At 35.1% G+C, this 72,089-nt stretch overlaps 1 protein-coding gene across 1 annotated transcript; it reads left to right on the top strand.

Annotated features, from left to right (window-relative positions):
• Positions 1 to 19,799: 19,799 nt before the first annotated feature.
• On the top strand, positions 19,800 to 54,105 carry CRSH (Ca2+-activated RelA/spot-like protein). The gene is given in 5 exon segments (XM_089825285.1): positions 19,800 to 20,416; positions 31,263 to 32,195; positions 53,051 to 53,329; positions 53,850 to 54,071; positions 54,074 to 54,105. Coding segments are annotated over 5 exon segments (1,998 nt in total). The 5' UTR covers positions 19,800 to 19,879; the 3' UTR covers positions 54,101 to 54,105.
• Positions 54,106 to 72,089: the final 17,984 nt, after the last annotated feature.

Here is a 72,089-nt window from a genome sequence, read left to right as displayed (position 1 = left end):
TTGTGGCATTCATTGAAGAAGCTACTCATCTATCGAGCTTCCAAATGTCAAAGATCCCAGACCTTTCAACAAAAGATTTTGTTCTGAGGAGTGCAATGAAGATTTAACCTAGTTGTAAACAAATAAAAGAAAATGAACACATTTAACACTAGGATTTAACATGGAAACCCAATTTGGAAAAAACCACCAATTGCAACTAGTTACTATTTTCACTCTTCTAAAGTGATCTCTATTAGGAGCCAACCCTATTAAAGGTTACAAAACACACTGTTAGGTGTGACGTTGTTAAAGGATTTAATCATCCTTTTAGGAGTGCCCTTGTTAGAGGTCTTTAGACAATTCAATAGAACTACCACCTTATTAGAGGATTTTCAAATAGTTGTTAAGCTAACCCTATTAAGAGATTTAGATCACTACTACAATGGTTAGAGAGTAACAATGAGATGACCTGATTTGAATGCAATTAAATTGCTAATTACAGATCTCTATTTTGGCTTGTACTTGATCCTTCCTGATCGAATATAGCTTTTTTGCTCCACAAGGATATTCTACTTATCCTTCAAATTTGCTTCCTCTTCTCATCATTAAATATTCAATAACATCTTCATACTTTCACATCACACTTTGAAACCACTACTTGACCTTATACTTATATCTTTCATATTGTCAAGTCAGCTTATATACAACTTAGAATAATTAATGTTCATCACCTTAGTCGGCTAGAATCAATAGATAAATCAATTAAGCTTAATATGCCCAAATAAGAAAATCCTTCATTAGTTGACCCATCTTGATAGAAACTAACTCTGAAGCAATTTCTAATGTTAAACAACAGAAGCTCAGTTAACACTACAAACTTGCAAAAATCCTTTAGTAACCGAGTGATCTTGGTTAGCACTGGTTCCATCCAACTTTCCTTCATTAACTGAGTGAGCTTGGTTAATTCTCACCTTCTATACACTTTCCTTCGACACCTAAGTGAACTCGGTAGACACTGCCTTCTAAACTAGGCAACCATAGGAATGCTTGGTGGACACAAAAAACTATCTTCACTGCCTGAGTGAGCTCGGCATATACTGACTGATAATGATATGACATTTTTGTAACACCAAAGACAATACACAATTATATCAAACAATCTCCCTCTTTGGCATTGATGGCAATACAACATGTCATAACACAATGAAATTTTAGATTTATTCTTGAGAACTCCCTCTATCAATATGAGCTCTTCCTTTTACTGAATTCTTCTTCTGTCTGTAACAACTACTACCAAGTTCATTTAGAACTTTCTCCCTCTTATAGAAAACTTCTCCTTCTTTGAAATGATAGTAAACTTCTCCTTCTTTTGCTTCCTTGCTTTATTCTTGTTCCAAAAATTTCTCAGAGATATGACAGTAAACTTCTCCCTTTTTGACAACACATACCAAAGACAATAATTTTTTTAATACCAATGTACCTTAAGTACTAATTGAATTACAATATGCCCTTATCAATTTTGCACCAATTGGTTGATCTTCAACTTAGCTCTTGTTAATGCATTACTAAACTTTATTTAGTGAGCTTTAGATAGGGGAATGACCCCTAGCTTACCTCTTAAATACATAAATGCATCCTTAGGTAATGACTTGGTGAATATGTCTGCAATCTATTCTTTTGTATTAACATATTCCAATCTGACTTCTTTATCCTGCACCAACTCTCTTAAGAAGTGATATTTTATAGCAATGTGCTTTATTTTGGTATGCATCACTAAATTCTTTGATATGTTGATTGCACTAGTGTTATCACAATATATAACTATTGGATCCTTGATCTCTATCTTCATTCCTTCCAACAATTGTTTGAACCAAACAATGTTAGAACAATTAACTACTACTACCACATATTCTACCTCTATTGTGGATTGAGATGTACAATTTTGCTTCTTGCTTGTCCAAGACACTAGTCTTTTACCAAGAAAGAATGCTCTACCACTACTACTTTTTCTGTCATCAATACTTCTTGCCCTATCAGCATCATTAAATACCTTCAAGTCCAAATTGCCTCCAATTTTGTATCATAAACTATAGTCTTCAGTACTTTTTAGATATCTCATGATTCGCTTGATTTCCATCATGTAATTTTATTTAGGATTTGTTGAGAATCTTGCCACTATTCCAACTATTAGAGCAATATCAATTCATGTGTGTACTACATACTACAATTTTCCAATCATTGATCTATATGCAGTCTAATCTACTTCTTTAGAATCATCATTTTTGGAGAGCTTATGTCTAGTAGACATAGGGGTTCCAATTGGTCTTGAATCTTCCATTCCAAACTTCTTTAATATTTCCTTGATATACTTAGATTGAGTGATGTACATACCATTTTTGTTCTATTGTATCTACAATCCAACAAAGAATTTTATCTCACCAAACATGGACATCTCAATTTTTTTACTCATTTCTTATGAAAATTCTTTGTACAAGTCATCATTTCCTATAAATAGAGTATCATCAACAAATATTTTTGCCAAAATAATCTTCTTGTCTGGTCCTTCCTTCATATACAAACTAATGTTATCATTTGTTCTTCAAAAACCAATCTGTACCAAGTAATTATGAAGTATTTCATACCAAGCTCTAGGAGCTTTCTTGAGACCATATAGTGGTTTGTGTAACTTGCAAACCATGTCTCTTTTGCTAGGATATACAAAACCTTCTGTTTGTTCACTATAGACTTCCTCATTAAGAAGTCCATTCAAGAATGCAAATTTGACATCCATTTCATATACTTTAAATCCTCTATGTGTTGCATATGCTAGTAAAGTTCTAACACCTTCTAATCTTGCTACAAGAGCAAAAGTCTCACCATAATCAATGCCTTCTTCTTGAGAATAGCCTTTGCACACCAGTCTTGCTTTATTTCTTGAAACTTTTCAATTGTCATTCAACTTATTTCTAAATACTCACTTTGTACCAATTACATTTTTATCTTTGGGTCTAGGAACAAGAGTCCAAGTTTTATTCTTTTCTATCTGTTCTATCTCTTCATTCATTGCTTCAATCCAACTTTCATTATCTAGAGCATCCTTAACATTTATAGGTTCAAATTCAATAAGTCAACATGTACCTTTTAATTTTCTTCTTGTCATTGTTCCTTTAGATTTGTCTCCAATAATCTGATTAGGTGCATGATGCCTTCTAACATATTTGACTAACATAGGTTCTTTGGGCTTTGAATGAGTTCCACTGTCTTCATTATGAACTTTAGTTTCAAGCTCAGGTTCTTTGAACTCGGTTTGAACTAGCTTAGTAGCCTCCAACTATGACTTGGGTCCTTCAAACTACAACTCGGGTTGCACTGTCTACAACTTAGTAACTATTGAAGATTTTGAGGACTTGGGGCATGAAACTTCCTTTCTTTCAAATAGATTTTGTAGGATATCAGGTTCATAGTAAACAAATCTTTTGTAATCCTCTAGCTCCTTGTTGCTTTCTTCTTCACTCTTTTCTACAAACTCATCAATTCTAACATGTGCACTTTGTATAATTTTATGAGTAGGCAAATGCAAACATTTGTATGCTTTACTTCTATAGGAGTATCCTAGAAATATGCCTCCATCACCTTTTACATCAAATTTTCCTCTTCTAGACTCTTTCAAGATATAAAATTTGTTGCCAAATACTTTCAAGTAACTTACATTAGGTTTGTAGCCATACCATAGCTAATAAGGAGTTTTTTAAAAATCTTTCTTCAACTATACTTTGTTCAAGGTATGAACTATAGTGATGATAGCTTCCTTCTAGTATTTGAGAGCATCATTCTTTTCAATCATTAGGGTTCTTGCACAATCCATGGTAGATCTATTTCTTCTTTTAGCTATACCATTCTATTGTGGTGTACTAGGGGCTGATACTTGTCTTTTAATTCCTCTTTCAATATAGAAATAATTGAATTCATTGGAGATGAATTCACCACCTTTGTCTAATCTTAAACATTTCAACCTTTTTCTAGTTTCTTTTTTCTACTCACGCCAGATACCACTTGAATTTTTGAAAGGCTTATGATTTTTCTTTTAGATACATTACAGTCATCATTCTAGAATAATCATCAACAAAAAGAACGAAAATATTTTCTCCATTGTAACTCTTTATTCCAATAGGTCAACATAAGTCTGTATGAACAATTTCTTAGACTTCTTCTGACTGATAGTTTTTACTTTTGAAACTAGTCTTTCCCATCTTACCAATTTGGCAATTCTTGTATAGACTCATATTAGGCTTCTTCAAACTAGGAATACCTCTTACTCTTCTATGTTTGCTTATGTTAACTAGATTATCAAAGTTTACATGACATAGCTTTTTGTGCCATAACCATATTTCTTCTACTTGAGCAATAAAACATGAACAATCACTGAGATAAAGATAAAATAGATTACCTTTTGTTTGCTTTCCAGATCCAACCAGATTTCCTTTCACATCCAGTAGTTTGGCTTGTCCATTCATGAATCCTACCTTTAATCCAATGTTATTCAATTGTGCCACACTTAGTAGATTATTCTTTAGTCCTTCAACCCAATAAGCATTGCCACATACAAGTTCTTTAGTTAATGAAATAAATTTTCCTCTTATGTTACAAGGTTCATTGTTTCCAAATCTCACACTACCTCCATCATAATATTCCATGTGCTCAAATTTTGTTTTGCCTCCAATCATATGATGTGAACAACCACTATCAATAATCCATATAACATTTTTACTAATATGAGAGATAAGTGCCATCTTATTTCCTTCATCATCAGATTCATCTTTCACAACAATATGTACCATTTCATCTTCACTATTATCAGAATCTTTAACTATAAAACAAGATTTCTTACCTTTGTCCTTGTAGTTCTTGTAGTTCTTGGAATCCTTCTTGCCTTTGTGCTTATTGCTTTTCTTTTCATCTTTGATTTTCTTATTTGGACACCTTGCAATAATGTGACCAATTTCTTCACAAGAAAAGTAGATCAGAGGAACTTTGCCTTTGTACTTTCCTCTACCTTTGGAATACTTTCTTGCAAGTAGGGCTTCAACAATTTTAGATCACTATCTAAACTTTCTTCTGATGTTCCTTCTTATTTGCTTCCTAATTAACTGGATTTTGATTTCTTACCCTTTTCTTTGAGGATGAGTTTAGCTTTAAAAGCAGATTCAATAACCTTTGAACTAGGAACATAGTTATCAAAGTTATCTAACTCAAAAGTTGTCAATCTTCCAACTAGAGCATCCAAAGATATTTTACTATTTGGATCACATCTCATCTCTTGAATAGCAACTAAACTAATTGCATAAATAGGAAGAAGAGTTCTAAGTACCTTTCTTACAACTATTTTCTCTTCAATGTCTCCTCCAGATACTTTGATTGCACTAACACTTGCATTGATCCTTTCCACATATTTTGCAATGTTCTCATCTTCTCTCATTTTCATCTAATCAAAATGACCTCTAAGACTTTCAGCCTTAGCTCTTCTTACATTGTCATCTCCTCCATATATGTCTTTTAGCTTGATCCACATCTCATGAGCTATCTTGCAATCTTTGACTTCATTAAATTCAACATAACTAAGAGTAGATGCAATATCAATCATCATGATATTATGATTCTTCTTTTTAGCAATATCTTCAACAGATAATGTTCCAGTGGGAGTCTTGTATTCAGTATCAAGATATTTTCATCATGAGTCACTAATGGCAGACAAGTGTAAGCTCATAAGTCCTTGCCATGCTACAAAATTGTCTCTGTTCAGCTTGGGGATCTCTCTTTTGTAAGATATCTTGATCTTTAGCTTAGGTCCTTGAAACCTTCTTTGCAAGCACCAAAAGATTTGATACCAATTGTTAGAAATACAAGAGGAGTAACTAAGAGGGGAAAATAAATCTCAGATCTCTTATATGTCAATACAAAATACAATCTGAAAATTGAATACTGCTGATGCTCGATAAACACACATAAAATGTTGTAACTTGGTAACTACTAAATGTGCTCGGTAAATGATTAACATACAAACTTTAAATTTTATCTATGATTACCATTACTTTAACGTAGTTGCAAACACATAAAAGAAAATGAACACATTTGACACTAGAATTTAACATGGAAACCCAATTTGGGAAAAACTACCAATTGTAACTAGTTACTATTTTTCACTCTTCTAAAGTGAGCCCTATTAGGAGCCAACTTTGTTAAAGGTTATGAAACACACTATTAGTTGTGACCCTATTAAAGGATTTAATCACCCTATTAGGATTGGCCTTTTTAGAGGTCTTTAGACAATTCCATAGAATTGCCACCTTGTTAGAGGATTTGCAAATAGCTATTAAGCCAACTTTGTTAAGAGATTTAGATCACTACTACAATGGTTAGAGAGTAACAATGAGATGACCTGATCTAAATGCAACTAAATTGCTGATTACATACCTCTATTTTGGCTTGTACTTGATCCTTCCTAGTCAAATATAGCTTTTCTGCTCCAGAAGGATATTTTTCTTATCCTTCAAATTCACTTCCTCTTCTCATCATTAAATCTTCAATAACATCTTCATACTTGCACATCACACTTTGAAACCACAACTTGACATTATACTTATATCTTTCATATTATCAACTTGGCTCAAATACAACTTAGAATGATTAATATTCATCACCTTAGTCAGCTAGAATCAATAGATAAATCAATTAAGCTTAATATGCCAAAATAAGAAAATTCTTCCTTAGCTAACCTAGCTCAGTAGAAACTAACTCTAAAGCGATTTCCTATGTTAGCTAACAGAAGCTTGGTTAACACTGCAAACTTGTGAAAATCCTTAACTAAATGAGCTCAGTTAGCACTGGTTCCATCCAAATTTCCTTCATTAACTGAGTGAGCTTGGTTAACACTCATCTTCTACACACTTTTCTTTGATGCCCAAGTGAACTTGGTAGACATTGCCTTCTGAACCAAGCAACCAAAAGAATGCTCAATAGGCATAGAAAACTATTTTCACTGCCCAAGTGAGCTCATCATATACTAACTAATAATGATATGACATTTATGTAACATCAAAGATAATACACAATTAATCAATTATACCCAATAATTACAACATACCAATTTTTAAATGCCAATTGCTAATATGCTGCTCCAAGTCTTCAACTAGCTTGAGTGTCCAAAGACACTATTCAAAACCAATTACCAAGAGTCTTCAATAACTCTGCTCATCACAGATACTCCCCCATATGGGAAGCATTAGCATCTAGTCCAAGCTAATAATAGTTCCATGTACCACTGAATTGATGCACTCTCTACATCATCTAATCAGAAGTAGGCAGGGGCATAACCCCAAGCATACCTCTCAAGTACTCAAATATATCTTTAGGAAAAGGCTTCATAAAGATATCTACAATCTAATCTTTAGTACTCACATACTCCAATATGATCTCTTTTTCTGATACTTTCTCTCTCAATACATTATACTTAATAGATATATGCTTAGTCTTAGAATGTAATATAGGATTCTTAAACATACTCACTATACTTGTGTTATTACAGTAAATGATAATAGGTTCTTCAAACTCAATTCTAATATCCTTTAGCATCTACTTCATCCACATAACTTGATTATAGCTATTTTTTGTTGCAACATACTCTACCTCAGTTGTACTCTGAGAAATGTAATCTTCCTCCAAGAAAGAATTCTCCACCACTGGTGCTCTTTCTGTCATCCATACTACCTGCCCAATTTGCATTAGTATATACAGATAGAGTGAAATCACTTGTTATATCATACCAAATTCCATAGTTAGATGTCCTTTCAAATATCTAAATACTCTCTAAACTACTACAAAATAATACTCCTTAGGATCAACTTGAAATCTAGCTACGATCCCAACTGCATTTTCTATATCTAGTCTTGTGTGAGTCGGATACTGCAAACCTCCAATCATAGATCTATACTTCTTCTTCTCCACTGCAGGTGTCTCATCTTTGTTGGATAACTTGTGACTAGTTATCATAGGTGTACCAATAGGTTTACAATATTCTAAACCAAACCTTTTCAACAAGTCATTCAGGTACTTAACTTGTGAAATGAAAATACCATCACTATTCTATACAATCTGCAATCCTAAGAAAAACTTCCTTTCTCTTATCATGCTCATTTCAAACTCATTCTTCATCTCTTCAAAAAACTTATCATGTGCTTCATCATTACCTCCAAAAATGATGTCATCAAAAAATGTTACTATTATCAGCAAACCATTCCCAACTTCTTTCAAATATAGGTTGCTATCTGCCATACCTTTAGCAAATTCAAGCTTTGCCAAATAATTGTCCAACCTTGCATACAAGGTTCTAAGTACTTGCTTCAGACCATATAGAGCTTTCTGTAGTTTTCATACCATGTCTTTGTCTTTTGATAAAGGAAAACCTTCATGCTGCTCAATATATACCTCTTCTTCAAGTTCTCCATCCATAAAGGTTGATTTAACATCTATCTAATCAACATTGAATTTTGTATTTTCTACGTAAGCCAAGAACATCCTTACCACTTCCATTCTGACTACAGATGCATATGTCTCCTCAGAGTCTATGCCTTCTTTCTATGAATATCCCTTGCATACAAGTCTAGCCTTGTTCCTTACAACTTCGCTTTGCTCATTCCTCTTGTTTCTAAATACCCATTTGGTTTCTATCACATTTTTGTCTTTAGGTCTAGGAACTAACTCCCATGTATCATTCTTCACAATTATATCTAATTCTTCCTTCATTGCTTCAATCCAATGATCATCTTTACATGCTTCATATACACTCATAGGTTCAACTTGAGATATCAAACATATCTCCTCATTTACTAGATTTCTTGTCATTACACCTTTGTCTTTGCTTCCAATTATCTTCTCAAGAGGATGATTCTTTGTTAGATCCCTACTAGGAGTAGGAGTTGACATCTCAACTCTTATCTCTTCTCTAGGTTTAAATCTTTGCTCAAGAGTTAGCACATCATTTTTCAAATCATTGTTAGTCTCAATGATAACTTCCACATTTACAAGGTTAGTATTTGCATCAACAATAGTTACCAAAGCTATCTCTTCTACTACTTTCTCTTCCTTAACCAATTTGGGATCATTGTCTTTATCATCGCAGTCATTCAAGAATCTTTTCATACTTGCTTTAAATTCTTCATCTTCATCAGAAAGTGAACTCTTTCTAGATTTTCTTACTCTCTTAGGACATCTAGATGAAAAATTACCAAACTCTTTACATGTCCAACAAAAAAAAAATTTCATACCTTCTGGCTCTCTTTTCATAAGCAAATCAATACTTTCTTTGATCTTCATGTCTTTTCTTGTGCTTCTATTCTTTTGTATGCAACAAAAGGATTCTAGATCAAGAAACTCAATGCTCTATTCTTTACACAAATCTAATAACTCACCAAGAATCTCCATCTTCTGGGTGTCAAAATTTCCTCTATCTAACTTAGGACTATCTTTTTTGAAATAAATCACCATTGATCTCCCAAATTTGTTAAGCTTATCCTTCAAGGATCTAATGCTCTGATACCAATTGTTAGAATATATAGTCCAATGATATAACTGAGAGGGAGGGAGGGGTGAATCAGTTATCCAATCATTATCACAATTATCAATCTTAAACAAACTTAACCATATGAGTAATATAAACTAAAACCACAACAAGATACTTAGATGTAATAACACCAAATATGTTAACTAGGGAAACCCTTGATCAGAGGGAAAACCCAAGTGGGAATGGTACACACAAGATGATGTACTAATATAAATATTCTTTGTTAGAGGATGGACCCTGTTAGGAGTCTATGAATACATTCACTACATATGAGTCCCTATTAGGAGACATTAAATCCCTATTAGGAGATTTCGACCCTGTTAGGAGTTGTGGAAGACAACTGGACCCAATACCCAAACAACTTCAAGGGTAAGACCAATGAACCCAGTGTCCAAATGATCTATGTACTATTGCTTGCAGAATAATAGAAATGAAATGTACTTCCTTCCTCTTCTTCTATCCTATCAACCGGACCTCTACTCCTTCTAATCTTGTAACTAGATCACAACATTCATATCCAATAATCCCTTGGATCACTTACATGCATTTAGTAAGCATTCTGCTCCTTTTTTCACTTCACACTTCATACAATGATCACAACACTCATACAGCTTTTAAAAGCAAGGAAAACATCTTTCCTTTATACCATATCTTCATAGTAATTCCTTGAGTTGGCCTTGAGGCTTTCCCAACTAATTTTAATAAGATAATTAATTAATTATAATTACAATAGCACTGTCAGTTCATAGTCTATACAAAACTTCACACGTGTGATACTAGGGCTTGTGTACTTGTTGATATCATCAACTGACTATCCTCTATTACTGCCTGATTGCACATCTTCTCATTGCATCTTAGATGTAAGATAGAAAAGAAACATTCGAAATTGCTTTCCCAATACTCTATCTTTGAACTACTCTGTGTAAATCAAGTACAACTTATGTATGTCTTCGACTTATACTCTACACACTTGACCACATCATCAAGACACTGTGTAGAACATGTCCATGACTATGCATCACTAGACAATTTAACCATTGTTTGTACCATTAAGATCTTGATCTTCTACTCAACCAATCTTAACAAAAACCATGTTATGTTGAAATCAATGAAAAACACAATCATGAATGCAACATGTCAATACTCTCCAATGCTTAGAATACTCCTTCAAAGTAGTATCATCAACATTCATGCTGACAATTCCCATCTACATTCTTCCCTTGGTTTTTGATTTTTCTTATGATAAACTAATGGAGGATTGATAAGGTTGACCCAATTTTTGTTTCATTAATGCATCCCATTCATTAAAAGTTCCTTCTTCCTTAGTTGGTCTTCTTAAATGACTATTCATGACTTCTATTATGCTTGCTTCTAATTTATTAAGTAATGAAGTGATTTTAAGCTCAGTGTCACTAAGTATTTTCCTATTCCATTCTTTCCAAATCTCCCACATCAGAATAGATGGAGATATGTTCCACAATTTATTATAAATCTTGGAATTATTACTATCAGGCCATCCAATTAGATGGTTATCTAGGTCCCCAGCTATAGGAGAGGTCCAATTTAATTTTTGATGAAGCCAATACCAACATTATTTCACATAGGGGCATTGAAAAAGAAGGTGGTATGTTGTCCTCATTTTCTTTGCATAAATTGCATCTCGAAGGGCCTTCAAATTCCATCTTTCAAAATCTATTAGTTGTTAGGACACTTTTGTGTGAAACTGCCCATATAAAGATACCTACCTTTAACAAGTAGGCTTGATCCCAACATAATTTAATAGGCATATTAATCTTTTCCCATCTTTGAGAATTAATTATAATGTTATATCCTTTCTTTACCTTGTATTGTCCATCCTTTAAGGCCCCCCATATGAGTTTGTCTTCCCTATCTTTATGGTTGACCTTTCTCTATTTGAGAATTTGTTCTAAGATCTATTTTTCTTCAAAGGTTAGGCATGTGCCTTCTAGAGATTTCCATGACCATATATCCTCCCCATTCACCCTAGTTAGCTATTTATAATTAGCTACCTATTTACCCCATAAATTTAGGGGAAATGTTGAGACTGTTTAGAGCTAAAAACCTATCCTAAGAATCTTCCCACAATAGGGACTCTTCCCATTTCCCTATATCCCAAGTTACACATTTACTAATCAAATATCAACACTTAATCATAAAGTTCCATGCCTCCAATCCATTGGGTGGATTCCTGATTCTCAACAATGAGGATGGATCTTCTGGATTTAAGTATTTGTTGTATAAATTTTTTGCCCGCTTAGTATCTTTTCCTTGAAACATTCATTGGACTAATTTTTCTCCTAAGGCTTCATTATGCTAGTTAAAATTCTTAATACCTAAACCACCTAGTTCTTTTGGTCTATAGATTTTTTTTCCATTTAATTAATGTGGATTTCTTTTTGTCCTTTGTTCCACTCTATAAGAAACTTTTGAGTTTTCCTTATAGTTTTTTATTGATTTTTTAGGTAATGGGAGACATGACATTTGATATGTAGGAATAGCTAAAAGAATAGCTTTGATTTGTGTTGCTCTTCCAGCCTTACTTAACCATTTTTCTTTCCACCTTTCTATTTGTTTATTGATTCGGTCTCAAATATTGTTCTAGGTTTTTGTTTCCTTGCCCCTTTTTCCGAGTATATACTTAAATAAATGCATGGAAAGGAACCCTTCTTGTATCCCATGCAATTTTAAATGCAATCTTCCATTTCAAGTGATGTGTTAAGGAAAAAGATTTTTGATTTCTCAACATTCACATTTTGTCCTGATGCTTCTGTTAGAATTCTTTAGAATAACTAAGGGGGGGTGGGGGGGGGTGGGGAGGGTGAGCGTTGGGGGGTGAATCAGTTATCCAAGGTCTGAATGCCCTAATAATACTTTTTCACTAATTATAGTCAGCCCATTAAACTATTCATCCATCCAAGGTTAAATCAATCATCCTAGCAAGTTACAGTAAGTAAATCAGCATGTAGGAATAAAACATGCCAGATCAACACATGACACAATGATTTACATGGAAACCCAATTTGAGAAAAACCACCAGTAACATGCTACTTAATTCTCACTCTTCTAAAGTGATGCCCTGTTAAAAGCCTGCCATGTTAAAGGCTTACACCACACTGTTAGATGTGACCTTGTTAGAGGATTTCACCATACTGTTAGGAATGGGCCTGGTCAAAGGACTTTGGAACATTCACTTGGAATGTCACCCTGTTAAAGGATTTATAACATGGCTATTAAACCAACCTAAGTCCATAGGATTTAGACTAACTGTTACAATTGCTAGAAAGTAACAATAATGACTTTTGATCAGATACAACTTACAACATATCTTGTAGATTACAGATCACACTTCAGTTCAATCCTTTGCTTGGCTTTAATCACTATGGCTCTTGACAACTTGTCTTCCTTCCAAGCTTTGTCTCCTTGAGTCTTCTTGCTCATTATACTAATGCAATCATCCTTGTGGTCATCTATCGAAACAAAGTTTCTGTGCTTTCTTTCTCCCTAGCACCTTCTTTAGCACTTCATGCTTTCATGCTTGACCAACTAATTGCTTAGTGACCTTATGACTCCTTAAATAGAAATTTGGAATACCTTTCCCACTTGATTCTCCCTCTCCAACTTTAGGGTTTCAAATGGATTAGGTAGGATACCATGTATCTACCCCATATCTTGCTCTTATCTAGAAACTTTGTCTAGAGTTCAGTTGTATTGGCCAAAAACGTTTTACATGGTGCTCTGTGCCACCAGCTCATCACTCTTATCTTCTATTTGATTCACAGACTTCTAGATAACGACTACGTCGGCTCAGATCTGGGGAATCTTTAATTTTTAAAATAATGCAGCAACTCGACATTATTGATTTATTGATGCTTGACACCTTCTGTATTACTCAGCTTCTATATTTTGCTCAACATCTGATCTTCGCTCGGCACTTGTTTCTTGCTCGACACTTGTTTCTTGCTTGGCACCTGTTTCTTGCTCGACACCTGAAGATCACTCGGCACTTGATATTTACTCGGCACTTGAAGATCACTCGACACACTCTAAAGTTGAACTTTCTCGACTTCAACTAAGAATCTATTTGGCACTAACTAGCTTGCTCAACACTCTCTTATGAACTTACTTAGGCTTTACAAATGACTTCACTAAACCTTACATCTTTGATGTGTTTCAGTGTATCCATTCTCTGTGTCTTAGAATATTTCATCAATACACTATTTCATCAATGGCTTAGCTGATCCTTATACTTCACTACAACATCATAACTTCAACCTTTCTCTAGGTGTTCTAGTTATATCTTATTGATTGCCACCTCCTTGTCAATCAACCAATTGATAGTATTTCGATCACTAAGGCGATTGTCATTCCTGCAAGTAGCAAGTTTGACATCAATGACAAAACAATGATTGAAAACATTCTTTACCAGTTCCATTATTCTTCATTCATGATCTCTTCAATCATTTCTAATAGCTTCTATGTAATTTTGTAAGATTTGTTTAAAGTTTTGAGCTTTTTTTATTGTACTCTCTCCTAGTAAGATTGTGCCATCAAGAAATTATTGATGAGTAACATTTGTAGTGTTTTCTGCTACCATAATTCCTTTTATCTCACCTTGAACTTGAGCTTTCTTTATTGATCTACCAAAAGCTTCAGCCATGATGATGAATAAAAAGGGGAAAATCAGATCTCTTTGATGTATCCCTCTGGAAATGCTGAAAAGGAGTTTTGGAGTAACATTTATTAGAAGTGATTTTTTTGGAGTCGACATACATTTGAATATCATATTAACCCATTGATGTGAGAACCCAAAGGCTTCTAGTATTTTACATAAAAATCTCCAATCTACCATGTAATAAGCTTTTTGTATATCTAATTTCATGAGCATACATGCTTCCTTGTTCCTAATTGCTGAGTGAATGGTTTCATGAATGATCAAAATCCCATCTAGGATAGATCTCCCTGGGACAAAACCAGTTTGTTCTTTTGAAATGAGGGTTGGAAGAATGTTTTTGAGATGATAAGATAGTGTTCTAGATGTGATTTTGTAAATTGTATTACATAGCACTATAGGTCTAAAGTCTCCAGGTTCTTCGGAGATCTTTTTCTTGGGTATCAGAGTCAAAAATGTATGATTAATCTTTGATAATAATGATCTTACATTTCTTGATGCTTCAATTGCCTTCCAGAGGTCCACTCCTATGATCTCCCAACATTTTTGAAAAAAGAAGACTTGGAAACCATCCGGTCTTGGTGATTTGTCAGGGTTAGGATTGAAAAGAGAAATTTTAATTTCTTCTATAGTAAAGGGTTTATTTAGAATGAGATTAGCTTCTAGAGTTACTAGTTTTGGAATTACTTTCAACATATTTTCTTGTGCTATTCAGTTAAAACAGTCAAATTTATTTAAAATGTTTTTATAATAATCCACAAAAACTTCTACCATTTTTGAGGGATCTTCTTCTATATTCCCTTCTCTATTTTTAATTTTTAGTATTCTCTTTATTGATCTATGATTAAGAGTACTATTACGAAAGAACTGCATATTTTGATCCCCTTCTACTAACCATTTTTCCCTTGACTTTTTCCTCCAAAACACCTCTCCTTTTGCTATTATGTCTTCCTATTTTGCTAATAATTCTTTTTCTTTATTATATTTTTCATTATATATACCTTTTTGGATGTCTTCTTCACTTAATTTCTTAAGTTCTTCTTTGTTGTTTAATTTTTCTTTAAATATGTTATTAAAATGTGTTTTATTCCATTTTAATTTGATTTCTTTAAGCATATTTAGTTTGAAGACAAAGAAATGCATTTGTTTATCCTTTAAAGTTTCCTTCTTGCTACCATTGTTTAATATTATCCATGAATTTGTTGTCTAAAAACCACATTTTTTCACATTTGAATGGATTCCTGGACGGTTTTACAGGTTCTAGTTCTATTCTAATTGGGTAATGCTCTGATCCTGCATGTGGCATAATAAATGACTGAAGTGCCAAATCTATATTGCTTAAATCTCCTTTGAAGAAAAAACTGTCTAATTTTTTAGCTACATGTAATTGAATCCTTTTTTCTGTTGTTCCAAATGTAGATACCATTGTTGATTGATATATCTAATAAACTATTTTTTTTCAGCCTAATTTTTGAAGTCTATAACTGATTGCGTTACCACCTGTGAGGCCCCATACTTTTCCTCCAAATTTAAGATTGCATAAAAATCACCTCCAATAATAAAATTGTCTATAGGGTTTGCTTCCATGAAAGTACTAATCTTATCCCACACTCTTTTCTTGTTTGTTGTTTGAGTGGGCCCATAAACATTAATTAGAGTAATTTGAAGATTATGTCTAAAACTTTTTATCCCGCATCCCATCCAATTGTTGTTCATGAGGTCATTATATTGAGTGCTAGTTTTCATGGATTCCAAATGAAACCTATACCTCCTGATGCCCCATTAGATTCTACAGATGTTGTTTTCCAGTTACCTAGTTTCCTTTCTAATCCATCTCCTTCTTTATTCAACTTAGTTTCTTGAATTAATATAATATCTGATTCAAATAAATTAAGATTATGTTTTAATAAGAATTTTTTGCTAGGGGCATTGAGTCCCCTAGCATTCCAAGTTATGATCCTCATTTTTCTATTCAAAGATTCTTCCCCTTCCATGCTTTTAAAATTTCGTTAATCATTTTTAGATCCTTTGCTTGCCCATCCATAGTTCTCAATTCCATGAGCGATTTCCTTCCATGCTTCATTTTCTCTTTACCACACTTCAGAGTCTGAAATCCTTCTTGGTTGATAGATATACCTAAATTCTCCATATATTGGTGTGCATTGTTGATACTATATGAGTTTAGTTCTTCTTTCACCTCTTTATCCTCTTCTGTTACTTCCTTAAATATTTGTTCTTCTATTCCATTGCTTCAATAGCTTGTTCCTTGATTTCTTCAAACTATTGTTCTGTCTATTTTTCTTTGCAATTTTTTTTTTTGATTCATTTAGAACCCCAAATTCTTCCCGTATCTGATAGTTTTCAAAATATCTATAATCTTTGTTCCTTGTTTCTTCACACTTGTTTTGATCTTCTAGATTTATTGTCTTAATGTAGGTGTCAACCTCAATTGGTATTAAGTATTCCTTTGATTCATTCCTTTTATTAGATATCTGTTGTTCCTCTTTGTCACTATCTTCAAAGAGGTCTTTCCCATTATCAAGAGTCTACCAAAATTTGTGTATTCTTTTCTTGGTTTTTCTTCCAGATAGTCATATTACTCCAATGTATTGAATCTCTTGGAGGTATAATATCTTCCTGACCCTATTCTTTAGATTGTATAGCTACTACTCTGTCACTTTGATAGTTCTTGTTTACTTCTATCTCATCATTTTTAGTCTATTCTCTGTTATCGATTTCAATTATCTTTTTAAAGAGTTCTTTATCCTCATTTTCCTGATTTTGTCTCTCCTTAGTTATACTCTCCAAATTCTATCTTGTTATGCCTTTATTTTCTTTCCTTGAGTTTTCTGTCTAAGTTGAGAATTGAGAGTTTCCCTGACTTTCATTTTCCTTTCTCAATTGCTTATTTGTTCCTTCTTCCCTTCTACTATTTGGAGACCTTTTGTCTTCTTTTTTGTTTGTTGAATTGTTGACTTCCCCTTCTTTGTTTTGATGAACGTCTATCTTCCCATGTTCTCTATGTTGTTGATCTCCTAATATTATTTGGTCTTCAATATCATTCTTCATGAGTTGAATATCCTGGGTTAGTTTGTTGAGATTCTTTAGGTTGTCTTCAAGCTCTTCTAGAAAGCCACTCTCTCCTTGACATATCCACATTGTTTAAATATTTTAATTTTACTTTGAATGTCCAATCTTTTATGAACCTCATTTTCCATCTCTTCTGAAGCCTTCATACCTATTTGAATTACCTCTCATTTATCTAAAATCTCTTTTCCTATTGCTACCATTTCTTCCTCTTGTTACTTCTTCCTGAATTCCTTTCTTTCTTTTATGTGTGGACTTTTTTTGTTTCTCTTTCTTTTTCTATCCCATGTTCTTTCGTGATACTGATGCTGCTTAATTCCTCTTTAATATTTATGATTTTATGTTCTAGATTAAGATTGGGTTTAATGAATCCATTGATTACTCCTTCATATTTTGTGAAAACTAGTTCATATATGGATCTATTTGTTATGATATTTTTTTATTAAATACCTTTTGCCCCAATTCTGTATCCACTAAAAACTTGATGTTACTGGATTTATGAAAATTTGATTCGATGCCAATCAAATTTCCTAGAGATTTACCAATTTTCATAAGGGTTTGTATATGTTTTAGTTTAGGCGAAAAGTTTTTACATTCAATCTAGTTAGGTGCGAAATATTTCCTAATATTGTTTTCACTCTAGTTAGGTTCCCAAGCTAAATTTTTTACTATGCTTTTTAATGCCTAAGGGGATACTATTTGCTTCTGAAACACTTTCAAGTCGAGGCTTACTACCAAGGTTGGGCTCTTCATTCTTCTGCTCAAACACTGTTAGATCCTTATTCAATGTCAAATTCCTTGCATATTTAGTTTTAATGAAGAAAAAGCTCTGACATTCAAGTTGCACATCTTCCTCTTTTTGATATAAGCCCATTTTCTTTTGATACACTACCTTCCTGTCCTTTCTTTTTTATCACTTGTTGCTAATCATTCCCATCTTTTTCCAAATTAGGAGGATTTTTGATCTGATTGTTTTGCATTTTATGAATTACCTTAGACCTAGCTTCGTGAATTTTTACTAAGGATTTGAATGATACATTCCTCTATCCATTGCTTTCTTCCCAAATTGTGGATAAAATAACAAATCTATTGCTGGTGTTTATAGAGTGTGATTCTAGGCATCGATTATTTTGAGATTTGGAGATGGTTGCAATTTTCTGTGTATTTATACTTGCCTTATTAGGGCAAATAGTTGTTACTTGATTGATATTGCTAGGGTTTTTTGAGTGTAATCATTTATTTTCTGCCTTTTTCGCTATGCCTACTTTTTTTGATAAGCTTGCCAATTTTTTTCAATACTAACAAATATTCTATTAAGCAACATATAGATGACAACCAGTTGACTACTTTTTTACATTTAATATAATTACATATATTTTAAAATAGATAAATATAATAAGAATAAATAATTAAAAAAAAAAAGAAATTCTAAATATTTTTATTAAAATAAAATCTATAATAAAAACTTGAATATTTTTAATCATAATAAAGTCAAGTAAATTCTTTTGAAAAATGTAAACACTATAAAAAACAATTCTAAATACAAAAACTTAATCATATATACTTTTTAAATTAAAAAAATTGCAAAAGAAAAAAGGATACTTTCAAAAAGTATGAGATTATAAGTGTCTTCAAATGAATTCATATTAAACATTATAAACAAAAATTAATTCTTAATACAAGTCTCAAATCTTGTATTTTCTTGATACAAGTCTCAAATCTTATATATTTTTAATTAATACAATCCTTGGAATGAATTCACAATCTTACTTTTCACTTTCTAATTTTCTTGTATTTAATCTCTAATTTTTTTTTTTTTTTTAAAAAGTTTGTAGTTAAAGTTTGTAGTGTCCAACTTCCTTTGTGTAGACTTAGAATCAAACAACTTCCTAAGATCTATCATATTCAATTCCTCTATTGTAGAAGGATATTTCTTCCTGCATAATTTGATGGATTTATCAATACATTTGTTTTCCTCATAATGAATATTTGATAATGAATATTTGCCTTCGTAATTGAGTGAACCAAGATCTTATGAGACTCAATTGCATTTGTTAGGGTTTTATTAAATGGCTCAACTCAACGCACTTTCACATGGAGCAAATAATGGTAATGATTCACACAGCTAGTGAAACAAATATGTTTTTACTAATTGACATATGAGATCCCAAGACATACAAAGCAAAGATGCCATTTTTAGAGCTATGTTTGACAGTCAAACAAATATGTTTTTACTAATTGATATATGAGATCCCAAAACATACAAAGCAAAGATGCCATTTTCAGAGCTATGTTTGACCGTAGACTCAACCATTTCTTGACACCAAATTTCTACGACATACGATTCACTTTTTTGGGCATCCGACACCGCCGGATAGTCGGACGAATCCGGCGGCAAGTTTCACAAGAATGAGCCTATCGGCTCAAAAATACAGTGCGCATAATTAAAAAAAATAAAAATCAATCCCTATCATAAATAGGGATTTATTTGAAAAGGGTAATGGATAATGGGTAGCCACGTCAACGACAATTCGTTCGGGTCATGCTGCGTAACATTCCCGAGTATCTATCGATACTTGCAAGTTGAGAATACAGGGCACAAGATGGGCGTTGCTAGATTTCCTGCCAAAAAGTGTGCACCCACATTTCCTCTTACAGTGGTTGAATTGTACAAAACGAAGACAATCAGATATTTTCGCTCAAAATCTCTAACTCTGCAGTTCCACAGGTTGGTGTGGTCGAATGAGTGCACTGGCATTATCAGGTGTCAGAGCAACACCCATTATAAGTATGGATTGGTGAAGAAACATGGAGATGGAGATGGGCTGAGCTTGCCTGGAGGTAAAATGGTGGTGGAACTTGTGGGAGCCTGGAATGATTTGACTGATAGAATGACCCCTGCAATTTCTTCCAAGTCTTCTAAATTGCTGATGAAGTCTTTGAAGATTTCAGTCTCACTGTTGCAGAGTTTACCATACGGAGAAGATGGTCGCCCTCCTCTGACAAAAGCTCTTTCTGTGGCTTGCATACTTGCTGATCTTCAGGTACAAGAACTTCACTGACTTGCAAAAGAAAATGTGATACTGAAAACTAGTAGAAATAGGTTTGCTCTAAGTGAATTTGTATACTTTACAATCCATCGAAATTTTCAACGAATGTAAGTTATTGTTGTTGCGTGTAATAGAGAAGAAATTCAATGGGGTTTAATAAAATCTACTAAGAAAGGACTAATACTGGAACAACATCTGAAAAAAAAAATGGAATGAAAATATTATAATTGTTGAAACAACCCACTTTATATTGTTTGATTTGAGTAAGTTAATGGTAGGAGATAAGTAGGAGATATTTTCCACAGCAAGTCAAATTGTGATATTGCTATGAGGATTCAACTGTGTAGATTTTGAGTCAGGTTCATTGACCCATGTTTCATGAGTAGTGGTTCACAAGAACCCATCTCTCATGAGAATGAATGGAACACTTAGCACTCATTAGATCTAGGTGATGTTGACAGAGGTGAAGAACTGGGACTTCCCGGGAGGTCATCCATCCCAGTACTGCTCCAGGGCTTTCGGGGAGTTCCGGTGCTTCACCTTTGTGAACATCACCTAGATCAAGTGACTGCAAGTGTTTCATTCATTCTCATTAGGGATTTGTGAACCCCTACTCATGAAACATGGGTCAATGAGTTTGACTGAAAAATGCACAGTTGAATCTAGATAGCAATATCACAACAGTGAGTGAATTACATTAGTCTACAATGCAAAGTCATTGAAGTTCTGATTAGATAAAGCGGAAAGAACCAGCAAGATCATAGAAAAAACATCAAGCCTAAGAGGCAGGCAGAAAGGAATTCACAAGAGGTGAATTCAGAAGGCTTTTGACTGGAGCCACAACCAGCAGGACCTAGGTCCATCAACTAAGAGATTACAATTTGAAAAAACATAGTGGTTTAGGCAGGAGCCTTGAACCAGACACCAAAGAAAACCCCTTGCACCCAGGATAGGAGAGGCAAGGAAGAGGAAAAACCTCCAAAGCTGAATGAAAGACAAAGATGAGCAAGAAGAATCCAAAAGAACCCAGCAAATGAAAAGAGAAGGAAGCCACTCCAAAGAGAAGTGAGAGAGAACAACCAGCCAAAGGAAGACATCCAACCAAAAACAAACCTGCTACCCAGCATCTGTGTGAGGAAGGGCATACGCAACCACTAAACTCTTCTTACCAAAAGCAATCCACCTCGAAAGGATGTGCCTTCACCTCGAAGGGAGCCCCCAGCTTAAAAGGAAATCTGAAAGAAGAGAACAATGGAGAGAATACATCGGCCGCAAAGAAACCAAATGAGATCTCACCTTCATAGAGAAAGACTCTTCCTTTATAAGAGCCTCAGAGGGAGATAACCAGGCAGAGAAGAACTTGCGAAATAACAAGAGAAGGGGGAAAGAGCAAGCCCCTAAGCAGAAACAAGCCTCCAAAAAATAAAGGCACCAAATAGCAAGGGAAAGAACAAAGCCTCCTTGAACCCACCAGACCGAGCAGAGAGCGGCAGCCAAGTAGAGGAGAAGAACCAGTAAGGCACCAGAAGCCTGACCACAAGGGAAACACCACACGGGCATATAAGATTTTGTTGTTGCCACTGTATCTTGATCAGAACCCACGGGAGAAAAGATTAATGATATGTTTTGAAAACCCAATGAAGAAGATTAGAAGTAATGGAGAAACTCTGATCATGAAGATTAGGAATTGGTAGAACATAGGAGAAAAGGTGTTAAGGGAAAACCCTTTTGCCAGGTATGTAGAGATGTGTTTACTCGGCAACTGCTGTTTGCAGATTCGGGGCAATTGTTCTGGTGATTGGCTGTTAAGGCAATCTTTGGTCATTGGCATATACCATCAGAGCACAGTTGCTTTCAGATGATAACATTGCATTGCTTGTCCCTCTAGTAAAAACCTGCATAATTCTATTTTTCAAAACTCTTTGAAAGTGTATGGTCCATAGCTAATCATGCACTATATAAGTGTGTGCCATATTACCTTTCGGACTGGTCAAATCAACACACTTCCGACCTGCAAAAATGCTTGACATTCAAGCTGGATGGACATGTCACTCCATAATAGTATTTCCACAGTTTGTAACTCCAGTATATACTGTAGAGCTAAGCCCGGGATGAGATTCTACCGCAACCTCACCAAATCAATACTTATTAAATGATATTACTGCTAGGGAATTTCCAGCAGAGCAACTCCCCAGACCTCCCCAACCTATATTATGTTTGTTTTTAATTTCATTGATTGGTCATATTTTACAAAAAACTGTTATTCTAAAGGGGTTTCTGATCGCTTTTTGTGGGAATGCCAAATAATGGTAAGTCAAAGATAAATCAGATCATAGTAGGGTCTGGCTGGAATGACTGCCAAAATCCTCTCATAAAAAGATTTGTGTCAGTACATGAAATGATTTTTTTGAACCAATTAAATGTCTTCATGCTTCTTGATGACTTAAAGTTAATTTGCTTCGCAGAAGTTGAAAGATAACCTTTTAAAGGAATCATAAAGACCAAATGTTCCTTCCGAGCAATAGATTTTGGTATTCTTTGCTTAGATAATTCATCAGTGTTAGTATAGTATTAATAATTTGAAGCTGTATGTGTTGTCTGATAACGAAGGATTATTTATCTGAGTCTGTTTATAGTAGGAAAAGCGTTTTCAAGGAATTTTACACTGTTACAATAAGTATGGCGTTCTATGCTATGTCCAGGAACAAAGTGATTCTTTTTGAAGAGATTGGTGATATTCTGTATTCTCTGAGTCCCTGCTTGATCTCTTTTGATTTTCTTTGAGGTCCCTTGTGTCATTTATAAATATGCTTTGCTTTGAATTACATTTTCTATCAGTTGTGATTACTCCTTTTAGAAGAAAATATAATAAGATTTATAGTCATTTTAGGTTTTCAAATTCTCTTTATTTTCTGATATATAATGTTTCCATTTCATAAAAGGATAAAAACTGATTAAAAACTTAAAAGTCTTAATTAAATATTGGGTTTGAGTGTTCCACGCTAGCTATTTTTCTGCTCTGATAAGCTATTGATTTATTTAATTTAGGGATAATTACTTATGAGTTGTAATGCTTTGTAGGGCTAGTTATGGTTACAATAGGAACTTTGTTTTATTTTATAAATTTATAATAATGACAAAAGATAGTTGTGGTCTATATGCCTGGTTAAACTTTGATTTCTGGCGTTGCGAATGACTTGGAGGGTTGAGCTACATTAGGAAATCCATGCATGAATCTTCTGTAAAATCATGCAAGTTCTGAAAAGATCTTATTTTGTGGACATTTATTGGTGTTCTTCAATCTCAGATGGCTCTGATTTTCTTGGGCTATGTTCTTCTTCGTTTATCGGGCATCTTTATGTACTAAATGTATGTTGTTATTGAAGAAATTATACGTGGATAACATAGAGCTCATGTTATCTAACTACTTTTAGACATACCTTGTGTCTTCTTTATTCTTACTGAAACCAGTGTTTTGTTTGGGAATACAGCAATGAACTTTCCTACACATAGTCGAAGACATTGTTCATAATTTTCATTAACATTACAGAGCAATTGTTGAAAACTGTAATGTCCTTTTTTCTATGAATTGAGACACTAGTAATCTTTATAATTCAATGATTATATAAACAGTTACTGATAATTAAGTACTTGCTGATGTGAGTTTTGTTCCACTACAACATAGAAGAATCAATACCCAATGTTTCAAAGGGAAATAGTAAATACTCAATCCTCTCTTGAATAAGGTCACTTCTTAAGATAAGATTGCAAAGTAAGACCATGAAATGACTTCAAGGTTCCTTCAATTGTGGATGCTTGCTTAGTGAAATAATGTGATTTGTTAGGATCACTAAGGGGACTTACACTGTTTCTCAAGATTTAACAACTTGCTTCTAAAGATTTGGCTTCTCAACTTGAACTTAACTTCTTCTACTTACATCTATGAATGCAAGTAAGAATGGATGAACTTGGACTCTACTTTGTGCAATCTTGTCAGCATCTCCACCCACCTAGGCAAACTTCTAGAGTGTACTTAAAACGGTTTTCAAATCAATATCTCCTTTTCAATCCCATTAATGAATGCAAACTGAAAATTAAATATCAGTTGAAGTTAAGTACTTTTAATCGCCAACTACTCAAGGCACACTTACAATCAACAAGTAGCTAGTAGCCTAGTTTTGTTTGAGTCAAGCAAGTAAATGCCCACAATTTCTTTCATCCAACTAAACTACTTATGCAAACTCTATTCTATCTTAAGAACTTAAATTGAAATCTATTTCAAATGAGTATTTGAACAAACTATGCAACACTTCAAAGCAACATTAAGTAATCTACCAGGAAGATCAACAATGAATCATCGATCACTCTAATAGCATTATGACAACAATTTTATTAATTCTTCTTGTACTCTACTCTAATCTAATGAGTTACAAATAAGAATGCCTTAGCCTTTTATAGTTGTTCAATTACAGTGAAGGGTCAAGATTAATTCAAGATCAGGGGCTGAGATTCATCCCAACAAATCCTAATTAGGGTTGCCACCCTCCAATTACACGAAGGTGTTACCCTGTGGGCCAATAACAAAATTACAAATCACTTGAGAGCCAATGAGGAATTGTACACTTAGCATAATATGATTGAATGTGCTTGAACATGTGTAAATAAAATTTTCTGATTGCTAGAAGACAAGTAGGTGCCAACTCATCATCCTTATCTTGTAGACTTGATCAATTTTTTTGCTGATGGGGAAATATCTCTTGATACTTAACATTATCAAGCCTTCAATTGTGATGGCACATTCCAAAATTGCTTCATCTTCTCAAATCTTATCCATCTTTATTTTTTGGAATTTTTTTTAGTCTCATTGCCATGACTTGAACTTGCTTGTACTTGTAAATTTGATCTCTTTGTTGATTCCTTGATCTTGATCTTCTTGAAGTGGTGAAGGCTTCATGCACTTGGATCCTTCAAAATAAACTTGGATTCCTGGAGGGAATTCAAGTTGGTGATATTTTTTCTCTGATTTCTCTTTCTTCTTTTTCTCTGCTTTCTTGTATTCCATCTTGATTTTGATCTTCGGATTTGCAACTTGATAATCTGATTTTGAGCCTCCTCTCATTTGAAGTCCTCGAGCATAAGTTTTCTTGAAGTCCTGAGCCAAACCTCACCATCATCTCCTCACCTTCCAAGCTTCTCCTTCAACAAGTTTCCTTGCAAAACCAAGAAAGAGACATGTGTACATTCATGGAATGATAAGAAAACATGAAAGAAATCTCAAAATTTTCAGGAGATGAACTCACATAAACGTCAAGCAAAAAAGGAGTTTATCAATTTCGAGATCAAGTTTCTCTTTCTTTTACAATTCAAAATAATATGGATCCTGCAATTTGAAATGAGTTTACTCAAAATCTGGAAAAATACTTGAGTTTTCAACACATAACCTGCCCAGATTTTACTTTTTCACTCTCCCTATCTCAGATTTTTGAAGGCAAACTGTCTGTAGCTGTTTGAATTGGCAACTCTTCAAGAAAATTCACTCTCCCTTGTTGGATACTTCACCTTGCCACACACAGATCGCCGCCTCATGAAAATTTTTCTGTTAATTAGAGAGCGACTCGCTGCCAATTTGCAGAGCAGAATTTACCTTGGACTCATGTTGAAATGAAGTTGTCTTATATCCTCATATAGGCAATGTATTTGAAGAGGCACAATCTTCCATATAGGCCTACTTGGGTTTAATTAGCCAATGAAAAATATTGTTTTAACTTTTAATTGATTCTTAGCCCCATAGGTCGACTTGAGCAAGGGAATCAAAGATATGTTTTAAACGAAATTGCCACCTCCAAAATTCCTTTATTGATTAAACAGGAGTGTGAGCAGAATTAAGGCATGTAAGAGGATAAAGTATCCTTGGGGATGGTGGAATACACCATCCCTCAAGCAATTCCCTTGATTTTGTCCAAATTCCATCTATCTTTCAAATTCTCTTGTCAACCTTTATCAGTTTCATTGTTTTCTTCCCCTTTCGTTCATATTGGTGACTAAAGACAACTTTTTTGTGTCAATAACCCAAGGCCAATATCACCACGAGGCCAGGATTGCTCTTGTTAACTGGTGGAAATTGGGTACATTACAGGATATTGGAATCCTGGGAGGGCCCTTCCCTGAAGATTTCAATTTTTTCAACTTAGTTTCAATCCTTCAATAGTAATCTGTCTTTCACCCCTATGTTATTGTTCATGTCTCTTCAATTTCTCATTTTGATCATGATTTTGCATGAGATCTGAGATTAGGAGGATACATTATATGAATGTGGGTAGAATTCTCACTGTTTTGAGGAATTTAGATTCCTGAGAGGGCAGCGGATTCTGCTGTCCCTCCAGGATTTTCATTTTACATTCTTCTCAAATCTTTGCAACACCATTTCATGCCCTTTAATCTCTGATTTCACTTTATTTTCTCATCAAGGGGAAACTGATCAGTCCAAGGCAAGATTTTAGAGTGACTTTGAGGATTTTAACCTCAACTTTATTCCTTATACCCCTCACCCCTTTTTCCTTCATTCTTCATAGCAAAAGTTGGAGGACTTAGAGCATGTTTCACCATCATTCCCACAAGGTGGAATTTAGAGAGTCTAGAGGATAATGATTCCTTGGAGGGTTTTCCTTGATTCCAATTACCACAAAGTCAATATATTTCATTGATTTTGGCCCCCAATTTTTTCTTATTTCTCCTCCTTTGAGTCATGAATGTCATTTTAGTCTTAATTCCCCTCTATATCAGATTGACTACAGAGCTGAATGTTTTTCAACCATCACGAAGATATGGCAGAAATTAGGGGGGTGAGAGGATTGAAAACCCTTGGAGAGTGGTGGAATCCGCCACCACCAAAGGGATTTTTTCCTTCGTTTTAAAACTCATTTTCAAACTTACTTTTCCCTTTAAATTCCATCACTTCACCCCTTGAGTTTTTGTCTTCCATTTGATTGTTTTAATATTTTGCATTTGCCTCTTATTGAAGGTGAAAGTCTCAGGCCTCCAAGGATTTTATGATTATCAACTCCATTTGTCCTAGACTTGCATCTTTTATGCCCAACAAAGGGGAAGATGAGTTTCCTTGTCCTCATGATGCCTTGTCATATTCCTTTTACTTAATCACAACTCGAATTGTACTCACCAAGTGGGCGGAATTCTGACCATGTAGAGGGTTAATAATCCTAAGAGGGTAGTGGAATCTGCCACCTCCTGAGGATTACTTCATAGCTCTAAACTTTGTTTCTTGGCCCCTTTGAAGCCTCTTCACATCATTTCAAATGCAACTAAGTGCTGAGTTTGCTTCCAAGGTGAGTTTTGTGCTTATTCCAATCTGGTTTGGGTGGTCTAAAGGTCTGATTTCATGTTTGTCTTGCACTTTTCACCATCTGACCTTTATTCTCTCCCTAAGAATTTAACCTCAACCTGTGCCAAATTCGTCTCTAACCATCTTAAGGATCTTCTCAGGTGGAATGAGGTAGTAGTGCAGGATTACAATCACTAGAGAGTGGGCGGGAGTTTAGGTGTGGAGAGGATTTTGAATCCTCATGGGCAGGGGAATTCCACCATGCCCTGAGGATTATTCCTCATGTGACATGCTGCCACCAAACTTACTGAATTTTGCCTTCCTCTCAAATTCTTCAAGGTGAACATGCAAGGAATGTTTGTCTATTAGCTGCACTTGGTTGAATTGGGTTCCAACTCCCTAATCTATGCACTTCTTCTTCAAGCCAGAGCCCAAGGACTCGACTTATTTGAACTATATCTCTTTCCCTGACTTCATTAGACTCAAATTTACTTCCTTCCATGGCCTGGAGACTTGAAATTGCCACTATCTAGGACAACCTAAGACTGTTACTCCTACTGCTAAAGCAAAAGAGGGGGTCCTCATTTGCAACGGGGCGATGGTGTGAAAACCCCAAAACAGTACTATTAAATGATGCTTAATTCCAAATGCATATGCTGTTACAATTGATACTGATTGATATTGTTGATAATTAAGTACGATTGAAAGATGCTTGATTCCAAATGCGTACGCTGTTATAAAAATGATAATGATTGCATAACAATCAAATAAGAATATCCAATGGCTGTGTCTGATATGCAGGTAATTATATGCACAACTAAGAGTGATCTCAGTACATGGTACTGCTGTGTTTGACATACAATTGATAATATGTGAATATGCAGTCCATCTCTGGTATAACAATAATAAGGTGCTCTGAATATTGTGATAAGCTGTATTTGATATGTCAACATTATTGTTCTCTGGATGATGATAAAGCCATCTCTGATATGACAATATTAATGTGCTTCAAGTATGATGCTGTCTCTGACTGATCTCTATGTGCTTGCACTGATGGTTGCCAAAGGCAATAAGCTCTAAGATATGGCAATCCTCAAAGGATATGATATGTAATATTTTCTCCAGATCATGTCTCCATCAAATGATGTGATCCTCATAATATATGTGCACAATGAAGGGAAGAGGTGTGTATGCAGAGTCACCCTCTAATTCTGAAACGTTCCCATGATAGTCATACAATGATTATCGTGGTAATCAGATATTACTAATTGTCATATTAATCACGCCTCAATGTTTAGTTATGCTGTGTAAAGATAATCGCAGGCACTATGTGATCTTATGAAGAATATGATAAGTGCGGTTATGATGCAATGCAAATGGAATGTGATTAATATGTTGCAAGGCAACCATGATGCATTACTAAGATGTTGCAAGGCAATTATTATGCAAGACCAATGCTCAATATGAATGTGGTGGCATGATTATATGTTATTGGTTGAATGATGAATGCAATTACATCAATCTGGATGCATGTATGTATGATATGATTATACTACTGCGATATATGTAGGCATGACAGTGATTACTATGGTGCATAAATATATGACAGAATGATGATGGTATGATATATCATGGATGTATGTATGCAGGGTGATGGCATTTGCAAATGTAGCTTGATTACTAACTAATTGAGAATGCATGGTATGATGGTGATTACAGGATGATGGTTTCTACAACTGATCATCGAGTCATCAGTCTATAATATAGCCAATGTGCTATGGTGGGATTTCCAAGCAATCATTTATGGCCACTTATAAATAACTAGCCATGTTGGCTACATGGTGGATGAATGTCATGACGATTGCCAAGCTCCATTTTTTATCACAATTTTATTTCTTTGTAACAAAAAATGCAGAGTATGTACAAGAGATGAGGTATATTTACTCTTGCCAAAATTATTTATTTCAAAATTTTGGGATATCACAAAAACCAAGAAACCCGCCGGTAAGATTGGACAAAGAGTAAGAACCAAGTTAAACTTATCAATTCAACTGATCAAGCAATCCTGTCGCACGATGGCTATTTATGTTCTATGTAAATTGTGAATAGGGCTCATGTCCATGACACAATGTTTACACCAGCTTATAATTTACATGATTGCAATCTGAGAGCCCAGGACTTTGCTTGTAGAGCTTGAATTGAAGAGCAAGTGCATGATACAGTTTATAGCTATATTTCTGGTTTCTTAATTTCTTGCTGTCAATATAAAAGGGGTTTCCATGGTATTGCATATCTGATGACTAAAATGCTATCAAGATAATCATAATGTTTAAGAGCTGTCAGTGTTGTTTTTATCCCAAATGCCAATAAACCGTTTGTAGTTATGGTGAGTTAAAACCTTCAGACTGATTTAATGAAGACAGCAACCTAATCCTTTGAAACTTTTAATGAATTTGAAGATCAACTTCCTACCTTTTCAGTTAAAGGTTCTATCCAACTAGCACCTCTGGAGAACAATGAATATATAGGATAACTTTTCTAATTACTGCACTTACCTCTCAAAAAAGAAACCAAATTGTGATCATCATCAAACCATATCCTATGGATGGGCTTACCTTAAGGTTTATCATGTCTGTTAAGTTATGACTTCATCTAAATTTTTTTCCGTCACAGCCATAACAAAATATCACTGACAAATTCAAGTTTCTCCAGAAAATATGCCATATGTGATCTTATAAAGTTGGAAATATAATTAAAATGGAAAAAAAGTCAATAGGACGAAGTCAAGAACATGGCTTGAAGATCACAATCATAAAATATTGGATCTTTATGTATGAAGGGGAGAAATATAAAGGGAGGTTTACCACAAATGTACAGCAGTGTAACTGAGATGCAACTCATAGTTACAATGGATAAAACAAACTAGCATGTCCAGTGCAAGAAATTAAGCTATAGGCATGTAGGAGATGTATTATAATGAAAAGTTACTGAGCTAGAGTTTGGGGAATAAAATAACATTTAAAAATCTTGTAACTTGTTTTTATTGCATACTTGATGATCATGGACTGGCAGATTGGAAATGGAAGAGTATATGAACAGTCTTCATACTGCAAAGTAAGAAATACATCAAAGTTTCTCTCTTTGGTAACAAGGCTATGTGCAAGCTTTGGAATGGATGAGTGGATCCTAATACAACAGGGATCCTGGTGAAGAAATCAATGAGTACTTTATCTTGATAAAGGCAACAGAGAAGATACTTTCTTAGTTCTATTATATATGATTTTCCAGGTTGTTTCGTGTCCTCATACCTGGCAGAGCTGTGAAACAAAAGTATAAAAAAAGTTCTCTGTGCTTTGAGTAAAACAGGCAGTCTGTTAGGAAATCGTTGATACTTGTTCTTGTATGCTAATGTTCCCACTTTGGCAACTTAAAAGTGATTGTGTTTTTCCTTACTAGTGTATGGAGCTAGATTTATTCATTTTTAACACCAATTATTCACAGGTGGATGCTGAAGTTATTGCTGTTGGACTTTTGAGAGAAGTGCTTGAGGTAGGTGCTATCAGGAGGCATGAAATAAGCATCCAGCTTGGTAGTGAAGTTACTCATTTGCTAGATGACTGCTTAAGAGTGAAGAAAATGCCTAAAAGGCTAGACATTTTGGATGAAAGTAATGCTTCTGCACTAAGAAAATTCTGTTTAGCATACTACGACATTAGGGCTTTGATTGTAGAAGTTGCTGCTCGACTGGATTTGATGAGGCATTTAAAGCATCTACCTAAATATCTTCAGCAAACACATGCTCTTGAAGTTATGCAAATATATGCACCTCTTGCCCATGCAATAGGCACTGGCAGCCTATCATTAGAGCTTGAAGACCTTGCTTTTCAATATTTGTTTCCAAATTCATATTCATCGCTGGATACATGGCTAAGAAATCACGGAATATGGGGTAAAACTGTTTTAGATGAATGTAGGTGTCAACTTTTTGAAGTTTTACAGAAAGATCCGGTATTGGCAAATATGGTGGATGGTATCTCCATACAGGGCAGATTCAAAAGTCGATTTAGTACAATGAAGAAACTGCTGAAAGATGGTCGTAAACAAGATGAGGTATATGATGTTTTAGGTCTACGGGTTGTATTGAATGCTACAAGTGGCAAGGATGTGCAGGAGAGAGGAAGAAAAGCATGCTATAGGTCACGTGAACTTATTCAGTCTATGTGGAAAGAAGTGCCACAAAGAATGAAAGACTACATTGCCAAACCGAAGGATAATGGGTATGAAAGTTTACATATGACAGTTGATCTTAGTGACACTTTTGGTGAATGCCCTTTCATGGAAATTCAAATTCGCACAACTGAAATGGATGTTATAGCTGTTGGTGGGGCTGCTTCTCATGAATTATACAAAGGTGGATTGACAGATCCAGAACAGGTAGACACTTGCTCTTGGGTATATGACAATAGATTAAAAATTTGAGAGACAGCTGAGCTTTGTTGTTTCTCCGCCTGTTCAAGATTCACAAGTGACTATTGGCTATTAGATACATTGATGTGGATTTTTCTTTATAGTATATTGTTTACATGGGCCAATATGTGTCTTTTCAATCCTTGAAGTACATTAAATTCTTATTTTCTGACTCAAAATGATTTCAACAAGTGTCAAATCTCTGTTGGATTTTCAAGGTTTTCTCAGATTTTCACTGTAATAAAAGCTTATTACCTGCAAAACAAGCTTAATGTTATTTACCATTATCTCATTGAAAATAAAATTTTCTTCTGATACAGTAGCATTATAATTTATAAATGGTCAAGGCAGAAAGAATATGATTTTCCTGGACTGTTGAGCAAATGGAGACAATTTTTTCTTGTCTTGCTTGGGAGAGGGAACTTTATTATTTTCCTGAATGCTTTTGCATATTGTCCTATTAGAGATTCATAAAAAAATCTACAATGAACCTCTGAATAACCAGATTTTTGTCAAACTATCACGCATGATGCTTGATGTGGTGTTTTTCAATCTTATTTAATTGCCTCACATTCACAAGTTTAAGGACTGATTTGTCCTACCTATTCTTCCTCTGCATGACTACTTTCTGCTCTAACTGAAATTCAATTGCTTCCCGTGGCTTCAAAACGGAAATGCCCGATTTTCATTGAAGTAGCTAAATAATCCATGAAGTGACAAGGATTAGTTTTTCTCATAAGTAAATAATTTGATATGTTTCTTTTATTATTTAGGAAAATATTGTGTTATGTATCATGATTCTCATCATGTGTATTTCTGTTGTGATTGTCCAATTGCCGCGTAATTCATTTTCTATCTTTAGATCTCAAGATTCTTCCTTCCCAAGTCTCCTGATAGAAACAAATAAAGTAAAACAGATAGACAATGATGCATTTGGCTTTGATAGCAATGAAATTTGAATATTCAACAGGCTCTGTTTTGACATAGCCCATAAATAGGATGCTTATCTAGGGTTTTCCATTTCTAAATTTAGGAACCAGTGAGTGTATATCTCACATTGTCATCTGCTGGAACCTTTCGTAGGCTTGAACTCCATTGCTTATGATTAAAACACTTGGAATACAATAATAAGGTGTAAGCTTCTTAAGCTAGATTCTTTATAAATTCTATGCAATCTTCCTAAGAAAGTGTCAGGTAGTACCGCTTTCTGCAAATTTGCAAAGAGTACAAGTAGTTTCTTTGTTTTACTTTTTCTTTTTATCGACTAGAGAGGTGCACCTCAGTTAACCATTGGATACTTTACCCCTTACAGAACTGAAATCCATTTTTATCACTGATTAGGCTGAGTGCAATTCGGCTTGTAATCCTCCCAAGTCACCTACCTACTTACATATATCAATCAAAATCAAGTATATACATGATAGCACTAACAAAAAATGGATTTACTTGAGCATATTCTGCCGATCTAGTTGATCACTGTAGTTCAAATAAAGATACAGAGAAGCAGCTGCTAAGTGATGGCTGTATTTGTCTCATTGTGGTTCATAACGTATATTTTGGGAGTGTGATCTCTTTGAAGGTTAATTTGGCCAAATGGCATGTTACAAATTATCTTCTTATATCTGTTTTGAAAATTACCTGATTCCTAAGGTTGACACACAGCCCGCAAGGGGTAATCAAGTTCTGAACTGATTGGATGTCAAGTCAAGCACATTAGATTTGTGCAAAAGAAATGTGTGATGGCTCTCCAAACTTTAAATGCTCAGCATGTTTACAGAAGTTTTTAATTGCCAGTGTTAATTCATTTTAAAGGTTTTCAGATTGTTCTTAGAAGGCCAAGATATCTGCTCTTCCAGAATAACAGTATCTGCAATCAAATTCTGTCAAATGTTGAAAAATTTAGTATAATTTGGAGAAACTACCCATATTTATGGGGTCTGTTGATCTCTAAAACTAATGTTTGAGAGTACAGCCTATGGGAAGTTATTAGGGTACCTGGTTGTGCTTCATGAAACAACCTCCAGGATTGTAGGAGCGGGCTCTTCAAATTTTGCGACGGAAAAGGATAGAGAAAAACTAAAGTAAACAAACTTGCAAAACTATTCTAAGGCAAAATACCAAGAATTCGAGGAGATTCAGAAGAATGAGAGCATAATATAATTCGAGTCTTGTTGACATTCATAAGAACCTAAAAGAGTTAAAAATGATCCCAGATTATGAAGATAAACGCGGAACAATAACCATAGGACCTGATTTAACAACAGTAATAACTCATAATTCCAAGCAGATGAACACAGAGCATTTAATCTTTTCACTAACTGGAAAATATATCATAGAGACAATTGATGCAAAGTCTAATACATCCCAATCTTCTTCGACAAATAAGATATGGTAAGCCCCAATGCGATTGAAGAACTATTACCACTACTGCTACTATTGATTCGGATAGGAAAGTTATATAAATTGTTGTGAACCCCTTAAACAATGGACTGAGTATAGTACAAATATTGAGCTCTTCTAACTTCTATAGAGATCTTGATGCAATTAAATTGTACTTGAGAATATTAGGCATGCAGCTTTGATGATGTGGCCGTTGCAATGGCCTTTTGAAAATGACGATGGCTACCCCTTGTCTTTTATCGTGGATGGCATGGGGGCTCCTCCAACTGAAAGTTGGCCAATAATTCAGCCTTGTGCTGGCTGGAATTCAAATACCACGACGACATTTGCTTTTTGACCTATTGCTGGTAGGGCTTGGCCATAGGAGAGGTCTTCTATCTCTAACGAGTGGTGTACCATGAAAACACATGAAATTCCTTCACTTTCCAGATAAGCGCAGTTATGCCACATATTTCTCTACTATCCTGCTGAAAGCAGTACCACCAACTGACCTTTGGGCTCCCTCCACCTGTAGTGCAACTTTGAAGTTGCATGGTCTGTAAATATTCCTCAAAGATGCACTGACATGATGTGGCTCGGTGTGGTGCAAGTGCATTGAGATGCCTTTTGTATCCTGCTTTATGTATTGTGGTGTGGAAAGATGCCACTTGGTGCTTCTTGAAAAGAACCCGGGAAGAAACCTTAGAAAGAGCATATGCGGCAGTGACACATGCCTCACTCCAGGCAATCTTGCTTAAGTGTTTATAGGACAGATATGGTCAGAAAAAAAAATGCCAACAAGCAAAAGGAAAGTTGTTGGGACCAAGGTGTGAATTGGTTGAGGCACAAATTTGACTTTGTTTCTATCAGTGCCACTTAATAAAATTCAGCAAACATGGTGATTATCTTTACAACTTATGATGATTTGTAGGGGACCTTCGCTTGTAGAGGAAAGAACCCAAGGTCTTGTTCACATACAATAACAAAAAAAGGCCAAAGGAAAGCTAGGAGCTTAGAGCTTCCAAAGAGCAGACTGTACAGATGGCCAGTCATCCTTAGAAGGCCACACCTTTTCCTTGAGTGCTTTGAAAACTTTATTTATCTAACTGGGTGAGTGGATGTAGGATACCATCCACTTTGGATATGCTTGGCTCCTAGCTCATACCCTAGAAGGCTATTTGATCCTTTTGCTTGGCTTCTAGCAACTGTATTATCTGATATCAAGGATTGTGTTATCTGCAATGAAAGGAGAGGGGAGTCCTTGCTAGACTAATTGTTCAATGTGCCCCTTCATTAACTTCACTATCTAATCTAAGGCAGTTAAACATGCTTTATATTTTGGAGCAGCTTTGTTGCAATTTTAAATCTCATTAACCTTCACCGCAACTTGCCTTCAATTGTCAACTCTTGCCATCCAAGGAGTGTCCTCAAAGCTGCGAATCTCTGACCTTAGGGTCAATAAAGGAGATGACCTACTCTTTTACGTTCAATTTTCGAGAGACTACTATATATCCAAGTGTCAACTTTAAATGCGAGGCTATATCTTTAATTTTCACCCAATAGGAAATATATAATTGCTGGATCATAGGGAGGATGTTTGTTGCTTGTGGGTTCTGGATAGCTCAGCTGTTGTTGCAAATTCATAGAGTTGTAGAGATTCTTTTGGTACTGAGATAATTCTGTGTTACATCCCAAATTTTGGCCCAATTTAAAAATGTTCATATAGCCGTTGAGGTTTCATGGGAAGTTAGTTGACATGTAAAATTAGTTATGATCATGTGAAATGGTAAGATGGTTAATTGTTATAATTTCATATGAAGATGGCATGTTAATTATCCGTTATGATGTTATTTTTATGTTACCTTGAAATCTCGGAAAGTTGGTTATTCATCATGAATTCATGGGAAGTGAAATGGCCGTTAGCTGTTATGGTGGATATGAATAATAAATTGTTATAGTAATTGTGATTATATTGAGGAATATGATATTATCATGGAGAATTTCTTCCCTGTAGGAGCACGTAGAAGGGGGGGAAGCATTGCTAGAAGGGAATTGGGCATGGGGGCACCACCTACCATTGAGAAAATAAGCAGGAGTCCTAAATCACCATGACCAAGGAAAAATGGCTAGGCAAGCAAGGGTATACTAAGGGACAACCATGAGCTAACTGTTCCAACTTATATAATTTAATAAAATTACTCAAGCGTAAATCAAATTGAGAACTATAGTTACCTTTAAGCAATATTATTTTTATGTTTTAATATTATCTATGCCCCCGGTCCCATACCTTATGTTTTAGTAACTAAAATATGTTTTAATATATTCATGGCAATAATTTATTTTCTCTTTTGAGCAGTCGCGATTCTATATTGCTCTCATTAGCCTTTAATTACTTTATTACTTTGGGTCGACCATATAATCAATTTTATTATTGCTACATGAGCCAATGGTCAAAGAGTCTTATAACTTATGCCACCTTGTATCTTGCTCGTAACTGAGCTACGTTTCGTGATGGCTCTTGATTGTTTATAACATTCTCATCTTTGCGAGTCAGGACATTATTATTGCCTTAGTCCGAACTCTGTTCTGCTCCTGATTTCTCCTGCAATGAATTCATCATTTCAGTGTGGCTTCCTTTTTAAAAAGTTCTTAATCCAGTGCATTGTCATTCATTGCCAAATCGAAGCCTTTTTGGAGAAGGCCTTTCGTAGAGTCAGTCAGAGCATCACGTATTTGCAACTCCGACCAACACTAGGTCATGTTGTTAATCTTTGCATATGTATCAAAATATATTCTGCATTTAGAATCACCATGCTTGGCTGAAACAACAAAGATTTTTCTATGCTATTTACGGATTGAACAAGAATCGACAATCTCTTATTTTTATTTTATATATGAATGGCAAGACTGAGCCAACATGCATGATTTCTATTATGAAAATGATATTGAAATATAAGCCAGCGAAGAGCAACTTATACAAGAATATCATTACCATATGTTTCATGCAATGCGCAATCTGTATTTTGGAGAATTAGATATGTAAAAGCATGCCTCTGCACCATTGTGTTTCTAGCAAGCCGAGAGGCAGATTATGGAATGAATTTAATAGAAATGTCTTGTGATATCAACGCCACAATGGGCGGATATACTAGCTGTTATATTTTTATATATGTTTAAACCTTTTCAGTTTCTTTCTTTGTGCCAATGCCAAAAAGGGGGAAGAGTTAGCCATACATACTAAGATATGGTTACACATTTCCCTTTGATAAGCCAAGCTAGATAGGCAGATCATTGGCTATGATTATTACAACTCTTACATCCACCCAATGAGTCATCCGGGAAGACCAGTATAGTCGAGATGAAGGCTATAAAACAAGGATACTCCTGCATGATAAAAGAAGAAAGTATTAGTAACTCAAATTAGAAAGTGATATTAATAAAAGAAATCGTGCCAACTCATGGTAGTCCAATGTATAAGTCTTGTTGTCTAGTTGTGCGGTGGGATGATACTCTAAAACTAGGTTGCTCAGTCGCTGGATAGTGGTGATCCTAAGCCTAATCCTAGGTAGGGAGGGCCTTTCTTGGTTGAGACTGTGTGGGGATATTTAAGGGTCCGCAGTTGGGAGGTTAAGCCACTGATAATGCTTCTCCTCTCCACTAGGTGCCAAGACTTGTACAAGATAGAGTTAAGATCTGCATCCAATATCTCCCAGTAACGGGTATTTTTACTTTTATGAATTTGGAATATTAAGTTGAAGGTATGTTAGTTATTCCCTTCAATGCTTAGAAAACAATTTTCTTTTTCAATGTATTAGGAATCAGATAAATAAGTTAATTTTTTAATTGATCATGAAATGTAACTGCTTGAATGAGATAGGCTTACTTGGTGGTTGTTGTAACTATCCTTCATTCATGTGAATATGAATATAAATGTATCTTTTATTTACAATTAAGTGTCATAATTAGCAATGGGAAAAGGGAATGTTATAGTGTTGCCCTAAATGGTATTTGATTATTATGATACAGTGGTATAACTTTTGTGCCCTAAGTAGTATTTATGGACTAACCTGGGTTTTGTAGATGTTACCCTAGGGGGATTTCGGTTTCGAAATTTAGGGTATTGCAAACTTAAAATACCTAATTTAGTTTTTAATTGATTATACCTTAATCATAGTCAACTTTATTAATTAGTTATATGGATCAAACTAAATTTTAAATAGCAATATGTTCATAGACATGACAATGTAATTTACATGATGAAGATCTTGTTTACTTAAATTGATTACAAATGTTTAACCACTTGTTCTGATTGAATACTCCTTAAATTGTTAGTTATGATATATTAGTTAAACTAATTGTAACCATTCATCTCTTTCATACGAACATGTAAAATAATTTTTAATTGCCTTCTCATGAATATGTAGTAATTGTTTTTCGATGATATGCTAGTGGTCAGCTAAGGCTTGGGAAAAGGGGATGTTGGACTCCACAACTATTTCTTGTAGCATATTCTTGGTGTTATCTTCCTCTCCTTGGGGTGCCATTTTAAGTCTGGGCTTCATCCAACTTGGTCTATAGATTTGCTTTTTCATTTTGTTCTAGTTGGTGGAATTCTTTCATTAAACACACATAAAGACCATAAGCCACATGATTTCTATGTTGTTGACTTTGTTCTCCACCGCTAGTCAGTCAACCATGTTCTTCACAAGGTTGAGCTCTTGTTCCCTCTTCTTAGTCCGCTAACTTTCTTTGAGGAAGTATGCTTTTGTGTTCCTTCCATTATTTCTATCTTATACCTTGGGTGGGCTTGAGCTAGTTTTGAGTTGATAGTATGAATTGAATAATGTTTGGGCTGGATATGCTCCTGAGGCTTTAAAATAATAGGTTGCATATGTGAAAACATCAATGAGTGTTGTGCCGAGTCATACATAGATTGGATGTCAAGAACCAAACCCTTATTTCCTTCTTTTTCTTGTCTCTTGTTCTTCCAGTCCATTATGACCTCACATGATGACTCAATTTACTGGGAAATTTGTAGAGGATTGAATGAATTATCATACGAAAGGGGAACTGTTGGCAATTTGGCTAGGTTACATAGTGTGAAGTTGTCATTTATGGCAACATATAATCAAGATTGAGTGAGCATATCTTGAAGATGAAGTTTTAGGTTGAAGACTTAGAAAATCGTCCTAGTATCACAAAGTTTATCTTTCAGTATAGATACTATTTTGATCAGCACAGTTCATAGAGGTATTTCTGGCACATGCACACTGAGGTACGAATAGAACAGAGTATGAAGAGTCTACAACTATGAGCATGAGGTTGTACGAACTGTACAGATGAAGTTATTGCAGTTTTCCCAATTACAGTAAGAGGTTTTGTATATATATATATATATATATATATATATCTCTTGTAACATTATTGTATATTGCATGTTTGGATAGTGGGCTCATCTTGCATACTTTCTGTAATTGTAATAACAACTCCTAATAGGGTTGAGGATTCTAACAAGGCCTAGTCCTCTAGCAAGGATCGAGACACTATACAGAAGTAATAGACTCCTAATAGGGTCAATATCTTCCACTAGATACCTTTTGATTAGTGGATCATTTGTGGGTACTTTTGTGGGGTTTTCACACCATCCCCCCATTGCAAATGGGGCCCCCCTTTTGTCTCTTGGTCTTGTCCTTTTGGCTTTAGTCCTTGGTAGTATTGGGCTCGGTCTTTTAAGGTCCCCTCTTTTAAATGAGAATTGGTAAAATTGGCCAAATCTTTAAAGTGTTGTCCATGTGGCTTTGAGAATGGAAATTGTTTGCTTGTTTGAGAATTGAATGTCTTGACATACTATTTTTAGTAAGTCTATTTTTGGTAAGTTTCACTGTCTCCCAGATTGACCTTGTTTTGACTTTGGAACAACTTACTATTTTTAGAAAATCTATTTTTAGTAAGTCTATTTTTATTAAGTTTCATTGCCTCTCGGATTGACCTAGTTTCAACTTTGGGACAACTTACTATTTTTAGAAAGTCTAATTTTGGCAGGACTATTTCGGCAACCAATGAGCTCTGGTTGAGAAAGAGCCAAAAGGGTACTTGTTTCTATATCCAAAAGAATGAGTAAGCACGATAGTAAAAAAAAAAAATGGTCGTCTGGAATCGCCCATGAAATATCCAAAAGTGGAAAGGCATGAAAACATGGAGAAAAATGGTTGTTGCAAAATTCTTTTGTCATGGACAAAATCCATGACCACCCAAAAAACCATGCCATCGAGAAAAATGGTTGTTGCGGAATTCTTCCATCATGGACAAAATCCATGACCACTCAAAAAACCATGCGATTGAGAAAAAAGGTTATTGCGGAATTCTTCCTTCTTTCATCATGGACCAAATCCATGACCACTCAAAAAAAAACCAGCCATGGAGAAAAATGGTTGTTGCGGAATTCTTCCACCATGGACAAAATCCGTGATCACTCAAAAAATCTCACCTTGGAGAAAAATGATTGTTGTGGAATTCTTCCATCATGGACAAAATCCATGACAACTCAAAAAATTCTTGCCATGGAGAAAAATGGTTGATGCGGAATTCTTCCATCATGGACAAAATCCACGATCTCTCATAAAATCTTGCCTTGGAGAAAAATGGTTGTTGCAGAATTCTTCCATCATGGACAAAATCCATGACCACTCAAAATTTTCGCTTGCAAGAAAATTAGAAATCTTGGAAAAAATGGCCGAGTGTTGGAAATTCCTCCTTCATGGAAGAAAAAATGCTACGTGTTGAAAATTTGTCCTTCATGGAAGAAAAATGAAAGTGTTGGAAATTTCTCCTTCATGGAAAAATAAAAATAAAAATTCTAAGTGTTGGAAATTTGTCCTTCGCGGAAGAAAAATGGAAAGAGTTGGAAACTTCTCCTTCATGGAAAAAAAATAAAAATTCTTAGTGTTGGAAATTCCTCCTTCATGGAAGAAAAAATTCGAAGTGTTGGAAACTTTCTCCTCCATGGAAGAAAAAATGGCCAAGTTTCGGAAAATTTTGCCTTCGTGGAAGAGAAATGGCTAAGTGTTTGAAATTTCTCCTTCATGAAAAATGAAAAAGGACCAAGTGTTGGAAATTCCTCCTCTAGATCTCAAAATTCACCCTCTTCAAGTGTGCACCCAAGACTGGAAAAATGATTGATGATGATAAACAAAAAGGGGGAATTCTTAAAAAATGTAAGAAAAGACATAACAATGAATTTAAAGCATTTGAAGAGAAAGGAGGAGAAAGGCTCAAATCCAAAATTCTAGTACCAAGATCAAAGTACTAAGTGATCCGGTCCTAGACATTCAAGGTTCAAAGATGAAAGTTCAAATCCAAGAATCCAAGAACATGGTGAAGGAAGTTCAATGTGAAGAAATTCTATAGTAACATAATCATCAACAAGGGATTCCAATCCATTTTAGGGAGATAAATTTCCAAGCAAGTACATGAAAGACGAGAATGTTCTAGGAGAGATTTTCAAAAAAGTTAGTCAAAGTTGGATCTTAGTTAAAATTATGCAATTGGAAAAGACTCGAGCTTACATGGCCTCCATCATCATTTCATAGCATCCAATTATCTTTGATGGAGAACTAAGGTCTCTAAGTCAAACTTCTATGCATTTAGAGAATAGAATTAAGAATAATTTATTCAAGGAAGATTTAGCATTTATCGAGTGATGGACATGCATAGTGGATATTTATTGCACCCCACTCTCTTTTTGTGTAAGCATGCATAGTGGGAATTCATTACCCACTATGGTAGTGGATTTCTTATTGCATTAATGTAGATTCCTTTTCTTTTCACTAACCCTAATTAGGACTGATGTGGCATGCTCTTGGCCATTGGTTATTGTGATCATCCGGGCCGCCCGTTGTAGTCGAGGACCTATATAAAGGCCTTATTTCTCATTTGTAAGGGGGGGATTTTTATGAGATTGTTGCTATGAGCTATTGAGATAATAAAGTTTTCATTGAAGCTTGGTGAATACTTGATGTGTCTTAGTGCTAGCTTGTTCTCTTAAATTCCTTTAATTAGATTAAGTTTAGCCTAGATAATGTGTGGTGATTACAATGAAGAATATGATGGTGTATTGATGAATTCCTTTGGTTCATACTTTTGATGTTTTAGTGATTCTAACTCGTGCAAAGTTACCTTGAACCCCTTCCATGCATATGATTAACTTCTATCATTTGTATACATTGTTCTTTATGATGGTGTATGCGGTGGTATGAAAATCTTTGGCATAACCCTTGAAGATTGCACCAGTTCATGCATAGTTGTAGTATAACTCGGCGAAGCGGAGCTCAGTAATTTGAGGAATTTGTCCACTAGAGTACTATTTATTGTCATTTCTACCCTTAGGATTAGAATAGAATTCTTGAACCCTATCCTATTTAAATTCTGCATATTTTGTGAAAACTCCAAAGTACTTTATTGCAAAACCTTAAGATAGCTTCCACATCCAGTATGGCTTGAAATGAATTTGAATAAACACATAAGGTCCCTTGTGATCATCAGCAAATCACATCAACCACTGATTTTATCCACAGTCAAGACCTGACATTAAAGGAACTTTGAAGTCATTGTATGATCTTCTAGCAATCTTAGCATACATAAGACTTATTCAAGAGAGGATAAGATATTTTGGTATTTTGTTCTACTGTTTGGTGGGTCATAAAACACACATCAACAGGTACCATCCCCACTGGAGTTTCCTTTTGGCTAGGGTTTCTCTAGTTAACAAAATATGGTGTTATGTGTTGCATTATTTTATGGTTGTGTTTATTGTTTAGCTTAATCAATTTATTTTTATATGCAATTTACAAGATTGTTAATGATATCCATAATTGGGCAAAAGTTTGTGGAATACTGATTCACAACCCCCCCCCCCCTCTCAGTATTTCCTATTTCTAACAGTTGGTATCAAAGCACAGTTACTCAGAGAAGGCCTAACAAGTTGAGCAGGATCTCTATGGATATGGAACAGCTATAGAAGAACCTAGAAGAAGCTCTTGAACAACTTGATGTACTTACAGAAGAAAGAGATACTTTGAAAGATAAGTATGAAGATGTGAAAGACTACATTGAGAAGCTGAAGGACAAGATTGAACATCTTAGATCTAAGAAAGAATCTAAGGATCAAACCAAGGATTGCAATGAAGTTTCAAGGCTTAAGAAAGAGAATAAGATCCTAAAACATGAGCTAGAGATTACAAATCTAAAGTTGAGCTTGAAGGATGATGATAAGAAGATTGAATCGGATTTGAGATCTGAGATCTAAAATCGCAAAGATGACAGCTGAACTTGAATCATCAAAATTGCAATATGTAGATCTTGAAAAGTACAATACAATTGTGAAAGGAGAGTTAACACAGTCTAATTTACATCTTGAGAAGTTGTATTCCAGCATTGAAAAGCTTGATTAGCAAATCTTTACACAAAGACCTTATGATAGGACTAGTCTTGGATGTTCTGAAGGAGAATCATCTAAGAGGAATGAGGTTACAAAAGAGTCAGAAATTGTGATCCAACAACTTGAGCAAGAAAAAGAAGATCTGAACAAGGTTGAGTCAAATCAACCTGAAGATGTACCTAAGTAGCTTGAACAAGTTGAATCACCTAAAGAATTAAGGAACCAATTCAGAGGAAGATGCTATGCATGCAAAGAATTTGGTCACATAAAGGACTACAGGTAAGTCATCTAAACCCCTTTTTGGTTATTGTTATGATTGTCATGGATTTGGTCTTAGAGCTATTGAATGTAAGAAACCTAAATTCAATAATAATAATAGTAGAATGTTTAGAGGTACTAACCTTGCAGCTAATAGACCTATTGGAGGAACCAATATTGTAAGGAATGGCATTATGTGTTATAAGTGCAAAAACTTTGGGCATATAGCTAGAGATTACAGAGCACAGATCAATCAATCAGGACCTAGATATGGGAGTAATGTTATAGTTTGTCAAATTTGTAACAACATGGGACATACAACAACATATTGTAGGATGAACAATATGAGAATGTCTAACAACATGAGAAATCCTAATCCTAGAAGGAATATGGACAACAATAGAAGAAATGATTATAACAGTAACGGTCAAAGAGAAAATGTGAAAGATCTTGTAGGAAACCTTGAGGAATCATTTGTTAAAGCTAAGGAATCAACAAGTTCATATGTTGTGTTGGAAAGTCAGTCAAGTGAAGCATCAGAGAACAAATTGAAGTCTGTTATAGTCACCAACCAATCACAATCTGATTAAGTAGTTCATTTCATCAACTAATGTAACTGAACTAGCATAAGATAGGGAAGGAATTGAGACTTGCAAAGTTAGTATGAGGTAGAAATGGATGTATGGAAGCTATGGTTAAGAGCGCATGAGATTTGGAGTTCATATGTGAGTGCATGAAGTAAAAGAAATTCACTAGCAAATAGAAACAACTTTTTGTTACCTCTGTACTTATGCAATTACTGTAGAAATCAATTGGAAGTGATTTAAAGATCAAAATCAGATTTTTGAGTACCATTTGACCGTGCAAGAAGTTAAGGAGTCTTTAGAGAGAATTAAGAGCAAAGTTAAAGTGTTTTGAAGCAGATTTGAAGGCAAATTCAACAAGTCCTAAGTTTCGCGAACTTGAGGTATTTATCGCTTGCGCAATCATAATTCAAAGCTTAATTTGAAAACAATGGCAACCCCAACTGTTTGTGATATAAGTGAGAGACCTAGGTACAAGTTTGAGAAGCACCCATACAATTCGTTAGAAGATGACCCATCAGGAGCATTTTCACAAGTGCCTAATAGGGTTTTGCATGTAGAAGACATCTATGTGTACATTTACGGTAAGTTTGAGTGGATAGGAGACAATGCTATTCATAAAGATATGAACCTAGTTTACAACAACGACCTAACATTGAAACAAGGGTTCGAAACTTTGAACATCTGCAAAACCTAAACATCACAAAGCACATGTTCTTTACTGAATTTGACAACCATGAATGGACAAGGATAATTTTGAGCCGTGTCATGAAGACATGTTTTGGGTAGGAGACATACTTTTCATGATTGACAATGATATGATTCACGAACTAATTGGATTAAGCAATGGGGGTAGTAGCCCCGTGAATGTCAAGAATGTCAAGAAGTTAGTAGAGACAAACCTAAAAACAGTATCAGATGGAAGGAACATGAAGCTAGACATGATCAAAGAAGTTGGTGTAAGACTTGTGAGTAAGATAATTGGTTATAAAATGAATTATAGTTCTAGATTGAACTCTATTCCAACAGGATTTATTCATGCAACATACATGATGATAGTTGAAAAGGAAAAGGTCAATATGTGTGAAATTTTGAGGCAGCAAATACTGTATAACATAGACAGGATAAAGGAGACCAAGAATGCAGTATTTAGATTTGAATCATTATTGACTCTTTTTTTTTTCAAGTATTATGCCAAGCTATGAATGGAATTCTAACAGGTACACAATGGGCCTAATTACACAATATTACAGAAAGCAAACAACTGCATAACATAGACAGGATAAAGGAGACCAAGAATGCAGTATTTAGATTTGAATCATTATTGACTCTTTTTTTTTTTCAAGTATTATGCCAAGCTATGAATGGAATTTTAACAGATACACAATGGGCCTAATTACACAATATTACAGAAAGCAAACAAAAGACAAAATGACAGAAGCTATCACCAAGATGATGAAGAGTTTCTAAGAAGAGTTGAAACAAAGATTTAGGATACCACCATCACAAGTTGAGAAATATAGAGGTGATATTTTTTTTATGGCTGAAACTTGAAACTGATGTTACTTGCATGAAAGCAGTCAAACCAGGAGTAGAGTTTATTGATCCTATGAGATGTGAGATGATAGAGGAGTTGATTTAAGGGTATGCGAAGATTATTCTAGAGTCAGAGAAGGATAATGAATGTCTTAGATGGGGCACCTATGAGGAAAAAGTCAAAGATGTTGACAGTGAATTATACAAGGACATAAAGAAGAAAGTTGACAAAAAAATTTAAAACATCTTGAAGGAGACATGCATGAACAAAGAGGAACTCAGAGAAGCTGCAGGAATAGCAATGAAAATGAGAGCAAGTGGGCAATCATATATTTTCTTTGCCAAGCCATTAGCTATTGATACTGGATCAGAAGGAGTAACAGTGACAATACCATCTGCCCCAACTCATATTTCACCCTATGCAGTAGTTGCACCTATGCAACCACCATTTGTTCCACCAGTTCAGAGAAAAGGTGAGGAAGGTGTTAGCATAATCAAAGTTCAGTCAGCCACTCCATCTTACAGAAGATCAACCAGATTTGCAGAGGTTAAACAGGAACCAGTTCAACGATCCAAGCATAAGAGAGTAAAAGAAATGGCCAGTGGTCCAGGTAAAAAGAGAAAGACATTTGTTGCCTTTAAGGAAAAGCAGAAAAGGAGAGCATAAGTAGTTGAGTTAGAGTCTGAAGAACCTGAAAAGGAGGAAACGGAAGCAATAGAAACAAAGATACCAAAGGTAAAATAAAATGATAAGGCAGAATCAGAAGTACCCAAAAGTAAGAGAGAAAGAAAAATCAAAAGTTTCTACTAGAGAGGAAGAGGTGGAAACCCAAGTTTGATAAGCTAAACTGTATGATTATAGATGATGAAATTTTTTTTCAATTAAACAAATTTTATGACTTCTACAACAATTTTGAGAAGTTTGAACTAGAGAATGCAGTAATTAGACATATGATATTGTCTAACAGAAAATTTGAAGATATACAAGGACTGATCCCCAAATATCTCTATGAGAGGTTAGTTAACAGAAAGAAGAGAGTTATTTTAGAAGACAAGACCATAAGAGAAAGATTAATAAAGAAATAATGCAAAGTAAAGGATGATGAGCACCTTGCAAAAATAATGAAGAGCATTGAACCTCTATTGAGAAATAAGAAAAGAGCCATATTAATAATAGGAGGAAACTATGAAGAGGTCAACAAGAAACAAAAGAGGCTATTGTGAAGGTTATGACTTCTATGGAACCAAGCACAAAGGAAAGAAAAGAAACATGGGGAGCAATCCCTGCAACAGAGGTACAAGCAGAGCAACAGGATACACCAATATCTTTACTAGCAGCAGCAAAAAAAGATACAGAAATAAAAGAGGCAGCAGAGACATCAGAGATGCCACAAGTCACAATTGGGACAGACACAATGCATGTGGACAACACAAGCATTACTGTGGACACAACAGAAGACCCTTTCATGGGTTTTGGCTCCTCCTTTGTTGACAATTTGGTGGATTACACGAGTTCAGAAAATGAAGAAGAGGAGAAAGAAGAGGAAGAAAAAGAATGAAAAGAAAAAGAAAAGAAAGATGAGGCTGAGGAAAAGAAGGACGAGTCAACAATTGACAAGGAAGAGGCAGAAACAGGAAGGCAAGAAGCAGGAATCAACACACCTGTTTAGCAGACCCCCCAAAGGGCAATTGACCTGAGTTCTTCAAGATCACCACTGGAATCAGCCTTGGCAATTCTATTCAGGAGAGGATGATGATCAAATTGAGTTGTCATCATTGAGAACAAAAGAGCAAAGAATCTGCAGAACTCATTGATGAAAATCACTGACAAATTGCAGAGCATTATATCAGTCAGAGTTACTGAATCTGATCCACAGACAAGAGCAAAGGAAGTGTTCAAAGTTTTTGACAATGAGTCTACACAGTTGTCAGAAATTGCAGCCCCAAAGGCACAAACCATTCATGATGCGAAGATGTTCAAAAAAGTCTATGAGAACATTGAAGAAGACTTGAAGAGCCTTGATGATGCATCAAAGAACTAAGGAGATGCTTGACTGAAGCAAAATCACCATATGGCAAATATATTTTGTCACATGATTTTTTCAAAGATATTTTAGATGAGCTAACAGTCAAATTGACAGAGCTGAAGACTCTTGTTACTGAAGTGCAAAGTCCTAATGTACAGATCATGGACTTGGAGAGCAGAGTTAGTAGAATGCATGATGATATTAGGCTGCTAGAGCTGAAAAAGGAAAGGACATTGAAAAGATTCTTGGTATTGAGAGAGTACTTTACTTTGCAAATTGACTATGTGCAGAAGCAATTGGATGAATGCCTTTCGGCTAAAGCATCATATGACACTTTTGTATATTCAGACTTGAACGCAATGGAGATTGCAGCTTATGGGCTATGTGCACTACTCAACATACTAAAGCAGTCAAGGAAAGGCTTGACAAATAATTCTCTATTTTGAAGAAGAATTTTGCGGATTGTGTCACACTGATACCTACTCAACAATCTTAAAGGTAGAAGTTCAAAATTTTGGTTTGTATATATTTTTTGACACCACCTTTGTCATTGATGTCAAAGGTGGAATGAATGAGGAAAATTGTATGTAGAGAATGTAATATGTAAGGGGGAGTATAGTGGAGACAATTGTATAAGAGGCTTATAAGTATCAGTATAGTCAAAGGGGGAGTATCCTGATGTAAAGATGGTATAGATAAGATAGTGATCCACAAGTTTTGAAACTTTTGTAATGGCTATGTAACAAATATTACAAGTTTTGAAATTTTGTAATTTTGAGTTTTTGGGACTTAGCCAATTTTCCCATATGTTGTCATCAATGCCAAAGGGGGATACTGTTGGCAATTTGGCTAGGTTACATAGTGTGAAGTTGTCATTTATGGCAACATATAATCAAGATTGAGTGAGTAGATCTTGAAGATGAAGTTTTGGGTTGAAGACTTAGAAAATTGTCTAAATATCACAAAGTTTATTTGCTAGTACCAGCATTACGGGACTTGGACTCGCCTCTGACTCGGAAAGTCAAAATCCGACTTGGACTCAGACTCAGCGACCGGACTCGAAAAATTGAAAAACCCATGAAATTCAAAGATTTTAAAGGATTTTAAGATTTTTTCATGCATCTTTTAGTCAATTAACATCAGATACACAATAATTGAGATAAATAGAAGCTACTTAATACACACAATTTTGCATAGATCACATAAATATAAAAACGAATTTTTGAAAGAAAAAAACTCAATAACACAATATAAAGTAATAAACATAGTGTCACTGCAATGTCAAATGTCTACAATATTCATGGATTATGAAATCCATGGTATCAAAAGTTCAAAACATATATCAAAATAACAACTAGAGTGTAGAATGGTAGAAGGCTAAGGCTCATAGTAGCCTATGTCCTCGTGCGAGTATGCCTAAGATAAGTCATGGAAGACTGTAGAGCCATCCTCTCTCCCTCTGTTTGAGGCCGAACCTCATTCTCATCCTCATCCTCACCCTCACCCACATAATCCTAATTCTCATCCTCACCCTCACCCACATTTTCCTCTAAAAGAGCTTGCATGTTTGGCATAATATCTTGGGGTACTTTGCATTTTTTAGCATCACGCCTAGGTATATGTGCTAGGTGGTACTTCAATCTATTTATGCCTCCCCCGTTATATATTACACCACAATGCCAACATGTATTAACTCCCTTTTTATGGTCCGGGATGGCATGTTTCCAAGCCCTATCTCTTGCTATTGCAGTTGGGTCTGCATCAGGGTTACATGCAGCCCTAGTTCCACTTCCACAAGGCTCACCCTGAGGCATGATTTCAATGTGAGTGCTGCTGCAATATGAATATATTATAAATAGAAAAAAGTTAGCATCAAATCTGGAGATCCATAGCAAAAGGAAAAGGCTACGACATCCCTTTCAGTTCTAGTTCTAGATAGAGATCGAGATCCATAACCCCTAGTTCCAGTTCCATTTGATCCAGTAGTTTACCTTGACTCATCACAGCCTCACCTACTGCCCTTTTCTGTCCAACAATAGACAATTTATGTGGCTTAGTGATTTTTAAACTTTAGGGCCTTCTTACTCATCAAGTTTTTCATCGAGATAAATTAGAATAAATCTAAAGTAGATAATAGAAGTAGAGACTAAAACAAATGTAAACAAAATGGAAAGTAAAAAATGTAAATGTAAAACAATTTACAAAACAACACAAAGAAATGCAACTTGTTGTTTACCTCTTCAAATTTGCACAAACAATGGAAATGCAAGTAAGTTTGTAGAAGCCTCCTCCAAATGCTTCCTTAAGCTCCTCTCAATGCTTAGGCACAAGCTACAAAGTTGCACAAACCATCAACAATCGATATGGGAGAGCCAACCGGTTTGCTAATTTCTCTCTCAAAACCCCAATACTCTCCTCTAACTCTTTCCTCTCTATCACAAACATTAGTAAAGGGTGGAATGACCTTTTTAGGTCAAATGGATGTTATACAAAACAAAAAAAAGTAACTCAACCTTTAATTTTTTATTATTTTTGGCTCTTTTTTGCTGCACCTGCCAGTGAGAGTCCTGAACTCGGGACTCGACAAGTCTGGCGAGTCTTTGGACTTAGCAAGTCCACATGGACTCTGCTAGGATTCAATCAAGTTCGAGTCCAGAGGCCATTTGCCTCAGAAAGTTGGACTCTGCCTCGGACTCATAGAGTCCCATAACTATGCTTGTTAGGACTCGACCAAGTCCGAGTCCAGAGGTCATTTGCCTCAGAAAGCTAGACTCTGCCTCGGACTCGTAGAGTCTCGTAACTATGCTTCAATCCATACAATGCTTACTTCAGTTCACATGCCATTTCTTCTTGATCAGTTAAAAGAAATCCATCAGGTTGTTCAATGTATACTTCTTCTGCCTCTCCATTCAAGAAAGTAGATATGACATCTATCTGATACGCATTGAGTTTCTTGTTAGCTGGATATGCCAAAAACAATCTAACTGCTTCCATCCTAGCTACATGAGAAAACGTTTCTTCAAAATCAATACTTTCTTGTTGAGAATAATATTTATATACCAATCTTGCTTTGTTCCTTACACTTCTCCTTGTCCATTCATTTTGTTTTTGAAAACCCATTTAGTTCCTACAACATTTTTATCTTTAGGCCTAGGAACCAATTCCCATGTATTTTTCTTCTCAATCAGTCTAGCTCTTCTTTCATTGCATTAACCCATGATTCGTCTTTGTGTGCTTCATCTATAGTCTTAGTTCAACTTGTGAAATTAAGCATAATTCATTTCTCATTCTTGCCCTCGTCTTTACATCAATACTTGCATTTCCAATAATCTGATCACCGGAATGATTTAAAGCTACATACCTGGGTGTTCTCCATTCTTGCCTTGGTTCTTCAATATGAACATGTATTCCATTGTCTTTAACACATGCATAGAGAGGGTGATATTTGAGGGAATCCTAAGAGACATAATTCTTGTTCAGTTGCAGATTTATTAGGTATAGAGGTCAGATTTTCTTCAGCTCTTTTTATTCGAAGGAGAATGGATGAATAACCAGGTAGCAATTTACAAAGTCTGTGCAAATTATATCGCTTTCTCCTAGATAGTTGATAAGTGCAATTGTAGTTTGCTTAGAAAGGTAAGTGTTGTCCTTGTGGATTTGTGGTGGAAAGATTTTGTAAAAAAAACTTCAGTCTTTCCATTTGCATTTTGTGCCAGCCCTACAATGCTTTTGGGTACGAGCATGATAGGAGCACTGTAGAGGCCATCCATACAAAGAAGAACAATAAATTGACCCAAATGTGCTTTAATGACTCCATTTTTGTACTGTACAGTCTTTCTCTTTGCATTAAAAAGGTGGAGGGAATGGAGACTTATGATGTGATTGACTTGGATGACATTGGTCAATATTTTGGATTGGATTCTTGACAACTTGGAACCCATGTTTTACGCAGAGGAAATCCTTAATTATGAGAGAGGAGCTGAATGAGCAACAGAATTAGAAGTGCAATTCAAGTGCAGGCAGAAATACCCACACAGGCTTCATTCTATGGCATGATATGTTTGATGATGATACTGTTCTCAAGGATGAAGTTTTATAATCCAGTTGGAGGGTGACACCATTGAGGAGCTCTAGTTGAAAACTTGATAGTGAAATTTTAAAAATAATTATATAGATTTATAAATTTCTTCGATGATACCTGATCATCATCATATCATATATGACACTATAATGTGCATTGTCCTCCTTTTTGTGTAAAAATCAATGAAAAATAACTTTTTAAATTCAGTGTCTTGTGTTATTTTTAAGTTTATGTAACAGATTTTCTAATTTTTTTAGTAAGACAAGTTTTTGGTCTATGGTTATGAAAATCAATTCTAGCAATCATGTTCTTAATGAGATTTCTAAATTGGTTCTTAGGGTGCATTATTTTCTTTTGATTCTAATGCACATTAGAAGAACAGTTACACAACCATTTCTTGGTCTGTTCCTTTTCGTAATTCATTGTCTGGTTACAAACTAAAATATGTGAAATATTCACATATTGAAGGAGATTGACAATTGTTGTCTAGAATCTTTATTGTTTTGTTCTTATTTTAACAGGTTAAACAACTCAAGGCAATCATGAAGGCTGCAGCGGATCTTGCAGTTTTGCATTTTCAAGATCTTCCTAATGGGTCACCCATGCACAGTGACACAAGGAGTCAAGTATTCGAGTTGTTTGATAAAAATGAAGATGGCTTGATTAGTATGGAGGAGCTAAAAGAAATAATGGAGGAGCTTGGAGCTGATAAAGAAGATGCCCATGAGCTCATGCAGCTGGTAGATGCAAACAGTGATGGTTCTCTAAGCTCTGTTGAATTTGCTGAATTTCAAAAGCAGGTAATTAAAAAATGAACTCTTCATAATTTGTGTTTTTTGATGCATTTCGATAGAGGCATTTTCTCGCTGACACATGTTTTTACTTTATGCTATAAGTGTAATAGTATTACAATACTGGTGTTTTTTTTCATAAATGTGCAAATCCAATATCTCTTTCAAAACACTATAGTTATGTTAAGTGCTATGTGATAGACAGATTTGCAAATGGATTGAGATAGATGAAATTCAGTTTTGTCATGGATCTGCAAATTCTAAATTTTAGAAGCGTGAAGGAGTCTCTATAAACAAATCACAGACCGGGAAATTAGTTTAAGTGTATCTGTACCTTTGTGCAGTTTAATTTGTGTCAAATGTTTGACTTGGGCAGGTTGTTAGGTTCATTGAATAGTTTCTTTTGTTAAATATCAATGAAAACAAAGTTTATGCAGGGTTTGTATTCTTTTGCAAATTTTAGTGATATTAGTGGGGTTTCTCGTCTTTTTTGTCTTGATACCTGACTGGCTGCATGTTTCGATTTTAGGTGGGTATCTTTCAGAATTTAGACGGGATGGATGAACAGTGCAGTAGAAAGTTGGACAGGAAGTTCCATGGTTTTCAGATTGATCAAATTGGAGGTCACCCAAGCTCTTTTACTGAAACTCTCAATAAGAATAGTTCTAGCTTGATTGGGAATGCTGAATGTAACTTGATTGCAGAAAAACATGTATCTTTGTCTAGTCCTATAAATACCCAAACCGATGTATTTATCACCAAATCTGTACCCTCCAGTAGCGAAATGGCATAGAAATTGATATGATGCCTTCTGAATATTTTTCATCTCAAATGCTGCATAATGGAAAAGGGCAACCGGGATGCAATCTGTGATCTGTCTCAAAACATTACCTATTCTTCTGCAAATAATGCAGTTACTGAGTTTCATGATACTGACATGGCATCTCAAATACTGTGGGGAGGAGAATTCATGCTCCTGGAGGAAAGAAAATAATTAAGTTTGGAAACATCTTTGGGATGGTGTAGGAGAAAATGTGATATCAAATTTGTTCCTTCAGATTGTGAAGTGTCGCTGAGCTGATATACCAAGAGAAATCAAAGACCACCCAGGATAAATCTAAATGTGCTTGTGCACCTATCTCTCTGTCAGTTTGTATAAAGATGTATACTCATGCAACCAAAGTCCGTCCATTTCTAGGGTGACGAGTAAAAGAGATTCTATTTCTAATTGTATTTGTAACGATTTACAGTTGTGACAGATCTAATTGTCACTGTAATTTTCCACCATTTCTCGACTTGTACAAATGAGAAGTGATTAACCACACTTGATTATGTCTGTATTACTGGGTCAGCAGTTATGATTGCTGTCATTGTTTTGGTTTGTATAGGACCACTGCATTGGTTTAGTGAAATACATTGATTTGCATGTGGTTGAAGTATCCTCATTGATCGATTTTGGAGTTGGAGAAACTGGACCTAGCAATGGGTTATTCATTAAACTACAATAGAAAACTGAAACTCGGAATCGGCTATCGGCAAAGTCTACACGACTCGTGAATCGGCTATGAATCGTGCATGACAGAGTGAAAAAGTCCTTGAAATTTAGAGATTTTAATGAATTGAAATTTATTTCACACTCTTTATTGAATATAACTTAAACACACTATAACATCATAAAAAAGAAGCTAACATACATAAACAAATAACATAAGTGATAAATCCATCACATATGTAAAATGTGAATTGTGGTTGAAGGAAATAGAAAACATAATCATTTGACATAGATATATATAATTATAAATGTTGTCAAATTATAAATGTATGTAAAATTCATGAAATCAATGACATCAAATGTTCCATGAAAACACGGATATGTAACAATAAAGAATAAATTGTAAATACTAACACTGTAACTTTGAATTAGAGTAGGTTGATATCTTTACTTCTAATCCTTAGAAAAATTTATTTCTTTTGGTTTTGTTAGTGTATTGAATTATCTTTCCACTAGTTTTGAATTCATGTTAAGTGGCTTTGTATTTGAGGAAAAATGGCAAGTCCTAGAACAAAACTCATTGAATAATGATGACTAATTTTTATAACTTTGATAATATGACGTGTCATATATCTAATCAAATGAAAGGTTTCAAATGCCGCATATGATTGAAAGAGGTTAAGGAGGCGCTAATTAATCTTCTTAGAATGTTGGAGTTCATGGTATGTTTGGTCAAGGAAGGTATTCTCGAAGTTACTTGTAACTATATATCTTATGTGTTTCCAAAACACCAATATTTGCTGATTGAACAATAAAAAATATAATTAATCATAAATCATAATTGAGATTTATTTGTAATTATATTTTACAAATGTAATTTAGGCAAAAATCACCCAAATTGCCTAAGTTGGTGATTAATGACATTTTTTGGCAAAAAATCACCAAGTTGATTGAGTGAGTCAGCAAAAATCAGCCAGCTCAAGCCAAATTGCTTAGTTATCTGAATTAGAAAAATCACAACGATTGTCATTTCTTTGCTACAATGTGGTTTCTATTGGAGAAATACGATATTAAAAAAATAAATTACAGGAGTTGGACATGATGCACACAAATTGTATAAAATTATGAAGAAGAATACAAGGTTAAAAAAAATTATAACGAGTTGGACATGATGGTAAAGAACATTTCAAGCATTTAAAAAGGATGCATCAATTTCAGTACATTTTTTGGTAGGCATTGTTCATGGTCTTGCCGTTAGCATGCAATGAAAAATTATACCATTGGTTGCAATATTGTTGGAAGTTTCGATTGTCATTCTAAGAAGTCAATTGGTTTTCGATTGCAAAGCACCTTTATTTCTTAGGATTTTGAGGGTGTGATTAACAACAGATTGTATTTGAGATTTAGTTATTTCTTGGATTCTATGCTTCAATATTACAAGGGCAAAAGCTAGTTATTAGTTCCTGCCATGGTAGAAAATTGCTACCAAGGCTAATTTATTAAACAATGGTTAAACATTTCTTCGACATCCAATAATATTGTTTTATTTTGTCAGTGTTATATTTTTCTATTATGTTTGTTGGTGGAAGATGATCAAACTTTAACAAATTCCTCTATATTATAGATGTTGGAAGATTTATCGTTGGCCGAATCATATGCTTTGCAGATTTTAATTCAAGAGAATGCCCAAATGTAGGTAGGGGAAGGGTACAAAAATCAAAGTCTTGCGATTACCTTGCTGTAACAGTTGTCTATTTCCTTTTTATAGAGGGTGTGCATAGGCCATGGCAGCTAGATAAAAGGAAAAAAATCTTGGAGACTACGATGGGCACAGGAAAGAGAGCACCAAACATTCTGGCAAGCTTCTATTGGCATTGCTGGAGGTTGTAGGGTCCTTCACAATAATCAATACTAGAGAGCCCACGATGGACGAGGCTATTTTGCATGGTTTATTATGGTTTCTTCTTTTTGTGTAGTGTTCACTATTGATGCATGTTTTATGACCCACCAAACAGTAAAAAAAAATAATGAAATATCTTATACTCTCTTTAACAAAGTCTTGTGTATGCTAAGATTGCTAGAAGATCAATAAATGAATGCAAAGTTCCTTCAATGTTAGGTCTCAACTGTGGATAAGCTTGATGGTTGATGTGATTTGCTGATGATCACAAGGGGCATCATGTGCGTTTACTCAGATTCATTTCAAACCATATTGGATGTGGGAGCTATCTTAAGTTTTTGCAATGAAGTACATTTTTAGGTTTTCACAAAATATGCATAAATGAAATAGGATAGGGTTCAAGAATTCTATTCTAATCCTATAGGTAGCAGTGACAATAAATGGTACTTTGGTGGACAAATTCCTCAATTTACCAAGCTCCACTTCGCCAAGTTACACACAACTGCATGTGAGCTAGTGCAATCTTCAAGGGTTACACCAAAGATTTTCATACCAACACATACACCGTCATAAAGAACATGTATATAAATGATCAAAGTTAAACATATGCATGAAATGGGTTTAGGCTAACTTTGCACAACGATTTAGAATCACTAAAATGTCAAAAATATGAACCAAAGGAATTCATCAATACACCATCATATTCTTGATTGCAATCACAACACTTTAACTAGGCTAAACTTAATCTAATTGAGGGAATTTAAGAGAACAAGCAAGCACTAAGACACATCAAGTATTCAACAAACTTTAATGAAAACTCGATTATCTTAGTAGCACATAACAACAATCTCAAAAAATCCTTCCTTTACAAATTAGGAGTGAGGCCTTTATATAGATCCTGAATTACAACAGATGGCCTAGATGATCACAATAACCGATGGCTCAGATCATGCTACATCTACCCTAATTAGGGTTAGGGCAAAGAAAAGAAATATATATTAATATAATAAGAAACCCACTACCATAGTGGGTAATTTATTCCACTATGCATGCTTACACAAAAAGAGAGTGAAGTGCAATACATATCCACTATGCATGTCCACTAAGATAAATGCTCAGTCTTCCTTGAATAAATTATTCTTAATTCCATTATTTGAATACATAAAAGTTTGACTTGGAGACCCTAATTCTTCATCAAAGATAATTGGATGCCATGAAGTGATGATGGAGGCCATGTAAGCTCAAGTCCTTTCCAACTACGTCATTTTATAACTAAGATCCAACTTTGACCGACTTTTTTGAAAACCTCTCCTTGAACATTCTCGTCTTCCAGGTACTTGCTTGGAAATTTATCTCCTTGAAATGGATTGGAATCCCTTGCTGATGATTATGTCACTTTAGAATTTCTTCGTATTGAACTTCCATTGCCATGTTCTTGTATATTTGAATTTGAACTTTGAATGTCTGGGACTAGATCACTCAATATGTGGATGTCTTTGATATTGGAACTAGAATTTGGGACTTGAGCATCTTTCTTGAATTTTTAGAACTAGAGCTTTCTCCTCCTACAAAATAGAAATAAGCAATATAAGAATCATACAAAAAAAATCAAAATGAAACATATAGACCAATTACATATTCTCTATCTCTCTAGAAAGATATTTAGCCAAAATTTATCTACTCCTTGCAATTTACTCCATGAATGAGAAATTTTCCAAAACTTGGTTGTTTTCATTTTTCCATAAAGGAGAAATTTCCAACACTTAACCATTTTTTCTTTCATGAAGGAAATATTTCCAACATTTAGTCATTTTTCCTTCCATGAAGGAGGAATTTCCAACACTTAGCCATTTTTCTTCCATGAAGGAGGAATTTTTGACACTTAGCCATTTTTTCTTCTATGAAGGAGGAATTTTCAACACTAAAGCCATTTAAAAAAAATCTATGAAGGAGATATTTCCAACACTTAGCCATTTTTTCTTCCATGAAGGAGGAATTTCCAACACTTCACCCTTTTTTCTTCCACGAAGGAGAAATTTTTGATACTTACACATTTTTTCTTCAATGAGGGACTTTTCAAGACTTAGCCATTTATTCTTCCTTGAAGGAGATATTTCCAACACTTAGCCACTTTTTCTCCCATGGAGGAGGAATTTCCAACACTTAGCCCTTTTTTCTTCCATGAAGACAAATTTCCAATGCTTGGCCATTTTTCCAAGATTTCTAGTTTTCTTGTCGGTAAAATTTTTGAGTGCTCATGGATTTTGTCCATGATGGAAGAATTTTGCAGCTACCATTTTTCTCTAAGGTGTGGTTTTTACCCCTTTTTAGTTTATTACTATGTACACCTATTTTCCACCTCACTTGGCTAACAGAAAAAAAAAACACAACTATTATATACCCTCTATGCCCTCTATGAATTGGAATGGAGGACACCTGATGGCACTAGAATTTATGGCTCCAAAATTCTTTCCACAGAAGTGCATGTCTCTTTTGTATTTTGTGATAATAAAAATAAATTTTAGAAAGGTCTAAAACTCCTAACAAAGAATCTTAACAAAATTTAACAATAGAAAGTACAACCCATAACCTAACAAATGCCTACAATATAAGCATGAAAACCAACATCATAAAGATTGCACAAAACAAAGAAGCACATGCCCCTTATGTTTCTCATGTTTGAGACATTTGACAAATTTAGTAAATGCATCTCAATCTTTCATGTTTAAAAAAACTACATATTAAATCTTAATCCTCTGGAAAATTTCTCCCATTGATCTCATCATTATAACATAGCCACTCACTCCCTCTCCCAAGCGAGTGTAGGAACTATATTATTCATTCATATCCATGTTAAAATGTCAAAACAAAAGCCTTTCAAGAAAATAAGCATCAACATACCAGTGATTACAGGGAAGATATCATTCTTAAATATAGATTATGGTAGCATTTGAGTTTGTAGTTTGGAATGGTATACCTGGGCTTTGCATTTTTTTCCCATTTAATTTTTGATTTATTGCATCTAGGAATCACAAATACGCCACACTATGTTGTCTTAACCAATGGTGCAATAGAAGTGAGAAAGACCAAATTCACTATTGTTTATTGATTGTTGAGTAGAGAGAAGATCAAGTGGTTTCAAAGTTTTTCGTGTGCTTTTGAATCCACAAAAATAAGATGCATATCATTGTTATTGTATTCATCACTTAATAATAATAATAACACAGATGAAATCCATAAGTCTATGATGGCGCACAAAGAGGGAGCAAGAGTAGGAGCGGGAATTGGTGAGATCAAAAATTTGAATCTTGCTTCAGGCGGGTCAGTCCAAGATGGTGCAGAGAAGGGATTTGGGGTCTACCAAGAGGAGGATGACCAGGGGAATAAGCTAGCCTCTGAGAATGAAGGCCCACATGAACCAAGGAAGGACCTTGTGAAGGATGCATTGAGATCTAGTTGGACTATGTCGGGCCCACACTTTTCTCGAAAAATCCTCAATGCAGATTCGACTAGTCGGTGGTCTTCTCTCTTTGGTATCAAATCCATAGGTAAGTCTTCCTTCCTGGAGATAATGGATATCTCAGATAAGGAAAAGGGGCAATATGCTATTGAGATTCTTGATGAGCTAGTAGACCATACTATTGCTACTATGGCCTCTTCTCTGGTTGGGAACTTCATTGGACCAAGGTAGACTATTTATATCGTGCAGACCTATGCTAGGAACAAATGAGACTTGAAAGGTCATGTTGAGATTGCGGCTATGGCTAAGGGTTTCCTCTCTTTCAAGTTCTCTTGTCTAGAAGATCTCACAAGGATCCTCTGCGCATGGTCTTGGTCCTTTGGCTGATCCACCTTTGCTCTATAGAAATGGACCACAAAGCTAGATCTTAATGATTCTTTCTTTGTTCAAGCTCTTGTTTGGCTTTGCCTTCCTGAACTTCCAATGGAGTTTTGGTACGAAGATGTATTGGATGGCATAGAAAAATATTTTGGGGAGCTTCTATCCATTGACCCCATTACAGTGTCAAGAAGTTGATTAACATATGCTTGGATCTATATTGGGGTCAGTGAGGGCAGAGACATTCCAAAGGTTGTGTATCTTCACTCTAAATTGGGAATGAATATTTAGAAGTTGGACATTGAAAGTGCCCTTTTGTGTGCTTCCATTGCAAGAAACTAGGCCATGTGGCTAAGTTATGCCCTAGATTTTTGGAGGAAAATGTCAGGAAATAGTCACTGAATAAGAATAAGACCAAAGGAATTTTCAAAGAAAAAATAAAGAATACCAATGAGGGAGATAAGGAATGGAGATAGAAGGAAATTGTGAACCTTGAAGGAGGGCCCAAGCAACAATAAGACGACCAAGTGGGAGCTCAGCCCTCGGTAGCTGTTGTGGTTCAAGGGGAAAATTCCAAAAGAATCTCCATTATGGAAGTTGATTTGTTTAAGCCTTTGGTAGCTTCGCAATGAGCTCCAGATGAGGTAGGTACTAAGGTTTTTTCTATTGAAAAGAATATGAGGATATTTATATCCCTCAAATTTCTAATCCTACAGATGAAAATTTCAAGGTGGATCTTTTTTTGGGGAGTTAGGGATTGTAAGCACTGATTATGCATGAAAATCAAGTCCACGACTACCAAGCTCTTGAAGGGCATGTAGATGTTGCTCAAAAGAGTAGACCCTCCCCTAGGGAATCTAGTATTAACCTCAGCCTAGAGGTAGCATCCCTAGAGAAGGTTTCAAGAGTGATGGAAATGGTTAGATCCAAATCACTAGGCCAATTAATTATAATGGAGGCTCTTTTTGTGAGCTGTGCAGATGAGTGACAGGGGGAGTGGACTATGGTTAGAAAGAAAAAGAAAAGTAGAGATCCTTCTCCAGTTTCCCCAACTGCTACCAAGATTAGAGTGAAAGATGATGTTGGAGAAAAACTTAAAACCCCTAGAAGGAACAGTCACAACTAGGATAGGAAAGAGGAAACTAGAAGGAATCTAGCGAATGGGAGTCAAAAGACCATCCAAGAGGCCTACCTTGCAAAGAAGAGATGAAGGTCATATCCTAGAATATATGTAGGCTAAATGGATCCCACAAACAAGAGGTCATTAGAAATATGATTAGGGATCATAGACCATAGTTTATGATTATTCAAGAAACCAAAATGAAAAAGGAGTCTATGGAGAGGATCTCTTTCAGTAGTAGTTTGGAGTGGTTTGCTATGAATTCTGATGGGGCCTAGGGGGTCTGCTTACCCTCTGCAACTCTAATATTTTCAAGCCCCAAGTCTTATATGGTGAAGGTAATATTCTTCTCATTCAAGTACTTAATATCAAAAATCATGAAAGCTGGTATCTTTTGAATGCTTATGCTCCTAATTCTAAGAATGATAGGAGGAACTATTGGGTAAATATTAGAAATATTTTATCTAGATACCAAGTGGGAAATTGTATCATAATGGGGGAATTTAATACCCCCTTAAGGGATGATGAGAAACATCAAATCTGGATAGTAGGCATGATGTTTCAAACTTCATCAATAATTTGGCTTTGCTAGATGTTGAACTTCAGGGAGGATTCTTCACTTGGTCTAATAGAAGAGTCAACAAAGATTGCATCCAAGTGCAGCTAGACAGGGCTCTCATATATTTAGATTGGATGAATTCCAACTACTGCAATTTTTCTTTATTGGCTCAGACTAGATCATATCACTCTCCTATTTCTCTCATTATGGACCCCATGGCCATCAAACATAACTTCCCCTTCAAATTCAAAAGAATGCAGATTTCACACCCAAATATCTCTCTTCATATCTCAGAGTAGTGGAACATTCACATAGAGGGCACTGCCATGTTCAAGGTGGCCAATAATTTGAAACATATCAAGATCAATATCAAGAATTGGATTAATTTTGATTTTGGTAAAATTTTCCAATCCAAAGCAAAGATGTCAGAGGAACTCAATATTATTCAAGGTGTTATTCAAAAGGAGGGCTATAATGAGGTGAGGTTGGAGGAGGAAAAAATTATTCTTTTTGAGCTTCACAATATTATTGTTCAAGAGGAGGCTTATCGGAAATAGAGATTGAGAGCTGTGTGGTTAAAAGAGGGGGACCAAAATACTAGATTCTTCCATATCTCTATTTGGAAACATAGAGTCCATAACATAATTAGTAGAATAAAAAAGCGGGGTGTTGTTTTGGAGGAAGAAAACAATGTAGCGATAGAGGCCATCTCTTTCTCTTCTAATCTTTTGATGAGAGATCTAAATCTTGTGGAAGAAGATCAACATGATATAATCTCTAATATGCCGACTTTGATCTAGCTAGAACACAACTCTATGATTGAGGCTATTCCTTCCTCTTTGGAAATTGATCAGGTAGTTTTCTCCCTCTTTGCAGAAAAATCTTCGAGTTTGAATGGTTTCCCTATTTTCTTCTTTCAAATGTTTTGGGAAGTGGTTCAATAAGATGTTATCAAAGTGGTTCAAGAGTTTTGTGGAGCTAAAATTCTGCTCAAGGAGGTAAATGCTACTTTCTTAGTGCTTATACCTAAAGTTTTAGGGGCGGATTCTATGGATCTATTCAAACCTATCAGCCTTTGCAACTCTTTCTACAAGATTATTTCTAAAGTCCTTGCTAATAGGATTATCAAGATCCTCCCTATTATTTTTGCTCCTCAACAGTCTAGTTTTGTTTTGGGGAGACAAATCCTGGATTCTATCATGATTGTTCACGAAGTCCACTCTTTGGAAGAAGGAAAGAGAGAAGGATTTCTCCTCAAACTTGACCTATCTAAGGCTTATGATTAGGTTGACTGGTCTTTTCTCTTCAAGGTTCTTAGAGGCTTTGGGTTTAATTCTAAGGTTTGTAAGCTTATAAACCAACTTATTTCTACTTCCTCTTCGGTTGTTTTGATCAATGGTTCTCCTTCGACATTCTTGAAACCCTCAAGGGGGTTAAGGAAAGGGGACCCCCTATTGCCCATTCTCTTTATCATTTTGGTTGAATGTTCGAGAAGGATGATTTTAGCCAACAGAATTTCAAGGGCTCTAAAAGGAATCAAACCTTCTTCTGGTCCCTTGGTCTTCTCTCATCAACAATTTCTAGATGACACTATTATGGGGGGGGGAAGCTTCAGTTAGGGCAGTAGGGTGGTCAAAAAGATTTTGAGCTCTTACACTAGAGTATCAAGGCAACTTATCAATTGGAACAAGAGCTCCGTCTTCTTCATCAATACTCTGACTATGAGACAGAGGAAGATGGTTGATATTTTGGGATGTGGCATAGGTAGCCTCTCCTCAACCTATTTAGGTCTCCTTATGGGCCTCAAACCCCCTGATTCTTTATGGATTAGTCTTATTGATAGGTTTAATAAAAAATTGGTTGGCTGGAAGGGTATTACACTAAGATAAGTAGGCAAAATTTAGTTGGTCAAATCCACCCTATTGGTGTTTTTCAACTACTAAGAAAAAAAATGCTCAATACCAAGATAATGAAATTCACAAAATCTAAGGATCAACTAATTCCCATTAACAATTCTGTATGCTTCTTATCTCGATCCAACTTCAACAAAATCAAGACTAATTTTTTACTCTTTAGGCTCTGCAAAACCAAGGTGGGTATACCTGAGGGATGGATGATTTTTTTTAATATACTATCTCATACACAAATTGGCTCATTCCATGACACTCAATAAAAACACATATCCCTTAACAATAGATTTGGTCACAATTCTCCTCAGGTTTACAAACATTTCTGACAATAGTAGCTAACTAACACTCAGAGATTAGATGCAAACGAGTGCTGACTAGCATTGATGATCTTCAAAAGGTAAAATTAAATTGATTTAAACAATAAGTCTAATGTTTATCTATGACTTTTCCATCTACAAATTGAATTAATTAGTTCGGTGCCTTATCCATTGGGATTTAGAGTCCATTCAATTCCTAGATCTAATTTATTGCATTACAATCAATATTATCAATAGCCTTCACTAAAATCTCATACTTAGCAACATCCTTCCTATTACCCTAGAAACCCTATCAACATCACTAAATAATTTACTTAATTCATTGAATTAACAACAATAGTGAATTGAATTATAATTCGATTTAATTGCATTCAATTGGACAAGCTTTTGCTTCTTCAACTTCAAAATATCTAGATAATAAAATGGAGACAAGATAAAAAAAGAACATAAATGGGGACAGTCCATCTTTGTATTAATTTCCTTTTAAAATTGTATACAATTGAATAGAACTCAAAATGACTCAAGACACAACAACTAAATCATGCCAGATTGATGTATTCTCATAAAATTTTGCAGAGAAAACATATCACAAAGTATTCACATCAAGACATTGGACCAAACAGACTTAAAAGGCAGACTTAATAGAAGCTAAAAGTGATACAAATATTTGGACCCTTTCTCTAGCCCTGGAATCTCACTTATATAGTGTGAGATGCAACAAGCTTCAATCATAAAGAATTGATAACTGTCCTTTTGACAAAAGATGTTTACATTTTGTAGCTATCACAAAAAGACAAAATTGTGCGTAACAAAAAAATTTTACATCAAAATATTCTTTAGGTGGCCACTTTTCTGTTACATTTCCAAAACTATGAATTCCATGATTTATTCTTTGGTTATTCTGACTCCTTGGAGTATGTGGCTATCAAGCTTGCTAATGATGTGTTTTGTTCTAGTACCTACAAGTTAACCTCAACTTGGGGGTTTTCACTGTCTTCATCATGAACTATTAAGGTAACAGTTACTTCTGCATCCTCATCCATCCCATCATCTTCTGCCACCTATTCCAAAGACATAAATTCTTCTTTCTACTTGTTAAAAAAATGTCATCAAGCCAATCAAAATTCAAGATTTCCCGCTGCACTTTTATTACAAAATTTCCAACTTTTTCTATTTCAACAAGATCTTTTCTGATAACATTGTAAAATAATTGCACTTTGAATAGTTCTTCATTGGTCATTGCCCATAATATATGCCCCTTTTTCATTTATAACATTATTCATTCTATGACATAGTAGTTCATCTAATTCCTTTCCCCATTCATCTTTTTATTTTATTTTATCAACCTTTTTAAGGGCACTAGGAAAAAGGTCAAACTTCTCTGCTATGTACTTGGAAAGAAAAATTGTTATTCTCTTTTGAATAGAAATCCATTTCTCATCAAAGTTCTTCAAATTACTAAGTATATCAAAAATTTTCTCTATTTGATGGCAAGGTAATTGGATGATAGAAATACACATAACAGTAATATCATCATTTCTTTCACTCCATTTTTGCACAATGGGCTTCAAGTTGTCTTCATCCTTCTTTATTTCATCCCATATTTCTAGGATTCTTGCCAACTGGTCATAAAATGTTGACCACTCAACTTTATCTACTAAGTACAAAATTGTTTGCCTAAGCTTCTCTTCATACTGATTATTCAATTCAATCTGCAATTCATATAACTTGGTTTCTTCTTCTTCAAACTCTTCAGCAGTATAGAACTCAAGCCTCTGTGGGGTATCCGATAACTCAATAATGGGGGTGGATTTAAATGGCTCAATTGGGGGGGTGAGAATATACAATTCTTGGTCTACTGGATTCTCCCATTTTCCTATTTCCAAGTTGTTTATCCATTTGGGATATTTGATTTTCCAGTAATTGTATCTTTTTTTCCTCTTTCATCATATGCCTTAAGTATTTCTTCAAACTTGGCATTGAGTTCTAAGAATCTACTTTGTTCTTTTCTAGCCATCACATCCCCAAACTCTAACATTTCTTTAGCCATTCTTGTAACCTGTTGACTACCCATTTCATCAGCCTTGTATACTATAAGAGCACAAGTGTGTTCCGCACTTGAAATTTCTTGCATTTTGGTGTTATTTCTTTTTTCAATTAACCATATGACCAGGGCTTGATGATCATTACTAAATTTAATCCCCCTATGTGCTTGTGATATCTCTTCCTCTATTTTATACTGCACATATTTTTCTTTTCTGATAGAATAAAAAATTATAGCATTAGCGATGTCCCACTCAGGCAAAACCGAGGCACCTGACTCCCTAACCAAAAGTCTTTTGGCCTCAGGTGTTAGCTGGGAAAAATTCTCCAAAAATTTAGCCTTCACCTCTTCCTCAATGTTAAAGTCTGATTTATTTGGCTGTTCTGCCTTTATTTTCTTACAATTTTTCTCAAAATTTCCTATATTCTTTCTCCACAAAAATTGTGCAAAAACCCTAGATTTAACAAAATTCTCATCATCTATGAATTTTTGAGAGCCTTGAGCAATATAAGGATCTATCTCCTTACCTTTGTAATTAGTAACAATGAGATCAAAGGAGGGAATAGGAGGCTCTTGAGGCACTCCTCTTTCCATATCAATAGTAGTAACAACTATATCTCCTTCCCCACCCATTTTTCTTAATTGTTCTCTTAAAGATCCTTCATCTTCTATTCAGAGTGGGGTTTGAGTTGGTGAACATGAGAAGAGGATCCCTGTTCTAGTTTCTTTCTTTTGGGTGCATTGGTGGTAGGTGGATTCTCTGGTCTTGGCCTTCTGTAAGGGGGAACATGTTGTATATTCTGAGCCACAATATATCTTTCCCTCCTCTGTAATGTATACTAGCCTAGAGAAACTATCATTTAGCTATTTATCCTTCTCTCCACCTCTGTTGCTTTATCAGGATATGCCTTAACAAAGGTAGCCTTCTTTTCATTCATAGTTTGCATTATTACAAAAAAATTATTCATTAATACATTCAATTTGGCCCCCAATACTTCTTATCTTTTAAAGGATTATAATTGGGGTCAAAAGCATTAATGAATTCTAAGACTTTACTGAAGACTATCCATTTTTCTTTTCTAACTTCTTATTCCTACAATGAAAAGATATTTCTAATAACATCTTCAGGGAAGCATACATGTTGTGTAATAACCTTAGCTTTTTTCCTCTCCCTTAGAAGGTCATAGAATCCTTTTGGATCAATATACCTTGCATGGGATTCTGCCATGTGATATCTATTCAAAAATAAATTTAGGTTTCTCCATCCTTTCCTTACAAAGACAAAATCATGAGCCACAGTGAAAATAGGAAAGAAAGTGCCTTTACCTTTGCCGATCATATCCCTTTCTTCAATGGTTCCAATTTTCCACAAAAATTTTGCAATTCCTATCTTTAGAGGTACATGGAAAGGTAAAACATGAGGTTTTCCCAAAAAACCATAAACTCTAATCATAGTAGAAACATTGTATGGGATTGTATCCCCCCAATTATGACTAACTAGAAGTCCCTTAGCATTGTCCTTAGGTCTGATTAATTCTAGTAGAGGCTATGGAATTCTTGGGCTATCCCCTCTCAAGAGCAATCTGAGCCTTGATGCAAAATATCTGTCAAATCTGACATAACTGGCATCCTTGGCTTCCCAAGTCATGTCAGCACTCCATAGCTAGATTGGTAGCTTCTCACCATCCTTTTCTAGCTCCAGTTCCATTCCCTTAGAGAAAAAGGTAACTCCCTTTTAGAGACATATGTGCATCAGCAAGGAGTACTATCAAAAAGGTCTGTTCACCTTACCTTGAGATATTCTAATAAGATCATTATGAATCTCTTCTAAAAGGAAGGTAGAAAAATCAAGAATGGTGCTCATTCCAAACTGCAATGTCTGAGCCATAATAAGAACAATAGAACCTTGGATGTATTCCTCCTCATCTATCCCAAATATTTGGCAGAGAGTGAAATATAAAGCTTGGGCTCTAGGATTGAAGTATTTCTTAATCAATGGCTCTTAGGTGTTTTGTGTAACCAAGGGTAGCGACCCAATCTTAGCAATGTGTTGTTGCAATGGCCCTGCTCTCAAATATATTCTTTGTGCATCATATCTTGCTTGAAGATCATTCATATCAATAGGCTAATGAACTGCATGGTTAGGGTTGATCTTAAAAACCTCACTGATCAATTCAAGTGAAACCCTAAAAAGATTGTCTCCAGCATAATTCTTTATAATTCTAATGATATGGTCATATTTTTTGGCTATATCATACAATAGATCACTATCAAAGAAAACACCAACAACCACCAATTTATCGATATCAAATTCCCAAACATTACTAAGAGGGGAGCTAGTTTGCATTCAACAAACCAATTTTTAAACAATTCTAACCCTCTTACATAAACCTGGGCATCTCTCAACCAATTGGCTTTATTATAAAAACTCTCACCCACAACCAACCTAGGGTTTTTTTGAATAAACTCCCTGCTTGTTGTTATTTCATGTACAAATGGTACAAATTGTTCAAAGAAATCATTGTGAACAAACCTTTTTAGATAATTAGTGAGATCAGAGAATTTTTTTAATGGAGGCATTTTTCAACTTCACACAAATCTAATTCCTTGATTTTCAACAGTTATAAACCACTTACCCACTGAATTATGCTTCCTTTTCTCTCTAAATTGTGTTGTAATTTGCTGAAAACTTTGTAGAATTTTGTTGCCCTAGCTTCGAAAACCCTTGTGCTCTAAGAATTCTTTGCGATTGTGTGGTTTGGTACTGATGGATTTGCAAATTATACCAGGCCATTAAGATCACACGAAGGAGTTTTGAGCTATATTAATTTCCTTTAGCTCTTAACTTTATGTTATGCTTCAAGTTTGAATTTCATCCGTTGATCTCACAGCATTGGATGGCTTTGTTTCAAAAAGAAAGACTATTTCAAAGCTTTGAATATCTTGGCCACATGTCAATCAAGTGCTTCCCTACATTAATTAGAATTTGAGTATTTTGAAAATGTGGGTAAGCACCAATCATTATCATCTCAAGATTGATGGTCATGAAATTTCATGGTATCATGCAAAATAAACTTTTAATATTGTGACCCAACTGGCATTCCACTCCCATACCTTTTTGCAACCCAGCATAAATTAGCAAATGTTCATTGCAACTGGTCTCACCTTGCCACATGGCAAATTGGCACTTCCCTACATTACTTAAATGTCATGCAACTTCATCTTGTGGGTAAGCACCAATTGTTGATCTACCAAAGATCAATGATCACAAAAAATTGCACCTTTATCATGTCCAGTTAGCTAGATTGACCAATAGAATATCTCCTTTCAAACCAACGTGTTCTGATAGTTTCCATGAAAAAGACTTTATTATAGCGTGTGATAGGGGTGGGTTCATGACATCATTATCTACTACATGTCTTATTGGTGCTTCCCCACTTTTCATAAATATCAATCACTTTCTCAAAGTAGGTAAGCGCTAGCTGTTGATCTTCTCAAGATCGATAGTTGAACAATCTAAACCTTTTAAATGGTGTGAGACACCAATGATTACATCATCATGGATAGGTTTCATTGAGGTGCTTTCCCACATTGTTTAAAGATCTTGCAACTCAGGATAGTGGGAAAGCACTATTTGTTGATCTACCAAAGCTTAGCGGTGGAACAAAGTTACACCAGATAGTATTAAGTCAAGTACTTCAACCAATGAATGCATTACACCTATTGTACTAGTATATGACATCTATTAGTAGCAGTAATTCCTTTTAGAGAATGCGGCACTGATATCATCATGTGCCAGATGTCAACAAGGCACTTGCCTGCTTTATTGAAAAACCTTTCATCTCTATCTTGCAAGTAAGCGCTAGTCGTTGATCATGAAAAGATGAATGATGGAAAAGAAACATACCTGAGAGCTATATGTGACAACTCGCCTATCGTCATTTTTGACAAGTGTCAACATAGCACTTCCCCGCATTACTTAAAGACCTTGCAACTTCTAAAAGTGGGCAAGCACCATCCATAGATCTTACCAAGATTGATGGCTGGCCAAAAATGCTCATCTAAAGCTTAAAAAGTTTCACATTAATGCTTAGGAGACATGATCATGGTTAAGGTAAGCTTAGAAAATAAGAAGTCTATTTGTGGAAAATAAAAATAAAGTAGTCTTTATAAAAGAAAAATTAGGGTAAACTATATCCTATGCTATTTTGAAAAAGAATACCTCTTTCAAAACTAGGGCACACAACTAGGGTTTTATTTTATCTTTTGGGAATTTTGAACTAGGGTTTTGATTGAGAAAAAAAAAATTAAAAAAATTACCCTAGGGCTTTTCACTATGAAGTTTTGGATATGGTAGGGATGAAAAAACAAGGCCAACACACCCTTCAGAATCTTCCAACCTATGTGTTGAGCCTTTTTGGGATTCCCAACAAGTTTGCTAACCTTATGGAGAAGATCCTGAGGAATTTTCTATGATTTGGTTTGGAAGACCCCAAGAGATTTCTTCTCATTTCTTGGGACAATGTGTGCCTCCCCAAACACTATGGGGGTTTGGGTATTAGAAAACTGAGACCTTTCAATAAAGCTCTTCAAGCAAAATAGATTTGGAGAATATTTTCTAGCAAGGGGGATTGGCAAGATATCATTCAAGATAAATACCTTCAAAGACCTTCCATTAGATACCTATTCAATGATGGCACCATTCCCAATGGCTCAAATATTTCAAATGACATGCTCAAAGCCATAGATACAACCAAATCCAAGGCAAAGTGGAGAGTGGGAAATGGTAATGACATTCTTTTTTGGCGGGAAAACTAGCTGTTCCACAGGCCTCTCCTCAACTTTCCTGCTTTTGACAGATGGGCTAATACTTGCATTTAAAGGTTTGGTAGTAAAGTTAGTGACTAAAAATTAGGCCAGGAATGGGGAGACCTTTCTTTAATCTCTGAGGATCTAAAACCTTTGATGACTATCCTCCAATCAGTGATTTTGAATGTTGATCAGGACCAGTTAGTGTGGGATAATACTTCTAGTGGCATTTACTCAGTGGCTTCTAGGTACCAAGCTTTGATGAAGCAAGATTAAAAACCTTTATGGATGAATTCCTGGTACCATGTCCTTATTCTTAAAATCAACATCTTCTTTTGGTTTTTCCTCTAGAATAGGGTTCTAACCATTGATAATCTCAGCAAAAGTGGTCTTTATATTTCTAACAGATGTGTTCTATGCAAAAACTAGGTTGAGTTTGTGGACCACTTGTTTATTCATTGCTCTTTCATCATAGAGGTGTAGTCTAGTTTTAGTCAAGGTTTTGGTTTAGACTGGTGATGAGCCTCTAAAAGGCCATTATTTTGAGATTTTTTTAATCTTATTTTTAGACAATTCTCTTGTAGAAACTTTTATGACTCTATGGTTTTAAGAAAATGAACTTATGTTTTTATGAATATGTTATTTGTATGTTAAGACATGAAGTTGAAGAATAGATAGTTTAGATATGCTATGTTTTCTTGAATCTATGCACTTCTATGGTATAATGAAGGAAAGTTACATGCTGATAAATGTTTCCACATCCATGAACTGTGTTTGGGT

This window comes from Cupressus sempervirens, chromosome 4, assembly GCF_028749045.1.
Source record: "Cupressus sempervirens isolate cs-2001-9-10 chromosome 4, ASM2874904v1, whole genome shotgun sequence".
NCBI classification, from domain to species: domain Eukaryota; kingdom Viridiplantae; phylum Streptophyta; class Pinopsida; order Cupressales; family Cupressaceae; genus Cupressus; species Cupressus sempervirens.
This window is presented reverse-complemented; position numbering and strand designations above follow the sequence as displayed.